This window comes from Trachurus trachurus (assembly GCF_905171665.1).
Source record: "Trachurus trachurus genome assembly, chromosome: 19".
NCBI classification, from domain to species: Eukaryota; Metazoa; Chordata; class Actinopteri; order Carangiformes; family Carangidae; genus Trachurus; species Trachurus trachurus.
Genome location: NC_139913.1, coordinates 20,150,546 through 20,219,965, shown reverse-complemented (window position 1 = coordinate 20,219,965; position 69,420 = coordinate 20,150,546). Strand labels below are relative to the sequence as shown.

General features: G+C 42.1%; 9 protein-coding genes across 9 annotated transcripts; 5 read left to right on the top strand and 4 right to left on the bottom strand.

Annotated features, from left to right (window-relative positions):
- Nucleotides 1-967: 967 nt before the first annotated feature.
- On the top strand, nt 968-10,290 carry fscn2b (fascin actin-bundling protein 2b, retinal; the record flags this gene model as incomplete). Its single annotated transcript, XM_083994298.1, has 6 exons — nt 968-1,060; nt 1,243-1,969; nt 8,263-8,419; nt 9,567-9,688; nt 9,815-9,982; nt 10,085-10,290. The coding sequence occupies 6 exons, from the start codon at nt 968-970 to the stop codon at nt 10,288-10,290; spliced, it is 1,473 nt and encodes a 490-aa protein (XP_083850424.1).
- A 4,103-nt stretch (nt 10,291-14,393) lies between these two features.
- faap100 (FA core complex associated protein 100) lies at nt 14,394-19,724 on the bottom strand (the record flags this gene model as incomplete). Its single annotated transcript, XM_083993988.1, has 8 exons — nt 14,394-14,525; nt 14,694-14,780; nt 15,508-15,606; nt 15,707-16,652; nt 17,524-17,680; nt 18,365-19,251; nt 19,350-19,468; nt 19,566-19,724. 8 exons carry the CDS (start codon nt 19,722-19,724, stop codon nt 14,394-14,396), a joined length of 2,586 nt encoding a protein of 861 aa, XP_083850114.1.
- A 591-nt stretch (nt 19,725-20,315) lies between these two features.
- Nucleotides 20,316-23,355, top strand: birc5a (baculoviral IAP repeat containing 5a). The gene is made up of 4 exons (XM_083993604.1): nt 20,316-20,467; nt 21,673-21,782; nt 22,857-22,974; nt 23,224-23,355. The coding sequence occupies exons 1-4, from the start codon at nt 20,360-20,362 to the stop codon at nt 23,314-23,316; spliced, it is 429 nt and encodes a 142-aa protein (XP_083849730.1). The 5' UTR covers nt 20,316-20,359; the 3' UTR covers nt 23,317-23,355.
- A 1,033-nt stretch (nt 23,356-24,388) lies between these two features.
- Nucleotides 24,389-31,751, top strand: tmem235b (transmembrane protein 235b; the record flags this gene model as incomplete). The annotated part of the gene is made up of 4 exons (XM_083994310.1): nt 24,389-24,569; nt 24,715-24,795; nt 24,912-25,049; nt 31,522-31,751. The coding sequence occupies 4 exons, from the start codon at nt 24,389-24,391 to the stop codon at nt 31,749-31,751; spliced, it is 630 nt and encodes a 209-aa protein (XP_083850436.1).
- Nucleotides 31,752-35,021: 3,270 nt separating this feature from the next.
- LOC311002688 (uncharacterized protein C16orf52 homolog A-like) lies at nt 35,022-44,712 on the bottom strand. Its single transcript, XM_083994120.1, has 3 exons — nt 43,924-44,712; nt 37,897-38,109; nt 35,022-36,333 (listed from the first exon to the last, which is right to left on the bottom strand). Exons 1-3 carry the CDS (start codon nt 44,027-44,029, stop codon nt 36,149-36,151), a joined length of 504 nt encoding a protein of 167 aa, XP_083850246.1. The 5' UTR covers nt 44,030-44,712; the 3' UTR covers nt 35,022-36,148.
- Nucleotides 44,713-45,165: 453 nt separating this feature from the next.
- On the bottom strand, nt 45,166-50,643 carry uqcrc2b (ubiquinol-cytochrome c reductase core protein 2b). The gene is made up of 14 exons (XM_083994291.1): nt 50,529-50,643; nt 49,273-49,359; nt 48,726-48,875; nt 48,548-48,612; nt 48,404-48,460; nt 48,048-48,172; nt 47,666-47,763; nt 47,505-47,562; nt 47,315-47,410; nt 46,988-47,187; nt 46,307-46,387; nt 46,118-46,194; nt 45,647-45,800; nt 45,166-45,537 (listed from the first exon to the last, which is right to left on the bottom strand). The coding sequence occupies exons 1-14, from the start codon at nt 50,559-50,561 to the stop codon at nt 45,454-45,456; spliced, it is 1,365 nt and encodes a 454-aa protein (XP_083850417.1). The 5' UTR covers nt 50,562-50,643; the 3' UTR covers nt 45,166-45,453.
- A 441-nt stretch (nt 50,644-51,084) lies between these two features.
- Nucleotides 51,085-52,809, top strand: snu13b (SNU13 homolog, small nuclear ribonucleoprotein b (U4/U6.U5)). Its single transcript, XM_083993741.1, has 3 exons — nt 51,085-51,283; nt 51,471-51,591; nt 52,338-52,809. Exons 1-3 carry the CDS (start codon nt 51,281-51,283, stop codon nt 52,598-52,600), a joined length of 387 nt encoding a protein of 128 aa, XP_083849867.1. The 5' UTR covers nt 51,085-51,280; the 3' UTR covers nt 52,601-52,809.
- Nucleotides 52,810-53,415: 606 nt separating this feature from the next.
- Nucleotides 53,416-55,992, top strand: crym (crystallin, mu). The gene is made up of 8 exons (XM_083994614.1): nt 53,416-53,856; nt 53,962-54,112; nt 54,206-54,268; nt 54,351-54,452; nt 55,090-55,273; nt 55,366-55,487; nt 55,600-55,684; nt 55,780-55,992. The coding sequence occupies exons 1-8, from the start codon at nt 53,699-53,701 to the stop codon at nt 55,851-55,853; spliced, it is 939 nt and encodes a 312-aa protein (XP_083850740.1). The 5' UTR covers nt 53,416-53,698; the 3' UTR covers nt 55,854-55,992.
- Nucleotides 55,993-56,106: 114 nt separating this feature from the next.
- LOC311002983 (ras-related C3 botulinum toxin substrate 1) lies at nt 56,107-61,978 on the bottom strand. The gene is made up of 6 exons (XM_083994615.1): nt 61,577-61,978; nt 59,974-60,045; nt 59,673-59,790; nt 59,117-59,179; nt 58,193-58,352; nt 56,107-57,687 (listed from the first exon to the last, which is right to left on the bottom strand). Exons 1-6 carry the CDS (start codon nt 61,609-61,611, stop codon nt 57,557-57,559), a joined length of 579 nt encoding a protein of 192 aa, XP_083850741.1. The 5' UTR covers nt 61,612-61,978; the 3' UTR covers nt 56,107-57,556.
- Nucleotides 61,979-69,420: the final 7,442 nt, after the last annotated feature.

Sequence of the window (69,420 nt, the reverse complement as noted above, 5' to 3'; positions counted from 1 at the left end):
TTGCTGAGTTTAGTTGTGATGGACGGCTTATGTTTGGGGAAAGAGTGAAGGAGCCCCTCAATGCACTATAGCCGAAAATCTGCAGAACTGCTGCGGATGTTCTTCTCCACTGATCAAACTTTTGCCTGAGAAACGAGGGAACCTGGACGTCAAGGAAGGTGAGGCAGAAGTCAGAGTGTTGAATGCGACCCAGAGACAGGAGGGGGCAAAAATTAAGAACTCTAGACTTGGAGGGGGGCAAGCGATTGAGCTTTCAGGGTAAATAACGAGTCAAGCAAGAGCAGAGGAGTGAGGCTGGACGAGAGAGCACCGTTCAACAGGAGACACGGAGAGAGAGGGAGAGGGAGAGGAAGAGGGTCGGCTGCAGAAGTGGAGATAAGCAGTTGAGAACAAAATTAGTCTACAGTGGTAGAGAGCTTGACGGCGGACTGAAGAGAGATCAAGGTTGACTCAAGTCTTTGCTGCTTCTAACCTGATTAAGGAGAAGAGAGGCAGCGGTGGAGGCGAGCTGGGAGACCCGATCCACAGAGCGTCTGAGCCGGTGAGAGGAGGAGGAGAGGGGAGGGAGAGAGAGAGAAAGAATTACAAGAGGACGCTTGTCGAAAAGAAACCTCTTAAGTCTGGGAGCTGGAATTAGAGCCACAGAAACTGCAGAGGGGAAGCCACAAAACCACAGTAAGTAAATTAGGAGGCTGCGGCTGGAAAAATGTATAATAAAGCCTTGGGTGGGGAAGGAATTTGTGGTCATGGGAGTGCTTTATATACTGTACCTTAATGAATTGATTTCCTGTTTTTAAAACAGTTGCATTTCATCAGTGTCCATGACATCACCTCCTTCCTTATTTCTCACCTTTTTGAAAAACATTAATCCAGCTCTTTAGGCGTACCCCTAACCCCTCACTCCTGTACACATCCCTAACTTGTCTCACCTTCTCTGTCTCTCACCCTCCTGAATCCACAGGTGAAGATGCCTGCTAATGGGAACCGTCCTTTGATGCTGCAGTTTGGTCTTATCAACCACGAGGGTCGCTACCTCACTGCAGAGGCCTTTGGCTTCAAGGTAAGAGCACATACGATAGAGGAACCATCACATATCATGCGCATAATTGTTGTTGTAGCTGTGGCGCTTGTACATCTGTGCCGGACTCAAACTCAAGCTGAGGCTGCAGGCGTGAAGCTGTCAGACTTAAGAGATCCTGACTAGACTAGATTTTAAGATTGATGCCCTTTCTTGTTTCTCAGGTGAATGCATCGGCTCCCAGCCTAAAGAAGAAGCAGATATGGACACTGGAGCAGGACTCCCAGGACACCCAGGTTGTCTACCTGCGCAGCCACCTGGGACGCTACCTGGCCTCCGACAAGGACGGCAAGGTCACCTGCGAGGCCGACGGGCAGAATTCAGACTGTCGTTTCCTCATCGTGGCTCAATCCGACGGTCGCTGGGCCCTGCAGTCCGAGCAGCACCTCCGCTTCTTCGGGGGCTCTCGGGACTACCTGTCCTGCTTCGCCCAGATCATCGCAGACACCGAGCTGTGGGCAGTGCACCTGGCTCTGCATCCACAGGCCAACCTGCTGTCCGTGGCCCGCAAGCGCTACGCCCACCTCTCCACGGAGGACGGCGAGATCGCCATGGATTTGAACATCCCCTGGGGCGTGGCGGCGCTCCTCACCCTCGTCTACCTGGACGGCAAGTACTGCCTAAAGACCAGCGACAGTCGCTTTCTCAGCAACGATGGGAAGCTGTTGACAGAGAGCGGGAGAGCCACGGCGTACACATTAGAGCTGAAGTGCGGGAAGCTGGCTTTCAAAGACTGTGAGGGGAAGTACTTGTCTCCTATGGGGCCTACGGGCACCCTGAGGTCTGGACGCTGCTCCAAGCCGGGCAAAGACGAACTGTTTGACCTGGAGGAGAGTCACCCACAGGTGGTTCTGATGGCAGCCAATGGGCGATACGTCTCTATAAGACAGGGTAGGAGATTTTTTTTTTTCCCCCATTCATGCAGGGGATCATACATCAGTCTGACCGCCCAAAAGTCAGACGGCTCATTTCTCCGACTACCCATTAATCCGAGTTATTCTACAGTGTTAGGGTTAGGGTCAGGGTTACTAAAGTCGGAGAAATGGGAGGTCGGACTAATGGACGCAAAAATAAAGAAATGTACTGTATGTTCGGAGAAATGGGAAGTCGGAGAAATAGCAAGTCAGAGAAATAGGTAGTCAGACAGACGTCATGCGCCCCACCCTGCAACACGTGCACTTTTACTATTGCCTAAAGTTTTACACAGAATCTCAAAAGTCTGATTAAATGGGCAGAGTTTGACCTCAGGTGCTACGCGGTGTGATCACATGAGCCTTCAGCTGACACGATCTGACCTACACACATACATAATGAAATAGAGGGCCAGTAAATACTACAACTACTACGGTTACTACTACTGGCATGTATACATACTGTGCACTGATACGTCTTCAGGAAACTCATCTTACAATTCGCAGGAAGCACATTAGCATGTGGACACGCTGAATATGGATGGTTAAGACAATAGACCACTCTCTAACGGCTGACAGCTGATAAGAGATGCGTGGTAATTATGGGTAATGTATTCTGCACATCAACATGCATTGGCATCACACTGAATAGTTGCATCTTTCCAGGAAAAACAAGATAGATGAGGCTGATACGGGAGACTATCATGCTCATCTGGGAGACCTGAGACGAATACATCATTTGTTTTAGGGCTGCAACTGATTTAGGTTAGTGCACGGTTGGTATTAAGTGTTACACCACTGGGTGATTTGATTAAATGACAGATTTATTGTACACCCATGCTGGGAATAACTACTGAAATAGATATTTCAACAACATTTTGCAATGAGTTTGAAATTGCAGTAAAGTTTAGGTCTTATGGTCTTATGGTTATAATTTATAGTTTTTATAAAAGCAAATGGAATAGAAAAAGTTGAGAGAGCAGGATGTTGTTTTCCCTTTTCCTTTCCCAAATGATCTCATAAATGGTGATCTTTTCAGAAACCCCCTCCCCTTTCAAAACCTCTCAAATGTACCTCCTGGCTTTGTTGGGTAATGGTGTTAACACTTAACGCTTTTGCCCCGTGGGCTTACTGAAACAGCTGCTGGTAACTTATATGGCGTACAGTAATGCTCTGTTGATAGTGTGTCATGTATTTACTCTTCGGTCTTGTGACAGGGAGTGCTGGAGAGCGTTATTTGATCGGCAAACAGGCCCGACACCACAATACTTTACTGAAGGATTACACCTGCTTCGCATTGTCTTCAAAGTTTCTTCTTCTCAAAAACAAGGTTGAATTTCCTTGATCAGTTGAAAAAAAGAATTTAAAAAATTGTAATTCTAAGCGTCACGTTACATCTAACCAGAAATGAGCTCAGAGTACTTGCCAAGAGTTTTACTGATGGGCAAAGGGGTTTTCTGGTCTGATTTGAAACTGGATTTGGGGTGGATTAGCGTACACCAACAGTGCTTGTCAGCATATTTGGCCATGACACCCATCTGCAGGCTGCAGATTCTTGTCTGCAGGGTCGAGTTACTTCAGCCCTGGGTGATGTAATTGAATCTCTAACTGCTCATTGTTCTTGGTGAGCAGTGGGAGCTCCAGGCAGACGCCAAAGGACTAGGAGCACTGTAAACCGATTGGTCGAAGAGGAGGAGATATGGTGGAAGTGTAGAACACACGGTATAGGAAGAGAGCTATAATGTATACAAGTACACACATGTGCATTTCACACACAAAGAAATAGTGGCAACCCGCTTTCTGCCGCTCTCCCTTTTCTCTTCCTACACTTGTTCTGCACAAACAAACGCTTTATCTTTCTCCAACACACTCACCCACACATAAACATGCCGTCCTGCTGCGGTGAGTGCTGGAGTGAGGTGTGTTGAATTATTGATGAAGTTGGCCCCTGTTCCTGGAAGGCAAGGGGGGCGGGGGGGGGGGGGGGGGGGTCTGCTTTCAGAAACCCAAGCTGCCTCTCACCTGGGGCCACAGCTTCTAACCTGCTAATCTAACCCACTGAACCCCGGCTGCAGTCTGTGGCTGTGCATGTATGTGCTGCTGCTGCAGAATGGAGGACACACGGTTTAAGAGAAAGGCAAAAATTATGCGTTTAGCAAGACACAATAAAGAGATGATATTTTTAGTTATGTTTTTTTTTTTTTTTGGTGGTGGGGGGGGGTTACATCTCAGTTCAAGAATAACAAGTTAATCTCTGTAGCATCCAGAAAGAAACAAAAGTATGAAACACTGAAGCCAACTTTTTTTTTTTTTTTTAATCCTTGGACAAGTTTGTTAGATGCACAAGTTTGCAGTTAGTTGATAAAATTGCTTGCAGGGTGCTTCTGTGGTAACACTGAAAAAGAAAAAAGATATCAGGTGTAAAGTGGACATGTGAAGTTAGATTAAAAGTGGAATCAAACAGAAAACTTACATGTTAGTGCCTCAGAATCGTTCAGTGCTTCTGTATTACCTTTTACACAACCTTTGAGGCTGACATGATGATTAAAGGAGCAGAAGTGGAGAATGGAAAGCAGAGAAGGGAGGATACAAGTGTACGAGGCCTCTCAAAGGACTCTGGGACAATAGAAGTATATGTGGAGACAGGTGGGCTCTTTGTCCTCCCTAATGTCGCCTGTGTCTTTACACATAAATTAGCACCTTTGTTCATGCTCCAGTTAGCGCAGAAGAGTTATGTTGGCTCGTGAGTAACAGTGTAGAAAATGGGTTAGCAGTAAAGAGGATCCTCAATTTAGACATACAGTACAAGTGTAAAAGTCTTTGTGCACAACAACAATGCAATGCAATTCTGTATTTTCCAGCAGCCATGAGTTTCTCTATATTGCCCAAGCATGTGTGTGTGTGTGTGCGTACATGTGTGTGAGTGTGTGTAGATCTGTCATCATGTCTCTCATCACCTCCCTGTGTTCCCGGGGTCTAAGTGGTCCACTCTGGCCTGAAAGTGAAGAAGAAATGATAGTCCAAAGACATACACTTTCCATTAACACCCATGTGAACATGCACGCACACATATAAACGTACATACACAACACGTAATGCATCTACACACACACATACACAGATAAGTGGGGGGAAAAAATGAAGAAGCAAAAATAAAAAAAAATAAAAATGACACAACATGCAGTCGTGTAGGATGGAGGATTGGGAGAAAGAGGGAAATAAGGGACAGGGGGATAGTGGCATCAGCTTACTATTAATAATGGATGTCAGAGGCATCTATCGCTGATGGATTAGTCAGGCCTGCTCCACTTGCAGGCTGCAGGTAGGACAACACCAGAAAGTGGAGCTGGAACTGGGGTCTGATCCAAAGTGTGCCACTGCAGCCGCTGCATAGTTTATCAGTGATCGTGGCTATGATGACAACATCTTATTTCGTATGCTTGACCAACCGGTGTGTCAAAGATGGTCATCAACGTGGCTATTGATATCTTCAGATTGCTGGCTTGGATTTCACTGTATCTAATGCCTTTCTCTCCCCCGTCCCCTCTCTCTCCCTCTCTCTTTTTCCTCCTTCATCCGTCTCTCCTTCCTCTGTCTCGTCTTCTCCCATCTATCAGATAGCGTCTGTGAGGTCCCAGCTGAGCCCGGCCTGAGGATCATTTCTAGCTTGAATTAGTGTGAAATGGACACATGGAATAGGTAGACAAAGCATGACATTGAGTTGGGATGAGAGAGAACGAGAGTGATGGGCCCCCAGGCATAGTTGCGGAGGAGAAGAGTAGAAATTTATGCTTCAAATGCACTTAAGATCAATGATAATTTAACCAGTTGTTAGACCTCACGATTCCTAGTTTATCTGGTGCGAATAAGGTGCGATTAAAGCCTCCATGGCGTTTTTGTTGCATATCATCTCATTTCTCCCTCCCCCAATCTGTTTCTATACTCAGATATCGAATTAAGGAAAAAAAATACCCTGAAACAATTCAATAGAAACAGTTGGAATATGCCGTTTTTTCTATCATCATCTATGGCTAAGGAAAGGTAAAAAAAAATAAATAAATAAATAGAATAAAATAAAAATGATATATACACACACAATATAAAAAAAATAGAATTGCTAAAACTATGTTGTAACCAGGCTCTACAAAGTGGTATGGGAATCTGTACAGTGTTACATTATGCATATGTAATTTATATGCATGCATCCATCAGTGGCTTTGAACCACTGGAGTGAATCACAGGTTTAGTACCAGCAATATACCAACAGCACATCACCATAAAATATGTTGTAACCTTTCTTGACCTCACTATGGATACGCAGGCGATATAGCCATATTGTCTCATGTTGCTTTTAGCAATGCAAGGCTCCAGGCAGGTTCAACTCATGTCAACAACCAGTGGATGGATTTCAATGAAACTGTGCAGACACTCATGATCCATCATCAGGTCAAAAGTCTGACTTGTTGTTGCACATAATGGTTTGGTCTATGACCAGATATCTTCAAATCTAATTGGATTATCTCATTAACAAACGCTAGAATGCTAAAATATGATTAGTTTCAAATATTAACCATTCCTCCTAAAAAAAATATTAGGCTTGTCACTGTGAGCATTAGGGCTGGAAATTAATGAATCATTTCATTCAGTTTACTTCAAAGATTTCAAAGATTTTTGAAGCTAAGTGATCACATCACAATTCACATGGAAGAGTAAATGCACTCACAGGTCTAAAGTAAAGAAGGATTGTTGACTTTTCAACTCAGCAGCCAGTTTACTAAGTTATTGCATGAGGACACAGAACTGCAACAATGTTTTGTCGCGTTTCTGTTCAGCATATAAACTTGTGTTAGAGTAGTTGTATTAGTTTCTGTAATAATTGTTTCAGTGGATGAAGTTTCACTTTTCAAGTACTGATAATTACTTCTTTAATTTCAGATTTATTTATTTTTTTTACAATAGTTTGGTTCCATATACCGGTAAGTTTATTTGTATAAATGGGTATACTGTGGCTATTTGAGAGGTTTAAAACAATGAAGCCAATTAGTAGAGTTTTTGTGGCAAACTGAATTTATTTGATTATTCATTGTTATGGCCGTTCCATGGGAGGGGTTGGTAATTATCTGTACATCCTGCTATGTGTGGACCATAAAATCCTCTGGTCTTTTCATGTTTTTCTTTTATTCTTTCATGGAGAGGATTGAGGGATTGGACGGGTAACACTCGAAAGCTGATTATATCAGTGCCCCGCAGTGAAGGGGGCAGATAGGCAGGTCCCGAAGGTGGAGCAGTGGTGGGAGGTGGGGGGGTCAGCCATAAGGAGGGAAGGATGTGGGGGAAGGGAGGGTGGGAGGAAGGGAGGAAAGGATGACCTGAGAGGAGTGGAGAGGAGAAAAAAGGGGATCAGGGTTGTTAAAGGATTAAGAAAATGTATCAGGGATATTCTGGGATTAAGTGCCCTGCAATCTGTCCGTTAGTGGCCAAACAAACTATTGTTTTTTATGTTTTTCGTCGAGCAATATGTTGACATGGAAGAAAGTATTCCATATTGTAAAGGAAGGGCTTGTCGGTGCATGTGTTTCCCTTGTGTTTGACACCAATTCTGTTTTGTGTTTTAGCAATGTAAATGATAGAATAATTGTTTTGTAAAAAGTGTTTGTCAGTCAAAGGTGTGAATTCTGCGTGGGTGTTAAGTGGTCTCAGTGTAACTACACAGAGCTCAATGCTGAGAGTGTCAGCTATTATACTATGGTGAGAAACAGGCATCCTACATATTTACCTTGTCTGTGAAAGATTCTCCTGCACGGCCACATTCAGTGTTTTTGTTTTATTCGTAGTATATTGTGTCCATAAATGCATCCAGACGTTCATTCAGTAAAAAATGTATTTACCCTCAGGAAGGTGCAATGGCACATCAGATCACAGGGTGCAGTTCAAAACGGAGTTAAAAACAACTCGACATCCCGAGATCAGACATGATTACCATCTCTTTCATGCTGGGCCAAGTTAAACATAACAATACAACCTGATTAGCAAGAGGCTGTCTGTGGCTTTCCGACTTGCCACTGGGAATCCAGGGAGTAATAAAAGACGTCTGTAGAGTCTGTAAGATAAATAAAAAAAACGTCTTTGGGGACTTAGGACAGTGCCGTTGAGAAAAGGAAATGAAAATGAAGAGGCGACTGATGGATGGATTCCTCTGAACATTAAATAGTCCTCAGGTTTTTCATGCTCAAGTATTAATAACAGGATGTGCTCACTGTGCTCCCTCCGCAGGAGTCAGCCTCGCAGCCAATCAGGAAGATGAGACAGACATGGAGACGTTTCAGATGGAGATTGACAAGGAAACCAGGAAGTGCACGTTTCGCACCAGCCAAGGGAACTACTGGGCCCTGGTGGCTCACGGAGGCATCCAGAGTACGGCCACGGAAGTGTGAGTAAAAGAATGGGCAGGAGGAAATACATCCTCAACTGTATGCGTCTGTGTCAGTCCTTCATGCTTACAGAGGGAAATGCTGCATTAACATCAAAGTAGGCTAAAAAAATATATATAATACATACGCACAAATGTGGAAAAGTCAGGGGGAAGGGGCCCAGTTTAGTATTCTTTCAGGGGGCCTAGAATTCCTAGTAACGGCCCTGAAATCACCATCCAAACCTAAATCCTTTAATCACATGTAACTTTACTTTAAAGTTTCTTAAAATGTCAATGACCCATATCGACCCCATAACAACACGGGGGGGCCAAATGACAGCCCAACATCTCAGAGCCCCTTTTGGTTTTAATGATATCCATCGAACATAAGATAATAGAAGATAAGATGAGCCTTTGTTATCTCCTAGAGTGGAGAAATTCAGGACTGAGCTGAAGGCAGGGGGAGCTCGCTCTGTTTCGTTTGATGGGAGATCACTTTACGATTCACCATCTGTCTCCCGACTCTCTTTCCTTTTATTTCTTCCTGTTGCTAACCAGCAATCCATTTTGATGCTCGTACATGTTTTGTCATGGGTGTAATCTTTCAGCGCTCAATCAGACTGAGACAGCAAACAGCAAAGAACATGATGTGGTCCTATCATCGGCTCATCACAGTGACAGGCCTTAGAGAGAAAAAAAACAGTCAAATTATTAGTTTTTGAACATTAACTTTGGTTTTATTTTTATTATTATTAATTTGAATTACATCTTTTCACCAGTTTGCAAATCATGAAGGTATTGTGACAAATGGAGTTCTCAGGTTGGGAACACCTGCTCTAATAATGCTGTAAATACTTCATAAGAAACTAATTTATTAGATATACTTTTTTTTTTTAAAGTATAATACAACTCAAAATTAAGTAAGTTGTGAATTTTAATATAAATCTATAGCAGTACTGATGATTCAGAGAAAGAGAAGCTGCTTGCCTGCATGATGTGGCAAATACTAGCACTGGTTTGAGTTCATGATTCCAGCCACAAAAACCTCTGGACGACTCTGATGTTACAAAAACCTTTGTTTCTCGTAGTTGACCTGCTTTACTTTGTTTCATCTTATACGTGTGTGTGCCCAACATGTGAGAGTCTTATATTCTCTCTTGTGCAGGTCGGCCAACACCATGTTTGCAGTTGAGTGGCTTGGCCACAAGGTAGCAGTAAAAGCTAACAATGGAAAATACATCTGCACCAAGAAGAACGGTCAGCTGCTCGCTGTCAGTGACTCCATTGGTAAGAGACTTTTTGTTCTTTCTTTTTCTACCTACTTCTCCACTCATGTATCTCGGCTCTTTACGACTTTTCCTGTGCTCCTTCTAATGTGTTTTTTTTTATTATTATGCTGTCAAACCTTTTCAGGCGAGGACGAACAGCTCACTCTGAAACTGATCAATCGACCTATGCTGATCCTCAGAGGAGAGAACGGCTTCATCTGTCACCACAAGAACTCCAACACACTGGATGCCAGTAGATCGGTCTATGATATTTTCACCCTGCAGTTCTGTAACGGGGCCTACAATATCAAAGGTCAGGACTCAAACAGGCCTGAGGAAGCAGCAAGACTGATTCTTTTTGGTCTGCCACTCGGCTCTTATTTAAACTCCGTGTTTTTGATCTGAATCCATGCAGGTGTGGGAGGCCAGTTCTGGTATGTGAACAGTGCCGGGCTGGTGTGCTCGGACGGGGAGACCCCTGAGGATTTCACCCTGGAGCTCCTTGAACACGGTCGCCTCGCCATCCGTGGTAAGAACGGCAAATACCTGCGAGGAGACCAAGGAGGGACGCTGAAGGGAGATGGACTCAGCCTGGGCAGCTCAGCACTGTGGGAGTATTAAAAACAGCACAGGTTTAAACCTGAACTCTGACTCATGACATCATAGAGGTGATCCGTCATCAAACAACTCTTTAGCATTCGAACTTAGTGGCACTTTATCCTATGTTTTTCCCCTCCTTGTTGCAAAGAGGCTGCAGCAGAGGACTGACTGTCACAGGTGGAGGCAAAACAAGAGCAAGAGCTGACTGTGGGTAATCTGCCAAGAGAAGCGAACAATGTTTTGAGACAAGACTCGATCTCAAAACCAAATCGGTGTGACTGAAAATAAGAGTTTTTGTGTTTTTCTTTTAGATTTTATCCAGGAAGTATTAGATGCAGCATGCAGGATTAAACAAATGTCTGAAACTAAAGAAAAAAAAGACATGTAGATTCTCCAGTAATGTTTCAGAGATGTGAAACCAAGTGTCAGCATAATGTGCAACTATCCTTTCAACTCATGCCATCCATGCTATCCATGCTTTTATCTTCAAGGTCTGGGGCTGCTCATTACATTAGTGAAAGCTGGGCAACAAAGGTGTCACTCATTCAGTCTGGCCCAGGTCTGGTCTTCTTCGGTGACTCGGTGCCATTTGACACGGACAAAGTTACCATTTGGAGTGAGATCATCTTTTAACTTTCATTAGCATAGTGTTGCTACCTGAGGACGTCGACTGTAACCAAGACTCATGTAGCCTTCATGTTGCCAGTGCTAATAATAGGATCATTTCAGCCTGCCACTGCGAGTCGGGGGATGTTTTTCATTTCATTCATTTTTTTTTCATCTGTATCTTTACATCATGTTATACTGTGAATTTCTTCTGCCTTTCTTCTACATAGAGATAAGAAATAAACTTGTATGGATGGTTATGTTTTGTTTTAGTGATGATGTCACACTTCCATCAGGATAATATTATTCCAGGCTAAGAGAAGTTTAGTGTAGAAATTAACAAAGGTAAAGGTGTGAAGTGCGTTACAACAACTCATTTCACTGGGTTATCTTTCTTTAATTTTTTGTTCTTTTAGCTAAAAGCTAGTTCAGAAAAGAACTAAATAACCCTGCCTCAACAAACATTTTTTTAAGTATATTTTTTGGCCTTTTTGCCTTTATTGGATAGCACCATAGACTGGATAGCACATATAGTGAGATAGACAGGAAAGGGGGAGGCAGAGAGAGGGGGAATGACATGCAGGAAAGGTCTGCCCGACGCGGGATTCAAACCATTCACGCCTGCGGAGGACTGTAGCCTCTACATGGGGCGGCCACTTTAACCACTGCGCCACGCCCCAATTTAAACATTATTAACCATTAAATAAAAGTAATGCATTTCAAAACTGTAAATATCTCCCCAATCACACACACAGATATAGCCATATTGAAAAGTGAAAAAATCCAGTGTCCTGCCTCGTATCTCTGAGCTCGCTCTTTGTTTCTGAACAGTTCTAAATGTGTCAAAATGAATTATTTGGCATGAACAGCTGTTTGAATGAGTTAAATTCCCACCTTGTGTTTGAACGTCACAACCATCAGCTCCACTAACCAACAGGTCATCTCACCAAATCCCATCAATGCATTCAGTCCCATTGTGTTGGTTGAGACTTCACTGTTATCGGACAGGAAGCTCCCAGTTTCAGTCCGTGTCCACCACTGATAGAAATCTGTGACTGAAGAGGTTCAGCATCATGCTGTTGGAGCAGAGGAGTTTCACTGTCATCATTTCTTCTCAATCTCATTTTAACCGAGATTTACTGCTGTGTGGTTGCTGCGCTGATTGCTGCTGTGGAGGAAACACACAGACAGCAGAGGTCACATAAGTCTCACAGGCCTGGTGCTGCAAAGATTAATGTGCAAGGACGGGGAAGAAAGCGCAATCAGATACTCACCAGTGTGTCAAATGTCGCCTCTTTACATGCTGGCTCGTGTTTAGCTGCTGCAAGAGCAGAATCGAGAAAAGTGTATCAGCCGTGGTACAAGCAGGGATTTGTACCGTCCTTACAGGAGCAGCTGTTTCCACTGGAGCTATCTGGACTTTGTCTTGTTCTCTCTCTGGCGTGAGATATAAATTACAAGAATGGGATGAGGTCCTTCACTGCCAGCTGTAGGTTTCCAGGCCATGACCATGACCCTCTGTTTTGGGTTCTTCCTCTCCTGCTGCTCTCTTTCAGTCCCTTATTGATAACAGTGGTATGTTCACTATCAGCAATAGGTCTGCCCTGGCAACTGATTGTTTCTTATTCTGCTTTCTTTTGATTAAGAGAATAAATGTTTATGATCTCTTGATGAAAAAATGTTTTCACTTGGTGATCCAGAAGCCAAAGAGTCGAACATTATTCACATTCAGGAGTCCTTATCCACAACTATGGTGTAGCTCTAGCTGAGCTTATTATGGACAGACAGCACAGGGATTAGCGCTTGCCACACAGAAAGAAGATGTACAGAGTTTACACAGTGAAGCCTCGGAGCCGCTGACCCTGAAGGACACCTCTCTATGTTCTGTGTTAGTCAGAGGCTGTACAACTGGAGACCAAGGATACATGATTCAAGAATGAATTGCAATAATCAAAGCCGGAGGAGAGAACGGCAAAGGCAGTGATGGAAGATAAATAAAAAGATTAATTATTGATCGAATTTTTCTAGGATAAAAAATATAAATTCTGTTTTCAATGACTTAATAACTTTGTGAAACAGCAAATTAAACAGTGACAGAGCAGTAGCCTCCTCCCGGTTCACCTATACGTGACTGTTTCTCTTGGGCCTCTTCTCATCTTTCCAATTTTTCTCTTATCTCTGTAACCTCAGCAACCTCCCTGCAAATCTAATCAGAGTACTGATCTAATTGTCGACAGTCGTTGGCCTGGTTTTTTGCAGAAATATGTAAATCTCAGCTGGGTGCTGAATGAGGTGACTCCATGAGCTCCAGTGGCGCAATCGGTCAGCGCGCGGTACTTATAAGACAGTAACCTGCAGAGTGATGCCGAGGTTGTGAGTTCAAGCCTCACCTGGAGCAGAGAAGTTTTAGCATGGAGACTGAAAGAAAAAGAGCAAACAACTCATCACAACACTAGACTGCAAGCCCTGAATAACTGCACCACAGCTCCAGGCAGAGTTCACCCTTCATGCAACATTAAAGCTTCTCTGCAAACTTTGTTATCATATTACTCTCTCTTTATTGGTGAGGAACATTCAAATCCCTTTTATGACGATTGACAACAGCAGCTGAAGACAGTCCAGTGGTGCAGTTGATCAGCACTTCATTGGAATTAGTGATACAGTGATTGTGAGTTCAAGCCTCATGTGGTGCAAGTTTTCTTCTGATCACTACCTGGCTGCATGTAAGCCAAGTCTGTTTCGAGGTATTTTTATTTTCACATGGAAACCTCAGCAGCTATTCATCTTACAGCACCTATAAAACATTTCAGGTTTGGAGTGAAAATCACAGTGGTGGCGATACATGTTAATTAGCAGGTTTGTAGTGTGAACAATAGCGGCGCATTGTTTTCCTTCATTAGACTTTGACACCTGCGGCAAAATGAAATAGTTCCCCTGAGCTCCAGTGGAGTAATAGGTCAGTGTGCGCTCATTAGACAGTAACCTGCAGAGAGGTGACAGCTCGTCTCCTCTCTGATGTTCCACACAGGAGTTAACAGGTCTGTGTGTCTGATGTGGGTATGAAATGCAGCAAAACGCTCTTTACTCAATTATCATATTTATGATTTGTTCAGTTTAGTTTTTGAATGAAAAGACCAGAGAACATGAAGTCACATCACCGCCACCTTCTGGACAACGTGTCGCTTTCTGTTCACCTTCACATTTTTCAATTATGTTTTCTAATATTCTCTCTGTAGGTTTGATCCCTTGGAACCTCATTAGCTGAAGCACTGGTGATGTGCTGTGTTATTGTTGGATAACCACTCTTATCTGTAGCTGTAGAATATGTCCAATAGCACAATAATAAAAATAATAATAATGAGTTATACAAGGTCACATCAGGAATTCTCACAGCCCTTTAAAGAAATACAAAAGTATATTTACATAAGCAATTATTATGGATATGACTGCTCACTATAGAACACTTGGACAAGGTTAAGGGTAGGTGTGAAAGCTTGTTTAAAAGGAAAAAAAAAGTATTAAATTATAAGGAGAGGATTTTCTCTGAGTTCTCTGTAAACACTGAGAAGAGTTCGGGTCATCTGGCCTGTGGACACGCCCACGCCAAACGCTCCTGAGATTCGACTTTGCTGGATCTGCTGCAACAGGCGCTGATGAGAGTGGAGGAGGAAAAGAAAGAAGAAAAGAACATTAAGATGCATTAGACTGAAGCGTCTCTGAGTTCTTCTAAGAGATGGGTTCAGCAGGTTTAAAAAAATATCACAGTGGCCTAAAACAGCTGCAAATTAAGTGTGTGTTATCATGTTATGTCGTCTTACCTCTGCTCGCTGCAGCGCCTGTCTGAAACCTGCACTCTGGACGCTCTTTGTGGAAGCAGCTCTGTCAGGAGCTCTCTGCAGCAGAGCCTGTGTCAAGGACCGGAGCAACAGATGAAAGAAGGAGAACGGAATTTCAAATAAAAATTATTTTCATGCATTTTTCATCTAAAAGCAGGAACATATCACAGGATTTTCAAGCCTGGTGAGGTGGAAGTGAAAGTGGGTGCTGCTAGAGCCATAATACTGATTCGAATATAATGATTATAAACAATAAAGGTTGTCTGTGTGGAAAAAAAGATTGAAGTCTCTCAGTCCCCATCATCAAACCAAATCACACTGCCACACACAGCATGAATTGTTAATGAAGGCAGAGGAATAGAATAAATACCAACAACTAAATTGTGAGTCCATCTTCATTTCATGCTCCACGTTGTTATCACAATGAGCTAAAGCTGCTCAGAAATTAGAAGTCTGGACTATATTTTAAGGAGAAATTGTGGCAGAGCATCCAACCAGCTACAACTGGCTCCTCTCTCTTTTGCCTTTATGGCAGTGGGGAGAGGCAGGAGCGTGTTGGATTTGAAGCCATGGCTATTGGCCATGGTTTGAGGGTGCATTTTTTAATCAACTTCCCGCAGCTCCATTTAAAGCAGAAGATCAACAGCAGTTTGTTTCTGTAATTTATAATTTTGTAGCTCTGAGTAGAGAAGTATCAGAAAACCCCCGCACTGTATGTTTCTCTGAAATACTAGAAAAGCAAAAACTGTGCATGGGCGTGTGTACTGTATGTGTGTGTGTGTGTGTGTGTGTGTACCTGTATCCGGCTCAGCACAGCGTGGTGCAGTCCACACACTGCTGCTATAGATGAGCTCTGGATGTGAACCTCCACTGTGCTCTCCTCTCCTGTATTTACCTGTAGAAAGAAGGATGCATCATACAACACTCATCTGCTTTGTTCAGATCATTTGTTTTTATAGCAAAACGTATTAATATTAAATAATGTAATATTTTACCTCTTTTGCGGTCAGTTTGACTGTGTCTCCGTTTGGACCTCGGGCACTGACAGCTGAGCTGCTCAGGACAGTCTTGTCTCTCTCGTGTCCTATCTTCACTCCTCCAGGACCTTCATACAACAGCCAGTCCATCAACGAGAGGGAGAGATTCTGTGGGGCCATGTTCGGCCCCTGAGGGTCCAAATCTAACACCAGCGTGTCCCTCACTAACTCTGATGACACCCTTACACTGGCTGAATACTGCTCCCGCTCAGCCTTCGAGGCGCTCTCTCCGCCTCCAGCCCCCCGTCGCGCACACCTTGTCCGGCGTGAGTTTAAAAAAGCTTGGATGCCGTCGCTGGGTTGAGATGTGGTGTTTTTGTTGATGGGATGGGATGCGGGACCGTTCAGCTGCAGGGCGTGCAGCCAGTCGACTGTCAGTGTGTTCAAGGGCAGACTTATACAGCTCCTCTGGAAGCCAGGAAGTTGTGCTGCCTCCTCCTCCTCCTCCTCCCCCAGGAGACTTGAGAGTGAGAAGATGAGTGAGCAGTTTACTCTCATCGGAAACGATGTGTCGCCTGCAGCTGCAAGAGGCAGTGACACTTCTAATGTTTCCCCTGGATGGAGATTGTGGAATGGGAATGAAAAACCAGTGGAGGAGCTCTGCCCTCCTTCAGCAGAGGAGGAGGAGGAGGAGGAAAGAGGAAACACAGAGATGCTCAGTGTCCAGCCGCGCTCCAAAACATAAGGACTTGAATTGTCCAGGACACATGTGAGGATCAGGGAGTCCTTTTGGAGCAGTTTGCTCCACCGGGTCGTGGCATGACATCTGATCTGTCTTTCCTGCATGGGAGGATGCTCCTCGCCGTCTGAACTGGTCACCAGCAGGGAGCTGATGTTGAGCACCTGGTTCATGTGCCGCAGAATCTGGTTTTTGGATTTGATGGCAGTTTTCAGCAGAGATGCTCTAAAGGAAGTTTACACAACAAACAGGTCTTGTAAAGCAGTGTTTCTCAACCAGGGGTTCTCAGAGTCCTAGTGGTACTTGGTGTAATTGCAACAGGGGGTTCTTAAAACGATAAAATATCATTTTATTGTGTGACCTTTAAAGACATTTATCATTATCATAACTTATAACTAAAATAGTGACTGGACTGAGCCATCATTTTTGCCTAAACTGCAGAAGCTAAGCTAATTGGCATTTTTCCCACTGCCTTATGTTTTAATGGGAAATAGGTCATAGTTTTATAAGAAGCCACATTTTGGTGCTTTTGATTCATTCTTGTTTGTCTTGTTACATATACTGCATTACGCCATGACTACAAACTCGACACTTCCTGTGGCCTTTTCGAATTATGAGCCCCCCGTTTCAGTTGACAGTCTCCATTAATTTCTTAATTCAATTCAATTTTCAATTCAGCTTTATTTATAAAGCACATTTCATGCACAAGGCAGACTCAATGTGCTTCACAACAGGTATACATAGTTATATAAAAATCAATTAGAAATCAAGAAGAGTGCAAGTGCAAGTAAACAATCATAATTGGGCTTTTATTGTGAAATATCGCACAGGAAGATGGTATACAGCTATGAAATGGAATATTTGCCTTCAGAACCGTTAATTAATATGCAATGACACAATAAAAAAGGCTATTCTGTCAAATTTGTTTGGGACTCAGTCTTTCCCCCCCCCCCACCTCACACCTGGGTAGTGGTGGGGGGCAAGAGGGGTCTTATAGGGGGTCCAGTGCCCCGAAGAGGTTGAGAACCACTGATGTAAAGTGTCACAACCCAAAGCTGTGGTCAGTTGAATCAAAGAGGAATCATTTTGCACGTACCTTTCACAAACATCCCCGATGGCAGACAGGAGATCTCTGACGCCACGGCCCACCTGCGTGGAAGGCAGATTGGACAATCCTGCATCCTCTCTCCTTGCAGGTAAGATAATCCTCTGGAGCTGCCCTCTGACAGACAGACCCAGAAGCTCAGCTCCTCCTGAACAGAGCAAACAGTGTAATCTTCAGAGATGTGATACACGCCACGGTAAACAAAGACAACACACAGAGACAGGTACTAGGACACAAGACAGAGATAAGTCAGAGAATGAAACAAACATGTTGGCTCAGCTGCAGAACTGAAGAGCGTTTTCCACAAACAATCGTCAAATCTTTGATGGTAAATACTCCTATCACACCAGTTATAATCAATCAAATCAATCAACTAAATTATCTACTATGTCATATTTTACAGTTGTCCGCTTTGCAACTTGTGCACTTTTTCCAAACAGATTTATTTAATTTAGGATGAAACTAAAGATGCTGATGAAGTATCCATCATCATACAAAGACAGCAAATCAATCACAGTTGAAATTTGAAATGTAATATTTTCTCATATCGTCTGTGAAAGTTGAAGTGTGTGTGAGGAGGAGGCTGTGAGTTTGATGAATTTCTGCTTTAAAAAGTTTGCTGTTCAGCAAAGATGCCCTCGAATGAACTGTTTGTAGCTGCTTCCTTCACTGCATGTTACTTTCACAGAAAAGAAATGAGAAAAGAAATTTAAACTGTGATTGATTTGCAGACACTGTTTGCAACTGCTTTATCAAACCAGACAAAACCTCACACAAACTTCAACTCTCTGTATTTTGTAAAGTGGAGAGCTTTGTGTTAGGCCTGACTTACCTGTTGTGTTGTGTTCAGGTGCAGCCAAGGCGACGACTCTACACACGTTTAAACTGGTGGGGCTCTGGATGGTGGCAGCTGTCCTGCTATTTGTCTCCTCGTTTCTTTCCTGGCCGTCTCTCCCAGATGATCCCTCTGATAGATCCAGCACCAGCAGGTCTGAACCAGAACTGTAGTAGAGCTGGTGTTTATCTACAAAGCCACACATCACAGGCCCCGGCACACAGGCCTCAATAAATCCAGCTGTTTTGGCCCCTCCCTCTGGTCCTCCCTTGTCAGTCTTCATAAGCAAAACTCTCCCTTGTTCACCCACTGCCACCAAACACTGTGCAAGTCCTGGACCCGTTTCTGTGGCAACAGATGCTCCCACAAATACGACTGGCTGCTCCAGGCTATGCAGGACTCTGAGCTGCGATCCTGGGAGACGCAGAGGGAGGAAGCACAGGCGTCCATCTGGCAGGCCATAAAGGACAACTGGTGATCTGGCGAGGGCTGCGTCAATCCCAAACAGAAGTTTGAAGAGGACAGGTTCAAGGCAGAAATGATTGTCTGCTAATGTGGTCTCTGATGACGAAGAGGAGGATTTTGTTTCACCAGAATGGACACAAATCAGAACTGGGCCCTTTCTGACTCCTGTCTTTCCCTGAGTGTCAGCTGACACCAGCGGTAGACTGAATGAACTGAGCAACTCACAGCTGCTGGACTGCACTTGTTTTTGTGTTTTGTACAGACTCAGGACCCAGGACGCGTCTCTCTGGGACAGGATGAGGAGCACAGAGTCGATAAGGAGAAGGGATAACACACCTTCTTCTCCAACAACAAGACGGTCAGTGGAGATTTTTAGCTCAGCTGGGCCAGAGGATGCATCCACTGAGAGGCTTGGAGCCCTGCAGGGGTGAAAAAGGAGAGAATGAATGAATGAGGCATTTGTGAACTAGCATTGTTGTAAATACTACATTTGAGCTGTGCATGTCAGGGTACATACTTAGACAGCAGAGGTGGCAAGTTGACACAGTAAACTCCACTAGTACATGACACATAGAGGAGCTGGTTATCATGACTGACAACCAGGTCACTCACAGGACCGGGAAACTGGAGGACAGCCTGCAACAAAACAACATAACACAGTAATTAACATGTGAGACTGTATCTCCACCTGTGGATGTGTGTACAGCAGTGCTGCAGTTAGTAGACAACTTACCGTGATTTTTCTCTCTTGACTATTGAAGACATAAACTTCGTCGCTGCCAGTGCAGAGGAAAACATCTGTCTTTAAACCAAACTTGATCCTCGGTGTGTGTGATGACGAGCCTGAGGAACCAAACTCAGTCCAAGTTTCAACAGCACACCGACCTTCCATAACCACAACACCGTAGAAGAGGAAGCGGCGTCTGCATGTAGCTGCTCAACCTTCAACAAAGAGAGAAATAAATAATACACGTGAAAGACAGTGGCAAAACTAAACCAGACAATCTTCAGCCGGATGTTGACAGAGGATATAGAGTTCTTACAAAATTCCGCGCATCACGTTTTGAACCAATAATAAGAAAGAACTACATTACCCATGAAAATAAACGGAAGCCTGGAGGTTTGGTGGCGGATGCACTGCTCCTCTCGAAGTTATGGAAGCGTATGTGCACTTTTATACGAAGTGTGGGCGCAGCGAGCTGGTAATGTGTCCTGTTTTCTTTTAAATACACTCTGTTACAAAAAATGAGCTCGTAGTTTGGTCTTATTTTGTGCCATTAATCCGCTGGGTGACGAACAATAGGTGGCGTAGTCGTGTACTTGCAAAGTCGTCCATCCCCCCCCGAAGGAGAGTGAGTCTCCGTCGGCCAATCAGAACAGCCGGAGCGAACATCGGTCGGCCAATCAGAGCAGCCGGAGCGAACATCGGGCAGAAATTTGAAAGCGCCCTGTTGCTGCTCGCTGTTTTCAGGTGGTAGCAGAGATTTGAACGGAACTGAAAGACACATTTTAACTAAACTAAACACGATGGAACTGCTCGCCGAAGAAGATATCAAGATGTATTTTTATGAGAACAGACTGAAAACCTTCGAGGGGTGGCCTTTCGACGAGGACTGCATGTGCACCCCGGAGAACGTGAGTGAACGTTACAGACCGTTTACTGTTGAACCAGAGCTAGCGCCGCTCAGCTAGCTAAGCTAAGCTAACACAACAACAGTTAGCACCGAAGTTAGAAAAACGAACTAACATCGGTATTCGTGTGAAATACGGTGTAACGTTAACTTTAGCCGATTTAGTTGTGCTCTGATGGAGATACTTGAGTTACATTGGTGGCATGTCAGAACTTAACTTCACCTGAACACACACTGTCAACACGGTGTCAGACTGAGCTGTCTCTGACAACAATAATGTAGATAGATGACAGTAAGTTACTTTATTCCTAATTTATATCCTTTGCAGGAAATGATTGTGTCACAGCAACTCCAATAGAATAGAATAAAAAATGCAGATACGATATGACAATAAAATAACTTAGGTTAGCAATAATATTAAAGATACAGTAACAAAATCTGTATAAAATTAAGTAAGGAGACATAAAACATAGTAATTCAGTTAGTGCAGGATTAACAATCGTGTAATGTACAAGTGCAGGTGTGCAACTCTGAAATAATCATTATTTTTCAGTATTAAAGAGTCTGATGGCTGCTGGCAGGAAAGACTTGCATATTTACTTGTTATAAGAAATCATGATTTGAGCTTCAGGTTCATCAAGTAAATACAGCATATTAAAGCAGGTGAGTGGGTGATGACACAGGGATCTTAGACCACACCGTATCAGTCACAATCCATCATACACTTTATTGATTTTTTCCTCTGTTCTGATATTGTGTCTCAGGTGAATCCATATCCTATGTAAAAGGCTGCAGAAAACAGACAGCCCTGCTTGGAAACCTGAACTCAATTTGTTAGATTTGTGATAGTTTGTTTAATATCCTCACTATTTGTTAGTGTGGTGTCAATACACATAAAGTTTGCATAGAATTCACATATCCCTTTTCTTCCTTAATCATTTGCTCAATAAAATGTCTGACATCTTCAGAGGTTGTTTTCTCTCACAGACAAATACGCTGAAATTCGATGCAATAAAAAATAAAAGGGAGAAAAGCAGCAATTGTTTCCATTGACAAGCTGCAACTAGGAAATGTTTTGTGCTGAAGCAATTTATCATCAAAATAGTTAATGATTTTTTTTTCTGTGACTTATCAGTTGGCAATGAAAGTAAATAATTTTCAGTCAGTTAATAGTGCAAAAATGTCACATTGTTCACTTGTTTTTTCCAGATGGCCAAAGCTGGCTTCATTCACACCCCTTCAGACAACAGCCCGGACATCGCCATGTGTTTCTACTGCCTCAAAGAGCTGGAGGGCTGGGAGCCCGAGGATGATCCAGAGTAAGATAACAACATTATTTATTGGGCTCATGTGTCAAAAAGCCGAATAAAAAGACAAGAGATCTATGCAGCTTTTTGTCTCATTAATTTAATCTTATCTAATTTGAATTAGTCCAATCCTCAAGAGATTTAGGGAGGTGCACCAAAATAATATGATTTAGCAGGCTCAAAAGACAAAAGGCACTGTTAAGGAAGAACTGCAATATTTTACGGCAAGAGGTGAACAGTCCATTTGATAAACCATTGGCAAAGAGAACTAGCAACATGCTGGAAAATGATGGATTAGTTTTTTTTATAATGCAACTCAATAGCACATTTTTTCGATCTTATCACATTGATAATCGGCTGCATATTTTAAAATCCATGTGCCGTTTTAACACACACAGAGACTCTGTGTTAAAGACATTGTCCAGGTTATTTCCCGTCTTCAATTTTACTCCATGTGACTAATAAACTTGTTCTTTTATGTCTGAAATCAATGGAGTGCTTTTAAAACTCTGAACTGAATTACACACACATTTGGCCAGGCCTTTCCAAAGTGATTCACATGTACATCCACCCAACACACTTTGAAATGGCTAAAAATAGCTCAAAGTTTATCCGTCTCATTCCTCCTCTTTGACTGGCTGCGCTGGCTGAAGTACTCTACAGTTTTAAACAAGAGTAAAGGTTAGTTTGTTGAATTGATTTATTGCAGTGGAGAGCTGGAGACTTCAAACACAACACTTTGAGTCTATAAATGTTTTCAAGCATATGTAAGTGATCACTTAAAAGTCTTTTGGTTTAAGAGTTTATTTGTGACCATCGCACCACTGTTCACTGTTGGAGTGAGATTTTTCCACTTACCGGTACCTTCTTTGTGTTACATAATTTTGCAGTGGCTGTGTCTGATACAACAACACTTCAGGCATCAACTATCTGAATTCTTTGTGGTTTTATATTCATGGTCATTGAATTTAGGTTATTTGAATCAGTGTGTAACTGTTGCGGTTGTCCACTATACAATATACATTCCCTCCCTGTGTTTGTGGGCACAGTGTAATATGTAATATCAGTGTGTTGTTTCCTTTGCAGAAAGGAGCACAAATCGCATTCAGCAGCCTGCAACTTTATCACCCTGAAGAAGAAAGTAGAGGATCTCACTGTGGAGGAATTCTTCAAACTACAGAAGGAGAGGCACAAGTTCATCATTGTACGTATTTAGGATGACTCCATAACTTTCAGATTTACAGCTTAGTTGTACAAGTCCCATGCAAGTAAATTAGAAGTAAATTTGATCTTTTTTGTAATCTTGTCTGGTGCCTTTTCGATCTGTGGGCGTTTTTGGCAAGTGACTAAATTGCTGAGCAAGATTAACATCGACAGAACCATAATAAGTTCCTGTGAGAAAATTACACCTTGTCATTAGTCCTGATTAAGATTTTCCCTCCCTCGTTTGCAGAACAAAACCTGTAATGATGCTGTCACCAAATTTGAAGAGGCGGCTAAAGTGAGAAGAGCAGAAATAATCAAGACGGCCATGGGGGAGGAGTGACAGTGAATGTCTGTTGACGAATGAAATGGTTGGTGTGCGAGAGACTGTGGTTGGCTTTCTATGTTTCTTTCATGTCTCCTTCTCTATATATGTCAGTTTTTAATGTTGTCTGTTTTTCACGTGATCTGTTTCAAACCATTAAACTTGTTCTTTTTAGTTATTCTATATGGTGTGATTGTTTTTTTGTTTGTTCGTTGTTTTTGGGGGGGGGGTGCATAGTGATTGGAAATTTACTGATGTGCAACATAAGTGAGTCTGAGTATTAAGACGGGAGACGGATGACATTGACCTCAGTGTTTCATTTTTCCAGGTGTTGCCTTGGCTCTCCTTATTAAAATCGTGTACATCTTTGCCAAATCTCCATTCTTGGTCTAGGTGCTTATTATAGCTGCACTGGCTGTCTACCATAACTCTATAGGACACCAATTTGGCCATGGCAACAGACTAATCCCATGGGGGGGCAGCTACTGTGGACCATCCCTGTATCCCTCCTTTACAGAGGTGCCTCCTATTATTTACTTAAATAAAAAAAAGTCGGTGACAGCAAGTCATCAGTAGGTAATGGGAGCATAAAGCAATATATAATTGACATATACCACCAGTAAGATCAAATCAGCTCCCTCTGTGTCACTGGGGTGCGTTTCATGCTTTAGATTGAAGATGTATATAACCGTCATTTTGCAATCTGTTGCACTAGTACTGGAAATGTGGGATGCAAGTTGCCATTGTTACTCAGTCCTCCTGTACTCCATGTGATGTGCTACGTCGACGCGCGGCGCGCGCCTCGGTAATAAAATAAAGTCCCTCCCAAACAGAAGCTGTTACTGTTGACATCCTCGTGCCGCTCTGTGACTCCAGTAGAGCCCAGTCTCCATCCTGTAGGTCGCAGTTATCGCCTCGACAGGGACAAAAGCTTTTGGAGAAGCTGCTCTGTGGTTCTGGCGCAGACGGAGCTCACCGGGTGATTGAATCCTCACATCCAGCGATGAGCGCGTAAACCCGGGAGCCTGGGGCATCCATCATATTTACAGCCGTCACCGGTATGCGTGAGTTAAACCTTCGCCTGTGCAGGATGAAGGTGACCTTTGGATGTTTGGTGATCACCGCGGGCATCTGTGGGATCCTCAGCTTCGCCTTTTTGGCGACTTCCCTCGGTACCGACTACTGGTACATCATCCAGATGAACCCCGGCGGGAACACCAGCGACTTCGAGGACATGAGCTCGCGCTCGGGATTGTGGACCATCAACGAAGGTGAGGGTCCTACTTCCCCATAACTTTTATGTCATGATTCAGATTTATCGCCTGTTCAGGTTATGGTTTTTCTATGAGCCGCCAATTAGTGATGGAGGGAAACTGCAGATATGTAGGATGTAACTTAGTTGTTCTTCTCATCCAGGTGGGAAGAGACACGCAGGCTTTATTGACTCCTTCAAAGCTGACTACTCCAGGTACTCTGAGACTGAGGTGCACATGCTGAGTAAGTCTCCTCTTTAATGAAACCCTGGGCTCATCCTCAACACATACTCTGCTAATGAAGTTTCAGTATCAAGACACTCATGATTCCACATGCTCTATAATCCATCTGTTACACAGACATGCACAGTGCTATAGTGGTGGTGCTTCCTCTCAGCCTGGTCCTGTTGCTCTTTGGTGGCATCTGCGGGTTGGTCAGCTCCCTGGCTCGGAGCCCCGTCCTCCTCTCCAGCACGGCCTGCTACTTCTTCATCTGCAGTAAGTTGAGCTTCACTTCCTTTAGGTCTTTTTTTTTTGTCATTTGTCACCGGGTCTATGATCTTCAGCGGAGGATTGCTCAGGTCTTGCTGTTTCACCTGTGTGTTTGACAATGACATTATTTATATACTACAGTGGTCAGTGGCACTCGTGCATTAAGACTAATCAGAAATACTAGTCCCTTTATTACTATTGGCAATACTTAGATGAGTTTAGAGATAGATAGTAGAGTCTCTCTCCACTGTTCTCACTAAGTTGTAGGAAAGGTGATGTTACACAATAACTTATAGTAAGTAGTAATAGTACGAGAGCTCTGTTCCCACACAGTTCTGCTGTGCACCATTTACCTCAGTGTTAAATTAAGCAGTGAGTGAGCGGTTGATTGTTCCAACACTCAGTGGCTGTGTGTGTGTGTGATGAGGAACAGGATGCAGGTGAAATAAGTCTCCACTAAACCTCTGTGCACATTTACAGTTTAAACCACATTTTATCACAGTGCTATATAATGGCAGTGCCGGCAGTGCATAAAAAAGTTCCCCCACTGCTTTAAAATTTTAATACATTTATTTGATCACGCACCACTATGAATAAGAATATGGTAATAGTCTCAGAGTCTCACAGTTTTATATACGTATATTGATTCAAGATTACAAATAGCTGTGTCCCTTTGTGAGTAAAGTTTGCATTTAGTTTAAGTTGTTCACATCTAAAACACAAAAATGAAACAATCAAAACCACTCTGATTGCATTACAGAAGAAAATGCAAAGCGCTATATATCTGGTGGACTTTATGTCTAACAGGAATACGGCAGTAAAGCAGGGCCATGTGGTTAATGCAGGCAGGCGGGAGCACTTTATGTGCACGGCTGAAATTGACCTCAGTTATAGTTATTGACCTCATGTGGCTGAAGGGACTGAAGTTTATTACCACCCAGGTCTGTCTCTTTGATTTGGCCATATTGGTTAAGTATGCATGAATGTCCTGGTGTGTGTGTGTGTGTTTTGGTGTGTGTCTAGCTGCAGTTGCTTCTGTTACATCAGAAGTTCTTCATCCTGTACTCTGTCAGATGGTTCATGAGAGCTTTTACTGGTCTGTGGGGAGGAACAACAGTGAGGCAAAATTGCTTTGGAAACAACTGCAAGGCAAATTTGCATCTATCCAAGCTACATAATGTATTTATATACACAGCCTGTAATTTCACATCGAGACAGATGAGAATAACTTGTAAATAAAAATAAAAATATTTTATAAATGTAGAATATAAAATATTTAACAAAGCAGACTGTGTGTCTTTAAGAAGCTGTAAAAGAAAAATATCTCTTTAATATCACAATAGCATCAGTGGGAACTCCTCATATTCAACAAATGCTTGATGTTAATTTGTTAAAACGTCTTTACTTTCTTGTAACAGAAGTCTTGCTCAAGATATGATATCTGCCGTTACACCAGAAACCCAAGGCTGATGGTGAAGTAAGTGAAGGGAGCTAATTCTTAGTTTTGCTATTGCTACAAAGCGTTAGCATTAACAGCTGTGTGCTTACCAGTCAAGAAGAAACGTTGTGATTTAGTATCAAGCTTCATTCCTTTCCTCACCTAAAGCTATTTCCACCAGTGGAAGGAAACTCTAACATAAACTGTTTTGCTTCCATTTTCATTCCGTCTTTCCTTTAGGGTTAGCTCATCACTTTCATTGTGACTCGCTGTGGCCTTTTGTCCTGTAAACGCAAAGATGTCCTTGTCTACTGACAATCACTACCACCTACTCCTGATAACATAAGAAAACGTATGAATGGCCCTTTAACCACAATACTTTACAAAACTGTTAAAAGGGGTGTCAGGTGGCTCAGTGGGCAGAAGCTATAGCTGGGCTATAGTCCTTATTGCAGCTGGCCCCGGATCGAATCCTGCATCGTGTGGCCCTTTGCTGCGTGTTCCCCCTCTCTCTCCCTCCCCATTTCCTGTCTCTCTCAACTATACAATCAAATAAAGGCAAAAAGCCCAAAGATGTACATAAAAATAACCCCAATAAACTAGGAATGAAAAATCATGCCTATGCAAATGCTCAGCTAACATGTTGTCGTTACATCTCAAATGACACGACTTCTTACAATCTGTCGTCATTCAAATGAAAAAGTTCCCATCCTAGCCTTTATCACATTGACGGTTACTGTGAGCAGACGTTTGGACTGAGGTTGAAGAAACCAGCGTCGATGTAAAAGAGCTGACAGAAAATGTTGCTAACTCAATACAAAAAAAGCCATGTCCACTGCCTAACAAGGTTAAGACAACAGTCCAAATATTGCAGCTGCCAGGTAACACGTTAACCCGATTATCTGATCCAACTTAAGGTCATAATCAGAGCAAGCAGACTGCAGTTAACAGAGCTGGATTAATTGTCAGTCTTTCAAATTAAATTTGCTGTTTACACACCAGAGTCCTGTTTGTTTTTTGGTGTATTTTTTGAATCTGTGTCACAAAATAAACTTAATAAGATGTGTGTTTGGAAAACAGAAATGAGAGGCTTGGAGCTGGTAGTTATGGACAAACAGCTCTAGCTTTTTGCAAAAAAAAGAATTAAGAAGGTGTTTGTGTCGCAGCTAAAACAGTATGCGCTTGTGCGAAACCGTCATATGGATTAATACCAACAAGAAAAACATCAGACACCTTTCTTTGGCCTAATATGTTCCTGCTCCGTCTATGCTGCCACACACCCGACCTGATAATTATTTTACTATCTAGGATATCATGTAAATTTGGGTTACTGGCAGAGCTAAATTACTGCTAACCATGTCAACGCTATTATGTTAATCTGGGTATTTACAGTAATCAAGTTATTTGTCCGTGCATAAACGTAGCGCCTGAGCATCTGGCAGAGCTCTTCCTTTTGGATTTCTTGGATGCTCTCCTGCCAACGCCTTATGACCTCCATAAAGAGGACCTTGTGATAGATAAACACTTAGTTAGAAAGACCCTTTATAGTCTCCCAGTAATAAGCAGCACATGGTAATGTGTGGAATGGAATAAAGGCTCGAATTAGATTGGAGTCATCTTGTGAACTTGTTGACTGTCTGACTTAAAATATCCCATCCTCACTCAAAGCCAGGCGTCTCTTTCTTTCTTTGCGGTCCCTCGCTTGTTGTCCGAGCGCTCTGCTGCTCTGAGCGCATCCTCCTCGGTCATGATGTATTATGTTGATAAACCCCAACTGAAATTGAGAATTGTATGTTCACGCAGTCAGATGATGAGCGTGTGAGTAACATGACACCTTATGACATGACAAAAGTTTGATCAGGAGAGAAATACACACACACACGACAGATAACCTGAATTTCCCTGTTAATTGCTTTGTTCTGTCTTCGCTCTCATGTTGCAGTGACTTTCCTCATCAACCATTAAACAGCCCAATAAGTGTCTGTGTGCGCTCCCTGCAGAGTCGTATCATCTCTTCCCGTGTTCATCAGTTTCAGTCTAACTGATATTCTGAGGAAGCTTTGCTCTAAAATGAGAACATTCACCAAGTCCCAACTGAAAACCAATTCATGTTTATGACAAAAGCAAAAATATGTGATATAATTTCATTAATATACTGTAAATGACACCACCCTCCTCTTGATTCAAGTGAGTGAAGCCAAAAAAACAAACATATTGTGACTAATTATGACTAACTAACTAATGAACTAATTAACTAGGGACCGGACAGTGCAGCAGTGGATTTCTAAGTCCATGAGAGATGAGGGGGTTAAAATGTACTGGTATTATAATGAAGGACATGAGCCACAAAAAAGAGAAGAGTTCAGACAAAAAAAAGCATACACCTCGCACACTCAAGCTCACAGTTTTCTCTCTCTCTTCGACACTGCATTGATGCCTAAAGGTTCTGTAGATGGAGCGCCTGCTCAGCCCACTGAGCTATACGACGCTCCACAGTTTTCTCTCCGGAGTATCTCCGATCACCTCCACTGGGTCCTCTAATAGCTGCTTTCCTCGACTTCCTCTATTAAATGCCAATCCTCTTTTAAGACTTGTTTATCCCACAGAAAGAAATGAGGCCAAATTAAGATTGTGTTGCATTCAAGTGCTCACCCACTTTCCTTGCCACCTGTGCATCTTTGTTGAACCATCCAAAGCCAATGTCCTTGTCTTCCATAACCTGAGTTTCAAGCTGCAGCCAAAAGAAAAAAAGATGATTTGGGAATAAATGAAGCAGAAGTGGACTGAATGCAAAAGTTCATTTTGGGTTGAATAAGTTTCGTCGGATATAAAACTTTCGGTTCACTTAAAAAAGCTTGCGGACTGCAGTGTTAGGTAAAGTCTTAGGGGGGAAAGAAATCATTACCAAAGTTGGCAACATCTTGATCTGACAGGTACCCGGGCTGCCCAGGGGCCATTAAAACAGTTACATAATCATCCAGGCTGCCTTGTTCTAAATATAAGTGCATATATAATTATTCTAGGTGAGCAATGATTCTCACACGAGTTTGTTTAGCTTGTGATTGATGTGCTGTCTGGGCCAGTGGAGCTTTTCACCACTAGGCTAGTGCTATGTGGCAGACCGGCAGTAGTTTTATAATGATCTATTTATCCTTTTTATGTTCTGTAGTATACTTCTTATCTTATCATAATCTTACCATATATTTCTATTGCGACTAGCATGTTATGTCTTCTGTTGGTCAGGTTTAGCTAATAAACTTTGCATGTTAACATGCTAATGATTGCTGAGGCTGAATGTCATTTTAAGGGTTTGAGTCATCAAGCAAATTAGATTAATTTGCATTTTGACTAAATGAAAAATCAGAGGACCACCAGAAGGTTTCAATCATCCAGTAATTGTTTACTAATGTCTGTAGAGTCACGCCATTAGCTTAGCTCAGAAGTCCAGTTCAAAAGCTGCCGTCTTGTTTGCTCGACTGTCTGTGAAATCTAAACATTCATTTTTCCTGAAGTTAAAGAAAATCAGCAAATCTTCACATTCAAGAAACTGTCTGCTACCATTTATTTTTTTGGGGGGTCGCTTAGACAAATGACATGAATAAAATGAAAATATCAAAGCTGTTTATTTCAGTTTTAGTAGTAGTCGTCCTTCCTGCATGTGGCTACATGTGTAGTATATGATGCAGTTTCTGCTTTTCTCTCTATTGGTTGTGTCTCTCTGCCTCACTGCCCTCCACAATGAACTACATAAAAATGAGACATCAGATGTAGCTTCCTCATCATTCTCTGAGCACCCCTGGGTGTAATTGTAATAAAATGATTATTAGTCCCACCCTGGGTAGCCTCTGCGCTCCACTTGCATCCCCTTAAAACAAGTCGCAAGCCGTCAAAGTTAAAAGGGTTTCCAATAGCAACACTATGGAAGTTGTGAGGACTGTGTGGGTGTGTGTCTGTCTCGGTCTATTCTCCGTAGGCTTGGATGTTGTGTAAGAGGACAATACGTGCGTCAATGTGTTTCCTGTGTCTCACAATATGAGATTTTGGGTAGCTAATGGCTTCATGTTATTGGTTTTATTGATAAGCTCTCAGCACAAGCTCTGACTGGAGGTGAATTTCCTCTTTGTAATTGCTAGAGTACAGTGCCAGCATGTGTCGAGTTCCTGCCTGCTTGTGCGTAAAAACACAAATACGTACAAAAAGTTTCATAATGAATAGAAGGCCTTGACATTAAGATTTTTAGATAACAATAACACAGTGATTTTATAATGAAGAACAGTAGGTCATGATCTGACAAGATGATATCATCTGCTGGGTGGAAATGTGTCTATGGTGATTGACGAATGAAACCTTGTTTTAATCATAAAAGAATTTACAATATTTTTTCACAATCCAATTTTAATTTTAAAGGGATAGTTCAACATTTTGGCAAATTGGCCCATTGCCATAATTGCTATAGTCATAGCAGTAGGTTCGTTATCTTTAATTGTCAGTGCAAGCTGTTTTTAGAACGGCAGAGCGGAGCAGCAGGCTGCTCAGAGCTATGCTATGGAGGCTAAAGGAATTTCAATCCAAAAACTCCAAAACGCGTTCAGGGACAGTTTTTCAGCAAGCAGACTCTGTATTTACCCTGTATTTACCTCGAAAACGGCTCCGTTTCGTAACGTTCCGTTATCTCATAGCGTGGTGATTGTGCAGGTCACAACTTGTCCACGAAAGCATTTTGGAGTTTTTGTATTTTGTATTTGATGAATTTGATGAGGGAAACCAAGAAATTCCTTTAGCCTCCGTAGTCCTATAGCTCTGAGCAGCTCGCGGCTCTGCTCCGCCGTTCTAAAAATAGCTTACACCGACAATTAAAGGTAACGAACCTACTGCTATGACTATAGCGATTATGGCAATGGGCCAATTTGCCAAAATGTTGAACTATCCCTTTAAAGCACACTTATGGCCTCCCCAAACTCTTAATGTTCCGTAATGTAAGTTTGGAAACCCAGCACTGCTTTAATACTGTGTATTTGTGTGTGTTGCACCTCTCTCCAGGTCTGCTGACCCTGTGTGGCGTGAGCCTCTACATCATCTACTCCAACCAGGCCTTGGTAGAGACAGAGAGGCTGGTGGGGCCTGAGAGCCTCGCCCAAGTTCACACCTCGTTCGGCTGGTCCCTGGACATGGCCTGGCTCTCCTACGGCCTGGAGCTCCTCACCGGCGTGCTGCTGCTCATAGCTGCACGGATGATCAAGCGGCAGCACAGCAGTCCTTCCATGGCCTGACACATCCCATTAAAGAGGGACTCTGAGTCTGAACTACACTGAACTGTGTATGAGCGAGAACGGTCAGGTGTGCCGCTGCCACGTGGTTCTGCTTTAGAATGAGGTGAGAAACAATGACCAGGCTTTGTCAAAACACAAAGGTTGGACTCAAGATATTTTGGGTTGATTTAAAAGAGCATGTTAGACGTTAAATGTCCTTAAATCTGCTTCAGACTGGAGAACCGACATTCTAGCAACTCCTACAGTGATCTACGGGAGTGAGGTGGGGGACTTTGAGTTAAATTTGACCAATCACGCCCTCTTGTGGTGGGAAGTGACACGGCTCCCTGTAACCACTGTCACTGCGGTAGTTAAATCTGTGCACAACTAAACACACAAGCTTACGTTTTAAAATCATTTCCTGTTACATAAAATGTACAGATACATTTTTATTCCTCACAGTATTCCCAATGCACGTTGTACTTTTAATCACGCAGATAAGTATGTGGTAGGGTTTGTTTGTCTTGAATGTTTACACTGTTACTGCGCCATCAGGAGTTGTATATATCATTGTGCCATGTTCGTTTAATGTTATATAGATTATAAATGTGCAATAAATGTTGTTTCCATGTGACGGCAGCTTGAAAATGCCACGCTACTGCAGCAAATTACCTGTGTGTATTTTGAGACCATTGATTTCGCCACTTTATTCTCAAGGTTATAACAGTTCCTTCAGTGCTCTGGGTATGATGCACAGCAGCGTCTGTGTCAAACACCATCGAGATACTTCATCTGTTGGTGATGTTACACACAGTAGATACACATGATAGCATTCATAATAATAATATGTTCTCTCATTTCAAGAAAAGGGCTACTAGACCTACAGAATAAAGAGCTTCTGAGTAAATGTGTATTTTAAAACAAAGTGCTTAATTTCTGCCAAACATGTAATAAAAGTGCAGCTTGACTTCCCCTGCTTCATCTTTTTTTTGTGAATTCCTTTCCAGATATTTACATTCTCTCTCTCTCTCCTTTCCTCTTTTAAAACCACTTTCTTCGCTCATTCTTTCATCTCATCTTTCTCCTCTAAGTGGATCTCAAACACGACTCCTGTCGCACCGATTGATTGGCTGAGAAGCATCATGTGACCAGCTGGAAAAACTATGCCAGTTACTATAGAGACGTTCTTTCACAGTGTAATAATTCTCAAGGATTTCCAAGTTATGATTGTGGGTATAGATTCAGATCACCTATTAGTGACCTCTAGTTTAATTCATGGGTGGTTATTTGTGATACCAGAATGAAAATCTTTCTCTCCTTTTACTTTGTTGTGATGAAACAAACGAAAAGGATTACTGTACTTTGAAACACTTAGTTCAACATGTTTTCAGGGCTTAAATTAGCAGCACTTGTGACAGGAGCTTTGGTTCAAAGGTCAGAGGGAGTCTGGATACTTGACTTTTGGCAGCAGTGGTGGAAAGAATGAGACATGAGCTCAAACACACAACAACGCCATTCCTGCTGCTGGCACACACACACAGCCCGCTGGATCTTTTGAGGAAAAACACAGAAACGCAACATCTCTCAACACTTATCCAAGACGTTCCTATGGCAACCTAAACATCTTGTGCATCCCAACACACAAATGATGAAAAGTGGGTGTGTGGTTCTGCTGTGAACAAACTGTCTCGTTGCAGATAAGCACTGAAAGGTAAAAAAAAAAATCTCTCTCTCTCTCTCTCTCTCTCTCTCTATATATATATATATATATATATATATAAAGAAAACTAAAGCGACCAGTCTCGACCTTTAAGTAAACTTAAAACACATCTCTGATCCTCAAGCGTCTCCCTGTTGATTCTCTGCATCTGTCCTTAGGCTTAGAGACTCCTAAGTTACTGCATTTCAGCAGCATTTCATCAATATATTTACTTTTTCTCTTTTGATACCTGCTTTAATTAATTCTATATAAATATTCACCAGTTGAAGAAAGTCTGGGAATCCATCAGATTAAAGACCAGGATCTTTAATGGTGAAGCCTGTTTTATTATATGGAGCAGAGACCTGAGAACAACTTTCACCACCATGAGGAGTAATTAAAAAATAAAAACACCAGCCTCAGATGCATCCTTAGAATACGCTGGCCAAACACTATCAGCAGCTTGGATCTGTGGCAGTGAACAGGACAGCAGCCTGTAGAAGTAGTAATCCTCTGAAGATGCTGGAGCTGGGTTGGCCATACGCTTCACTAACCTGCAATGAACATTACAAGACATGATCTCCTCTGGAACCCACATGGGAAAAGGAAGAGAGGCAGAGCGAGAAACACCTGGCGTCGTGACTTGGACACAGATGTGAAGAGGTCTGGCCATACATAGGGACAGCTGGAGAAATTGGCCTGGATCCGGGATACTTGGAGGGTTTGGCCAGGGCCGTTGCTAGGAATTCTGGGCCCCCTTAAGAATACTAAAGTGGGCCCTCCCTCTAACTTTTCCAGTTTTTTTTTCTTAGACTACGTATGTAATATCATTTTATTATTTAGCCTACTTTGTTTTGATGCTAATGCAGCATTACACTGCAAAAACTCAAGTATCTTACCAAGAATATTTATCTTATTTCTAGTCAAAACAAATCTCATTATACTTAAAATAAGACACATCATATTAAAAGTAGCTTGTTTTTAGACACTTTTTACTCCTTTCAAGCATTTTTCACTTGAAATAAGTTGAAAAAATTTGATAGTGGAACACGTTTTTCTTCCTTATTACAAGCACAAAAAACATGTTTTCACTGGCAGATCTTATTTCAAGTGAAAATTAGTTTGAAACAAGTGAAAATGATCTAAAAACAAATTAATTTTTAGGTTATGAGTCTTATTTCAAGTGGAAAGAGATTAGCTTTGACTAGAAATGAGACATTTGGACAAGAAATAAGACAAATATTCTTGGAAAGATGTTGAGTTTTTACATTGTACTATCAGTATTAGTCAGGGTCTTACGCAGAATAAATCAGTCATACAAAGATTAGACTACTGGGGTTTTTTGTGGGCCCCACTGGGCTCTGGGCCCCTAGAATTATCATCACCTTTCTCCCCTATACAACGGCCCTGGGTTTGGCCTATGCCCAAAGTTGGCCAATAGGCGTAAGTAAATATGCAAGTCTTTGAATGCACAATTTGAGGTTGAAACTATCACAATGTCACTGTGCCACATTCTTGAATCTTCTTTGATTAGTAAATAATCACAACTTCATGATATTTCAAGACAAATGCATCGTTTAACAAACTGGTGAGACAATCAGTGTTTCAATGCATCATTTTTAATGAGATGAGATCTTCCATGCTCATTCACGAACATCACAGTGCTTCTAGAAAATGGCACAGACTGGCTGTCTGTTCGTATGAAGTGGGCCTCAGCGTCCCCAACTGTATAAAACATACTCGCCGCAGATTCAGTCATTTCATGATACAGTGTTTAAACAACAGGAAATGCTCGAAAAAGGTGAAGAATACATTCACTACATCACTAGAAATAGCAAAGCTGCGACAGAGAGACCTGCTGATGTCAGTCGTTCTCACCGCTCATCCAACCGGTTTGAGATTCAGTCAAAAATAAAAAGTTTTGAAATTGTTGAGCAGCACCAGTCACTTGATGCAGACAGCCTGTTTTATATTCTAGTTTCATATGTCCAGAGTTTAGATTTGATCCCATGACAACCTCAACAGTATAATTTCAAGGTCAACAGCTCTTTAAGGCAAGGTGATCCACCAAACATTAGGCCTCATAATAAAAGAGAAATGTACAAAAGACGTAACTGAGCAGTTAAACAAATAAATAAAATGTGCGGAGGAAATGAAACAGTCAGTGTGTATATTACAGATTGGTCCGTGTCGCTGTGGTCGGGGGAAGATCCTCCATCACAAAGGAGGTGACTGGCTGATATTTGGCACTTTGTTCAGCCGGTATCAGCTCTGACTCATCAGTCTCATCTGAGTATGTGCGTCTTGGTAGGTGGGATGAGAGGAGCAGGACGCATTTCTCATCTGTCATTAATCCTAACGATGATGGATAACACCACGGGGGTTCCTTTTAAAGGTCCCGATGCTTTAATCCATTTTCATCACGTACTCTTTAATATTCCCCAGACTGTCCACCACTTCACACTCATTGTTCAGGACGGGGCGGAGATGAAAGCTCCGTGTTCCCGCTCGTCCTCTGGGTCCCACACCCTCTTCAGCTCCAGTTACAGGCATCATGACAACTCATCCAAAAAAAAAAAAAGGCGGAAAAAACACAATCAGGTGGCTTGTCAGTTTTGTTGTACTGTACTTCCTTACGCTGCCGCAGAGAAGACACTGCTAATGAAATTTGCCCGTGGCGGCGGTGGTGGTGGTGCGGGTGGCGTTTCTCCAAAAGACGTCAGCCGGGCAGACACACCTTCCCAGCAAACAGCAGACCCACTATGGTGAAGAAGATGGACAGAACGAAGAGCACGTAGGACGAGCCCACCACCGTGTTGTTGGGCAGCTTATACGGCTGACCTCCGACCTCGCTGATGTAGAAGCCGATTGGGAATATGAGGGCGGCCATACAGAACAGGACCACTGCGACAGAGAGACAACAGCATTAACACACCCTCCAATACAGTGACTGGATGAGTGGTGCAAAAACCAAACCTTCCAGATGTTTATTTGTCTTTTACACAGATGTTAAAAACAATGCAATGAAATTTTTACTTGCATTGCCTTCATGTTATAAGGAAAATAGGATAAGAAATAAATTGCATGAATGACAACATGACTGGAGCTAATAGGAGCTAAAGGCAATAAGTGGTGAAATAGCTCAATCAACTTCAAAATGTCCTTGTGTCTGCCTCCATTATGAGGGTCTATTCATAAGAGCCCACTTCATATTTTTCTGTATAGAGTCATGTGAAGCACGGCTCCTGCTCCGCCGCAATTTTGTCTCCTTTCTCTAAAAATAGAAAACCACCTCATCAATTAGAGCTCCTCTACAGCCACTTTGTCAAGATGTTCATAATTACCTGACTAAAAGCTTCAAGGAAAAGAAATGCAGAATCCCAGCCATGAAGGTGAGCTCTATTTCTTTCACTTTTAAGTGACTTTTTTTTTTTTTTTTTAGAAGATTTGTCCTGAGAGGCAGTTTATAAACTATAATGAACGGTTTCGCTTTGAAACGCAGTTATTTTCTGATCTTGGTGTGGTACAATTGTCCTTAAAGGGATAGTTCACTCAAAATCGAAATTTCACATTGCATTGACACCCAGTTCACGGCTCCGCAAATCGCGCAAGATTCCGGCAGAGCAACACTGGGAGCTTCCGCTACAAACAAGCTTAAAACCTATACTTATTTAATTTTTTTTCTGAACAGTTTCTCATGTTGGGGCTTCAATACAAGAGGGACATTACAGACGAGCACTATGGAGGTATTTGGATGTTTTTTGGTGTGTCTTTTTGGACGAAGAAAAGTGAGCCCCGTTCGCAACCGTCATATGGCAGTGCAGTGCTGCGCCGAGCCCCCCTGTAACTCACGGAGAACTCTGAAACTTCTCCCAACCCTTAGTCGACATGAGGGTGAGTAGATAATGAGTAAAAAGAGAAATTTCAAATTTGAGTGAACTATCCCCTCTTTAACATGTATTTGGGTGTTTGGCTCACCTTCCGGCCCCCAAAATTGGAGATTGGACAAAAAAATCTGTAATGTTCAGGCTCCCTAGGTTGAAATCCATGTGGTTTTATGAGCTGTTCCCTCAGTTGTCTTCCAGTGATGTAACTAGGATTCAAATTTGCATAATACCACCCCTACCTGGTACCAGTAGAAGGGGCAGGGTAAGCAGTGGTTCATTTGCATTTAAAGGGACAGGCACTGAAACAAGCCGTTCTGAACAGGGCTGTTTTGAGAGGATGAAAAGAGCTGTGGTGTTTGATCCTTGGGGTATTTTGACCAAAGCATGTCACAGACATGTCTTTAAGATACCTGGGAACTATTTTAATTTGTGGAAAAGGGGGCATAATATGTCTCCTTTAACATACTGTCTTCATCACTATGAAGAGCCAGAGAATCAGTTCTGATTATAGATGTTCAGTGGACACTACATGGACCGGGATGTTGAGTGATTAATGTGAAAGGTGCTGGTGAACACCTACTCCCAGTGAAAGCGATCCAGCGGGCGTATCGGGTGGCCTCGCGGTGCCAGTGTGACATCACCAGGAGCCCGCAGGTGACCGTGAGGGAGATGATGCCCAGTATGATGAAGAACAGCGTGGTGATCCACTCCGGGGGCAGCTGCGGGGGGATGCAGATCCGGTCTCGACCGTGGATGGTCTGACACTGCCGGACCAGACCCACAGTCAGGGAGCCTGGATGGAGACACACATTGAAGAAAAGAGTTCATGCTGCAGTGAGATTATATTATGAAAGTAGGGCAGAAGTATGGGATTTCTTCATCTCAAACAATGTATTTAAACAACAGTGGTGGGTATACCACAACTAAAAATGTCAGTTGTCGTGTGGCCAAAGGACGTCCACTTTTCTGTCTTTCTGTGACTCTTCCAGTCTCTGTTCAACCTGCTGATGGCACTCTGTGACACTTCCCTCTGACAACATCCCGTTAAAAGCCTCCACATGTCCAGGTGCTGTTGATGGACTGTTAGGTGTCGTCTTGGTCTCATGATAAGATAACTGTTTAAATACAAACTGTCATTGAACCAGAACTTTTAATGGTGGATTCATGGATCAGACACTTGTTGTGATGTTTGTGGTTAATCATCACCTTGTTAGAGAACATCATGTTGTGTTATAAGTACTGAAACATTGAACAGTTGGACATGTGCATTCAAAAGGTCAAATTAAGTTCACCTGTAAAGGTTATAGTGCATTTAAGGTTCATTTTGAAATTTCATCCGAAAGCCGAATATCCCTAACTTTTTGTGTGTATGGTTTAATAAATCAAACACACATGCACAAAGTGTGAAAAGTATATAGCAATGTTTAAAGCTGCACTTAAAGCTGTTAGAAAGCAGAGAGGGAACATTAACTTACATTCAATCCCTGAAAACATTTTTTTTTATCATTCTCCTCATGACATTTCTGTAGTGGTGTGTTTCTGAAGAAACAGATAAGTTTAATAACCAATTTTTTTTTTTTTAACTGAACTTTATCGTTGTTTATTTACTCATTAGTCTTTAATGTTTTACTTGGGACTTAAAGTCAAGTTCTCAGGAGCTTTAGATTTTATATTTCAGGGGTTGTAAAAGATAAAACTTAAGCACAGCTCCACTGTAACCAACACATACTTCCAGATGGAGTGATAAATCACATAGTGGCTCACAATGCACTATACAGTACAGTGAACTGCACAACATACAACAGGCAGCCTATAGCATAGCTGACATAGCTGACACAACAGCAGTCTGTTATTTGCCGGCTTCATACAACAAACACAGCAGCTGCTTATGACAGAATTCGTCAATGTAATGATGATGAAGCTGTAAGACATGATGACCTCCCAGAAGTCTCTCTGTTTCTCCACACAGGGCACAGAGGAACCTGTTGGCATGGAAACAGGGCTGATGGGCAGTGTCCCAGTGGCACCCCCCCCCCCCCCCCCCCCCCCTAAAACCCTCCCTAGGGATTCTCACATGACGTCAAACATGTTCAGGGTTCTTGTAAGAAGCACTGAAGCGTCACAAAGAGAGAGAACTGTGAGATCCAGATCGGACCCAGATCGGACCATGATGCCACGGCCTCCTGTGTCCCCCCAGCCTGCTGGGCGGCTGCGGTGTCAGCTCCGAGAGTTTCTATGTATAACACACGTACACACTTGAAGCCCAACAGAGACAGCGTCTGTTTAACTCTCCACCCAGCCCGACTGCACAGGAATCCAGCCAGCATCGAGCTGGCACAACGAAAGAGAAAGCTAAATGAAATCCTCCCACACCTCCATTTATTCTTTTGTCTCCCTTCTCCTTCTTTTTTTTTTCCTATTTCATTTCATTCTTTCCCAGAATTACATTCAGCAAAGCAGCAAGTCCCTCACAAGACGAAACAGAAGAAAGAGAAACTTAACATATTTTGTGGATTTATACAGAGTAATTTAAATCCAGCGAGTGCAGAACATAATTGAGATGTTGGCGAAATTAAACAAGTGACCCGAATCACAAAGGGAGCAGGAGGAACACAGGGAAGCTCTGAAACATCGAATGATCAAGAGGAAAATTAAATAAAAGAAGCTGCTTTTTCATTATAACTTCAATCCACATTTAACTATTCAGTATGTGTGTAAAAAAAAAAAAACAAGACATAGGAGTGAAATGATGGACCATAAATATACATCCCATGTTTTATTTCTCTTCTCTCCACAAGTCAACGAAGCTGCTTGTAAAATTAAAAATCATTAAAAGTACTTCATCATTTCAGACCTGCATTGTAACAGTGATGGATACACACTCAGAGTCCCAAGAAAACCCTAAAAACATTCCTCACCCTCTCCAATGTATCTCTCTCCTTGTATCTCACATGCCATGAAAATAGAATTAGCCTTTAAATATTTAATGTTTTCATGGATAGGCTCCAGTTTCCTGGCTGTGGATGGAGGACCATGGATCATGGGATGGTGCTGGGTGACGGTATCAAGCCCAGAGACTAATGGGAATGTCAGGCCTGAACCACATCCTCCTGCAGGCTGACCCCCTACACACAGGATATCCTGTTCCCTCTCAACACATCCTCTCATACCGCAGGGTGGGGGGCGATGTAAGTAGTGCATTATATTTCCTGTATAGTGGATCTCATATTGAACCGAGCAAGTCAACAACGGAGATGTGTCTTTTATTTGCTTCATGCCATTAAGGAAAGTGAATGATAAAGTGATTCATAGAGCTGTGATTACAAAGATGCAAAATAAATGATGTTGCATGATCAATAGAATGATAAAAATGTAAGAAAAGCAAAAAAGCAAAATGAGATAGATCCTAATAAATTATAAAATGTAATCAGTAGACTGCTTTTTAACAGAAGGTTTACTGGAAGAGAGCGGACATGGCTTCATTTTACAACCGTTGATGTTTGTCTAGTTACTTCAGCAATTATCACAGTGGTTTACAGGGAATGAACACAGTATACAGTGGGTGTGGGTATATTAACAGTTTCCTGTGAGGACATGAGATACACTGTTGTAAGAAATCAGTCTGCAAGTTCATTAATGGACTTGGCATTTGGGAAATACTCTGCTGAAATCCCAGTATTTAAGTCATATTTGACAAAACCTGTCCACAATAAGAGAAAATAATGTCCAGAAGAGACATCCCATGCTTTAACATGACTTCAGAGAGACAGAAGTGGTAGGAGATTGACTTATTTCTATTAGTGCATTATTTGTTAAGATGAGATAAAGGGGAAATGGGGTGCACAGGTGACTAATGCAGATCAAACAGTGTGGTTAAGGGTCTGAAAATAGCCATACATATTTAGAGTCAACATACAATATATTCTTCACCTTAATTCACTCTGAGTAAGCGAGTTACGCATTCACACAATCATCCAGGGCAGCTGCACTAAACCACTTGGGTGTTCTGTGTTTTATCAGCCCCAGGAGCCAGGAGGTGACCTTTTAGTTAGAGCCAGTTGTTACGTTACGGCCTCTGGTCACAAACTCACTCTATCTACAAGTTACTGTGAGAAGATGAAAAGAAGAAATTTGACTTTAAACTCCCAAAAAGATGTGGATGTAAATTAACAACTGAAAACAAACTGCTTTGCTTTTTTAAACATCATTCTGTTTATATGTGTGGATGAATATTATAAGAGGTGAACACAAATTACAAAAAACTTTTAATAAATCTAATAGATCATTGTCAATGAAGGGATTTCCATGTGACGTCACATGATCGTCATACAGTATAGCTACAGTGGACAAGCGTTTCTGTGTGTTTTCTCTTTGTCTTCCTGTGTTACTTTCACAAACCTAGAGAGCCGGCTGAACAGACCGATGTGCAGAGGGCTCCGTCTGAGAGGAAATGAGTCTACGTTCACACACTAAACACTCACAGCTGAAATAAAATATGTCGTGACGGAGTCTGTGGAGGCTGAATTCTCCAGGTGGAAAGCACCTCCCCTCCAGGAGACCTAATTAAAAGTCACACTTCTTCATTCCCGACGACAACAACAACACTTCCTGCCTTCGGGTGATTACTATCCAGCTAATTAAACAAGAACAACAGGCTGTTACTACAGTGAGTACATTAATTTCACACCATTGTTTACTACAAGGAATATAAAACCCTCAAGAGTTTGTTCTGCTCTGAACTTTCTCTGATTCGGTGGCAATTGAGAAATAAAACTAGATACATGTATGGATACTGAATCATGCAACAAAAAACAGCTTGTTATGTTTTTAACTTGCAGCTGCATGCAACATATTCAATCCTGTAATATGCACTCAGCACACCTGCTACCACACACTTATCTCTGACCGCTGTAGCATTAGTATGGAGGCTAACAAGACCCTCTGGCAGCTGTGACAGCTGTGCATATAGTGTAGCGGTTGTGTTTGTCTGTTGCATCAGTTTCAGTCAATGTTTAGCTTTGGACTTTGCATCTCAATATAACTTTGCCGCTGTCGGCTGAAGATTGTGGGATCTGGTTAACACTTCACTTCTATAGGCCTGACTGTACAATCAATGCAATCTGGCTCCTCATTAATGATGATTACAGGCTGTAATCTGAATCACATCGGCAATAAACGATAATTAGATTTCATCTAGAGCCACAGCTGATTGACAGTGATGTCGACATGACAACATATTGATAAAACAGCGTGCATCCAGTCACCAGTAGCTTTAAATCAGGACTAGCCACCTAAACCCAATCATCTCTAAGTTATGCATAATAAATGTATTGAATGCCACACATTTTCAAATTCTATAATTAAATTTAAATGTCAAACAATTAAACTTAAAGTTTTGAAATGTAACTTTGTTATCCACCTCTACTTGACACTTCAATATCTGTTTACAAGGGCTGGGAAGTAGCAGTAGGCCTACTGCATACCGTATGTGACAAAAAGCTGTCTGTCTTCGGACCAAACTGTTGCATCGTGGGTAATGTACAGTAGGAGGCTTTTGTGTTGGGTCACATAAATTCTGATCATTTTTTAACTGTCTCAGATCACTCAAAAACTCAACTTTCATTTGGTATTGATTCAAGTGTTACGTAGCCCCGCCCACACAAAAACACAACACAAACTGTAATATAATCACAACTGCTCAGCTGCTCTTACAGTGAGCTGACTGTAGGCTACCTGAGCTCCTGGTCCTGTTTTGGTCCATTTAGTAAGTTCTCACATGGCTGTTAAAGTTACAGCAAAACATCTGGAAAAGAAAGTCCAGTGTATCCTGTGTTTTAAATCTAGCCTCATAATGTGTCACTTTAGTTGTGTTAGTTACAGGACTACAATGAAGAATCTGTGTTTACATGCTCTGATTGCTATTTACACATGCCCACTTGTTTGTAGGAATTCATATCTGAATGCATATTTAAACTGCTGAAAATATGTGTTTCTGTTGTTAGTACTGAATTGTGTTAGTCTAATTCTTGTTTGTCTAGTTTTCTGTACTCAGGTGTGACCTGTATGAGATCTGACATTACAGCCTTGTATTCATGGACAGTCCTACATGAAAGCCTGCAATCAAACACCTGCTCACTATTTGAACCCAGATCTTCTGTCTTTCTTTTGACAGTATAGCTACTGACTGTGGAGCCTGTTATAATTGAATTGAACTTGAATTGAACAACAAAATGCCACCGAGCAGAGGATGAATCGGAGCTGGTTTCTTCTTAGGAGCCTTCAGCCTTGGTCACATTTGCTGGGACTGTCAATGTCAATATAAGTTGTGTTTGAATAGTTTCTCCTAACCTCTCAAATCCCAGAATAAAAATGCATCACTCACAGTGACCACACAAAACATGATGCCACTGGTTCATTTTAAGGAGCCACAAACTTGTCTGAATCACTTCACTAACCTCTGACACTGTTGTTTCTGTTGAGCCACTGATGACTTTCATCATTATAAAACTTTTAGCACTCTTTTAAACTGCAAATATCAAGACATTAACATCAATTATTCCAGATTCAGTCTCTCTGGAGGACCACAGAGCCAACAACATCGACCTACCAGCTGATTCCCCGGTGTTGATCCAGTCCGGGTTGGCGATGCTGGCGATGGCGAAGATGTCCGCAGCGAGGAAGAGGCATCCTGATATGACGGTGAGTTTATCCATGCCGCCGCGGACACAGGTGGAGCTCAGGGACTTTCTGTGCCTCGATCTCACCTTCCTCCTTTGAGGGGAGACGGGACATTTAGACGTCAGTGACCTAAACCCTCGTCTCCTCCTGTCCCGTCATCCCGGACACCGTCGCTGCTGCGCCGCTCGTGATGATGATGATGATGATTATGATGATGGGGTCCGGTTGATCCACAGTTTGTCCCCAACCACATCCCGTTTAATCCCACACGATAAGACATACGGGGAGATTCATCACTATATTCCCTTTTTTTTTATGAATCCTCAAACAGATCCAGGACCAGGACCGACCTGCTGGCTCTTCTCCAGCCCCGGGAGAGGAGGATCGCTGCCGGGGTTCATGGATCACCTACCCCCCGGCAGATGCTCCACAACGGTTCGGTGATATTTGATGGAAAAAAATATGTATATATAAAAGTGGAAAAGAAACAAAAAAAATGTTTAAATCGCTGCTGAATCCTCCAGCAGTGAAAATGTGCCCATGCATGAAGTCGACTTATTTTCCGCGTCCGCACGGAGCTCCCGATCCTCCGGACGCACACAGACGGGAAACGCCGCCCATGCTCCTCACATCTGGGCTGCGGCTCTCCGCGCTGTTCTCACCGATGTAAAGTCCGTGTGTGTGAGAGCACAGCAGCTGGGTTTCATGTGAGACGATGCTGCTGTTCCCTCTCACTAATGGAAACTATAGGATCCTGTCAGCTCGCGTCTCCATGTCTGTGATGGGCAACTCTCGCGAGAAAACCCGTTGACTAGCAGACGCTCCTGCCACCAAGCGGTAATCGTTTACATGTGTCTGTAATAGCGCTCATACGTTCAAAATCTACCAAGTAACTCATTTCTTTTCCAAGTGCTTCAACTGAAAAAGTTTTATAAAAACACCAAGGGTTTATTTACTCGCATTCTGGAGCTTTTGACTGTATAACATGGCCTTCATCAGCCGATTGGAGCTGTAGATGTTTAAAACCTCTATGATTTTTCAACATTTCCTGGACTTCTTATCCTTTGAGCCTAAAAGGATTTGGTTAAAATCAATCAAGTGCTTAATTTACTAATAACTATCACTAAAATTTAGATTTTACAGCATTAATACACAGACACAACAATAAAACTCATTTATGGTGGATAGAATTTATTCATTATTTTACATCAGCTATACAGTTAATGTGAACAGATGAGTGGAGCACAACATTGTGATGCACCATAGCAGCATCACCTTAAAATATCCTGTTACAACACCTATAAATAACCAATGGTGTTATGACATTATTATTTGTCAGAACAAGACTGCAAGGCGATGAAGATCTCTTGTTTATTTCGTTTTTTGTCATTATGTAGAGGGAACAAGAATTCGCTTTGTCGTCAAAGTTAGATAAGAGAACATGGAGACGAGGAGGGCTTTAGATCTCATCCACGAAAGGTGTTTTAATAAGGTTGCCGCTGGACGCCATGGTCTTCTTTCCAGACATGAATTTCTTGGCAGCCTGGGAATAAAGAAACATAAATTACTACAAATCCAACCGTTTCACAACCAAAAAAACCCCCCTTCGTGACCCATCTTAACCAAGCACTTATAAGAACCGAATGTCTTACGTTGGCAACATCAGTCAAGGAGACGTTGTCAATGTTCTTGGAGATTTCCTCGGCAGAGGCGTAGGTCCCGTCGGTCAGAGCCTGAGTTCCCAGAGCCTCCAACAAACCCTCAGAAGTCTCCAGAGACATGAGGAACTGCCCCTTCAGCTGGGCCCTGAAAGGTAAACAAAGACAAACCCAACATGAGCCACAACTGGGCAAAGTAGAAGAAGGCAACATCTAATGTGAGTGCTTTTTCTTTTTCTTAAAAGCAGAAGGAAAATGTCAGTGGTTAGTCTTACCCTCATCGAAACAATACCATGCTGTGGTTTACATTTGAGTGTTTTCTTGATTATCATTTTCTGAAGTGAGATGTTTTAATGTAAGCTGCTGCTGGCCCATACATATTTACTGTACCGGCCTCACTTTGTAGTATTAGTGTCAACTGAAATAGAAACATGACATTTGCTCAGTGTGTTGACAACGTCTTACTTGGCCCGTGTGAGGTCAGCAGCTGTGACTCCACCATCAGCAACAGCCTTCACCTGGGCAACAGCAGCCTTGATCACCTGCACAGAAGACGAGAGGTCACATCAGGACGTTTGAACTTTTATTTTTTCTCTCACTTTTGATCAGTTTGTGGTGATAAACGGGCTTCTGTCGTGTCTATCAGATACTCACATCGCCAGTAGCCGTAGCCTGGGAAATGGTGTAAACCCCAAACAGACCAGAGTCAGAGTAGCTAGTGTTGAAAGCACTGACCTGTTCAGAGAAAAAAATTTAAAAACAACACAAAAATGTCAGAAAACTGTTTTTTACAGATGCTGTTCTGATCATGGTTAAAGGTACATTGTGTAAGTTCTCCTGTTATCTATTCACGAAAATGATTATTACGTTCAAAAGTCTGTTTTTCATTCATCAATAATTACCCCCATCAATAAACTGATTCAACACGTGAATAAAAATAAACAAAAAATAAACGTGAATGCTGCATTCAGGTGCAGTCGGAAAAACGGCCGTCAGTAACAAACCAGATGTCATTTTAGTCACAGAAGTCGAGAGAAAGCCGGTAAAACGTGGGTCAGGTAAACAATACGACATCGCCATGACAACATATTGTCACGTGTATTGTTTTGCCTCGTGCTGACGGGCCACTAGTTTACTCAAAGGCTTGTTTAAGCCGTTACCTGCAGCGGCTGTTGTCCGTCTGCCATCTAACCGATTTCACGTGAATGCAGCATGAAAAATACGACTGAGTTGCTTGCGATCTACAACCGCACCGCTAGATGGGAGTAATTCTTACACAATGTACCTTTAACAAATTAAGAGTATGCACGTGTCTATTGGAAACTGACAACTCACATCAAAGGGGTCAGCAGTTGCCTGAGCAACACCCTGGACCAGTTTGCTGGAGGTGTTGGATCCCCTCTTGACATGAGGTCCAGCTCCCAGCACCTGCTGCAGCACACCGAAGACCAGAGCCTCGCTGCTGCCTGCTGCTGCTGACGGGCTCACCACTAAGGAGTGAACCAGACTGCTGGTGCTGGCCAGACGGCTCTCACCTGGAGGAGGAGGAGGAGGAGGAGATGAGACAGGGAGGAATACAGTGTTTCATTTTCTCTGGTTGAAGCGTTAAAGGCATAGTACGGTGTTGTGTAGGACCATGCACATGTCATGGGTTCAGCTCACCTCCACGATACTGAGCTGTTGCCCCTGTGGTGCCTGCTCCGCTGCGGATGTTGAGGAACTGCTCTCCAACTTGCTTCAGCACAGCGTGGTCAACACCTGGGAGGAAAGACGAACACCATTAACTTAATGATCTTTAACACTACTCTCAGTTTGATACTTTAATATCCGATTCCGCCGACGCATCCCTTACCAAGCCCCACAAGAGCCATTCTTGCACTTGTGAAATTGTTCTGGACAAACTGGTGCAGCTGTAGGGAAATACAAACAATAGAAGAACAAGGGGGAAAAAAAGGATTGAGTAGATAATAACAACATCGGGATAAATAGAATAAACTCTGGGGAAATACACACATGTTCAGAATGGATGTTGTCAACCATGTGGTCAGGGCAGTACAGAGAGTTACACAGGGCGTTCTTGTAGGCTGCTGCATGCAGAGCTTCAATCACAGCTGGAAAAAAAGGAGAGAAAGAGGTATGATCATAAACTGCAATATGACATTTGAAAGTTGTGATGTTTTCTAAAGCGATTGTCTGCATGGTGGAGACAAACACACTTTTTCTTTCTTACAATTAAATGATGGTGTCATCAAGAGACAGGCTGGTAAATTCAGTCATTAATCACAATGTGCTCCGGGGGAGAATCAAAGTGAACTGTACTATTATCATAATAAAACATAATAAATCAAATGATCCATCTGTGTGTGCATTGCTGCGAGGGAACTAAAGGTCCTACCTGTCTGAGTGCTCTGTACAGCCTGTGCTTTGTCCATCTTCACCCTGGGTGTGAGGTCTGTCACCTCCCATGGCCGGAACTCTGGAGCCGTCGTCACGTTGATCAAATACTCCATCACTGTGTCGCTGCACACCCATTATTGAAGGGTAAAAAAAAAAAATGAGTCTGTGCTATTATCCACCACTACACCCACAGAATATGAAACCCTGTCTATTCTCAAATCTTGCATCCACTACACTGTCACTGTTTCACCAAAATATGCTGCAACACAAATTAATTCAGCTCCAGTTCTTTTCCAAGACTATTGATGTTTTTACAGTAATTCCTTTCATTCTACAAATTATTCAAAGACTTACATGTCATCTCTCAAGCAGTCAACGGTGTAGATCATGTTCTCTCTGGTTGAAGTCACACTGCAGGGAAACACAAACATGCTGCTGAGACTGCAGAGACTTTGCGTACAGCAAGTTTGCTATGACTCGTCTTTCATGGTTACTGACCTCAGGCTGCCTCCCACCGCCTCAACACCACGACAGATCTTGAAGGCTGAAGCTCCTTTGGTTGTCTGGAGACGTACAGAAAGACAAATCAGCACCAAGCGGAGACAGGAGCTAATGTTCATGCTCCAGATATACAGCATTAAATCAGAAGGGAACGGGCTGAATTGAAGTATCATACCAGGTTGGAGGCCAGTCGGAGGAGGTGGGTGACCCCCTGGTTGTCAGGGGTCTCATAACGACAACCGGCCTTGATAAACACTCCGATCTTGGAGGCTGGGGAATAGTTCTCCAGTGAGGCTATCACCAGGCCACTGGGCAGTTTGGTCACCTGCAGAGAAGAGGACAGACACATATCCAGGTCAAATACACAGATCAAACACAATATTCTATTCAGAATGAACCTCAGTTCGTATCATATTTTATCTAGCATCACTTCGGCATTCAAAAGACATTTTATACATAGCAGAAAATGAGAGGAGACAAGTACCGGTAGTTACATCATAAACCATCACCAAAATACATTTTTTTAATAACAAACTCATATCTTCATTCTCAGATTCCACACTGTGCTGTCCAGACAAAGCCAGCAAACCTCATCACTACCCAACAACAGCCCCTGGAGAGAGCTTGAGGCCAGCCGGGGGGCTGGGTAAGTGACTAGCCGGTTCTGGCAGCGGCACAGAACCGTCTCTGTGGAGAAGAAAGACAAGTCGACCACCACTGACCTGCACATCCTGTGGCTGAAGCTTTACATGTTCGGCAGCCGCGGTGGTTTCCACCTTACGGGCAGCCTGGGCCGCGTAAAGCCTCGTCTGGAAAAAAGAGAACATGGGAACGTGTTGCTTGCTGATTGAAACAAGAGCAGTGAGAAAAGAAAAGAAAACAGACGTATGGAAAGACTGTAAAATGATGGGATCAGAGGCTTTAAATCTTGTTGGTATAAAGAAATATTTTTAATATCTATATAACCCTGATGAAGGTTTCCTAACACACTTTTTGTGGTTTTCTGGCACCTTGGCATACACTGGGTGTCAGTGCGGTGATTTACTCCAAATATCTATTTAAACAAATTCTTCACATCACAGTTATTAGGGTAGACTATACAAGAAAAATGTTATAGTAACTGATCCTGAACTAATTGGTAATAGCTTTGATAATAACCTCATCACAATATTTATTCTGTCATCCGGTCTTCATTCACAAATGAAGTGTACCACGTAGAACTCACTTTGTATAGAGTATGTGGGGAATTTAAACATCAGTGTTCACTGATACAACATGACAACCTGGTTAACTCTGATCAAGGTCTCGTGACAAAGAACCACAGAGCACTACATTGAACCTGTGGTCGATTATGTAACTACCAGCTTCTTAGTTCAATTCCAATATTTCCATTACAACATTTTAAAAGTGTCCTACATATATATTTCAGTATTTGGGGTAAATATACTATACAAGAATAAATAGTTGCTGGGCCGGCCAGGATTATGTTATCTGGTCATGTGAGATTACCTCAGTTATCTTTACAATTACCTTGTTGTATACTGAAAAATGAAGTTTTGAATCAAGACTATAACTGCTGATGTTGAATAAAAAATGTATGATGAAAGCCACATCTGTAGGAGGGGTGATGCTAAATCCAGACTACACAAACTATAACCGAGCTCTGGCTTGTTGAGTGGCCCTAAATTTAGTGAACTGGGTTCAATATTAGTTCAAATTGATACAATTTCAACAAATTTAATATTAGTTCGCATGTATTAGGACTGGACCATCATTTATTGTACAGTTATCAGCTGGTTTGCTACTGGTTAGACACAGTGTTATGTCAGACTTAAGCTGACCGCTTCCTCCTCTGCTGTACATCACAGACTCTGTATATTTACACTGCACCGACAGTGTCCGGAGTTAAACGGACACCGACTGCGTCTACTACCGTACCGACACACACTCTCATCGGGTCAGTTTGTAGGCTCCTTACCGATAACCGACTGATTCCTCGGATCCCCTTCATCTCCCCTCTCTCCTTCAGTCAGGACGATGAGGCAATATGGCCGGCTTCAAAGTGCCCTACCCAGCATGCTCAGCGCGTCTGCCTTTCACGAAAAACTACTGCGGAACCAATGAGACTGCGCCCTCTTCTGCCATGGAGACAAAAAAAGTAAGCCGATAACACCAGAGAATTTTTAAGCTCTGATAATAACACACAACCATATAGCAAATAAATGTATACATATGTGTAGAAAGATTCCGCAATGGCGTAAATGTGTTTGCATTAGCATCCACAAGACTCGGTCAAAGAGTCAAGATCACTGATTTGTATTACTAATAAAGGGGAAAAACATATTACGAGTAGAACAACACGCAGAAGAATACAGTCCTCTCTGGATATGTATTCATAGACTTAGTACATTAAAAATTAAGGAATTCAATTCAAACTTTCTGACAGGAAATCGAAATCTTTGTTTTTTATTACAAAAAAGTATTTCCTGTCGTTTCCAACTTGCGTCTCTACTGCGCATGTGCGTCCGCTACTCCGCTCACACGTGCGGTAAACGTTTGGTCTCGCGGCTGGCTGCATGTAATTCAGCTCTCAGACTTTGTATCGTTACTGAAAAATACTTACAAAACCAATATCTCGACTCTCGTTCCCCCTTTAAACTTGACAGAAGGCAATAGTCCTCCGTGAAGCATTTCGCCGAGAGGGCCGGAATACGAGAAAAACAACTGAAAATGGTGAGTGTTGAGTTCTTGATGAACGAGCATGCTAGCAGACAAGCTAACTACTAGCAACGTGAGGAAACCAGACTGCACAGTGATTTAATCTGAAAGTCAAAGTTACACATCCGCAGATATTAGTTCAAATGAAGTGCCCTTTTGTGCTTAATGTGACTTTTATTTTTGTTTCTTGTGCCTTGACCAGACTGAACCTCAAGTGAACCCCAAGGCCTACCCACTGGCCGACGCCACGCTGACCAAAACCATCCTGGACCTGGTGCAGCAAGCCTCCAACTACAAGCAGCTGAGGAAGGGGGCTAATGAGGGTGAGGAATCATAGTAACATCTAACTAGGATATAACTAGAAAAACGAATTTCTCGATCGTAGTATGTTATGATAACCTGCGGCTTGTCTCAGGAGTGAAGAAGCCAGTAAAACGTGGTGCACCTTCAGGTCAACAGCATGGCATTCACAGACGTATTTAAAAGACCCTGAACAGGCACTGTACTTGAACAATTTACTTAACAGCAGCACTGCAAAGCACCAAAATGTGTTATTTCCTACAGGAAATGAAGCAGTGTTTGTTTTTGAACAGTTAGTTGGAAAAAATACATGACTTTGGGCTATGAGAAGTTTTGATCAGTATGCCACTTTTTTATGGTGTTTTTAAACCGATAGAATAATCAATAATGCAGGTAGTTGTGGCCCTGTGCCATTGGGCCAAAGACATTTTGTTGCAGTTGATGGTGCTAAAAAGTTGTCCAAGTGGAATGCCAGAAATGAGCTTGATGGTATTCAGATTATAAATAATATTCGGTCATAAATCCACACTTCTGGAGAAAATGTAGATTATTATTTTAGTGCATCAACTGTAGGAAAACCAATATTATCCCAATTATGACCAATTGCCATAAGGGTCAGAATTATCTGTGTTGAGAGCATCATGCAGAATCTGTGCTTTGGTCTAAAATTGAAGGACAATTGATAATCAGCAACCAGTGAAATTAGTCAGAATTATGCATTCTATTTGAGAAATTTAACATTTTTACATTTCTCTTGCTGCTTCTCCAGCCACTAAAACCCTGAACAGAGGCATCGCTGAGTTCATCGTGATGGCCGCTGATGCTGAACCACTGGAGATCATCCTCCACCTGCCACTACTTTGTGAGGACAAGAACGTCCCATATGTGTTTGTCCGCTCCAAGCAGGCCTTGGGCCGGGCCTGTGGGGTGTCTCGCCCCGTCATTGCTACCTCTGTCACCATAAAGGAGGGGTCTCAGCTCAAGCCACAGATTCAGTCTGTTCAAATGGCTATTGAGAGACTGCTCGTGTGAGCATTATTGCACTGTTGTGACCAGATCTCCTTAAAAAGGAGATATTCCAATTTAAGAGTAACCCATTTTCTGTTTGATGACAAAACAGATGTTATACATGAAAAGAAAACATAGCTGTCGTTTTATTTTTTATCTTTTTGAAGATCACATCGTCTTCAGTGTTTCAGTTTGCTATGACATCACTGGATTCATAATAAAATCATTTTTTATTTAAATGTTGTGTTTCCCTTGTAGTCTTTAATGTTTTATTCATATTATGTCATAAAGCTTTTACAGTATCAGGTGCCCAAAGTCACCTGGACACCTTTGTTTCATTGCAACCCATGAAAGTATCTTTTTGGTTGTCAGCATGTTACACTGATCACTTAATGTGGTATGAAAACAGAAGACCCTAACTTGGAAATCATTTGATTTTTAATGACAACATACAGTCTCTCTTTCGAAGTCACTTGTATTAAATTATACATATGTATAGAACTAAGGCAGACTGTTTTCTATGAAATGACTTCAGGAATGGCTTCATCACTATTGCAGGCAGTGGAATAAGATTTACTCAGAGCCTTTTGTAAAAGAACAGTAAAATGTAATACTGTGGTACCATTAAGGTATAATGTGATCCCCAATGAAAAAGGAATGTAAAATGTTCTTTCTAAATGTGCTTATTTTAATATGACTTGGATTTATTTACATGAGTGCCATAAGGGTTTTAGGTTATTGCAGTGGCACAGCTGTATTGAGCTCTCGCGCTGTGTCCCACGGGGGCTTCCCTACACTCACCAGTAGTAGCACTAGCAGCGCACGTTCACCTTTAAATAAGACGAGGTGGTCATGTTGTTTTCCTCGGGTGGTGCCGTGAAGTCCTCGTTGTGGTTGGAGGTTGCAGTGTGGGAACAGGGAGCGAGGGTGGCGCTAAACCCTCCGTTATGTTTCCGCCCATGTGACTGAAGTCCAACCGGGGACTCTGCAAAGTTGGACGAAGGCGAGAACGTTTCCAAAAGTCTCCGCCGCGGGGGTCTTCATTGCGCCATTAAACGCAGCAAAGGTGGTGCGTTTTAGGTCCGTAGCGCATTATTGTTGACCAGTAGAACAAAACAAACCATGGCTGATTCCCCTGTTACTATCTCTGAGCGAGAGGTCGAGGGCCTGCTGCGGTACAGAGAGCTGCTGCCCCGGCTGGAGGAGGCTCTGGGGAAGTTCTCCAGGGGACAGGTGGTCCAGCCTGTCCGCTGCACCGTGCCCCTGCAGAGACACAACGGGTGAGAGCACGAGCCATACACTGTCTGCAGCAGAGCAGAGGTACAGTCAACAAGTCAAACATTTACAGTCTTATTGCTGCCACTCATTTACTTTCACTTTTACAGCTTTCTGGGAGTGATGCCTGCTTACATAGAGCACGATGGAGTCCTCTGCACTAAGTTAGTGTGTTTCTACAAGAGGGAGGATGGGTCCACTTTACCATCCACCCAAGCCACAGTGGTGCTGCTGGATCCAGAGTACGGGAACGTCAAGGCTGTGAGTTAACACTGATGCGCTCACATCATCACATCATCTTTGGAGACTTTTCAATCAGACCAGTCAGGCATGTTTCCATCCAACCTGCTACAGGTCATGGGTGGAGAGGTCATCACGGGCATGAGGACAGCTGCAGCCTCCGCAATCTCTGCTAAGGTGCAACGTGCTTCCCATTTTAAAAACAAACGCCTGTTTTCTAATGTTGCACTGATGCTCCAGCTTTGACTCTGTCCTGCAGCTGCTGATGCGTCCAGAGGCGGAAGTGTTGGCCATCCTGGGAACTGGAAATCAGGCTCTGAGCCATTACAATGTCTTCACTGAAATGTTCTCATTTAAAGAGGTAGTGTCACAAAACTATCTTGTGCATGTGCAAAGAGCAAATCTGAACAGAACAAAGTTCAGGGCAATATAATGGACAGGGCCGGCCCCAGGATTTTGGTGGCCCAAAACAAGATTTTGTTTGTGGCCCCCAAAAACACTCCAAGCACAAACACAGAAATGGTTGTGTTAAATGAATTGGGTTGGTAGCCCCAATATCCAGTTTGTGGCTCAAAATCAATAAAGCAGAAGTAAGCGATCCGGTCGTTTTGGCTAACTTTTTGTCAGCCGATGGAGTTAGCAGTCCCCGCCCTCGTCATGGATCTATTGGTCCTCGTCCCTACGTCACCACATTCACGCGCATCCCTTGGCTGCACACACAGCCCTTCATGCCGTTCTCTCTCCTCATTGGATAAAGCTTGTAGGATACAAGGAAGTATACAATAAGTTTTCTCCTCGGCTTACAGCAGAGCAGAGTGACTGACAGACCCGTGTTTCAGACCAAACACTCTATATAAGTGATTGCCGTCGGAAGATATAACTATTTAAGACTTGTATTAACACAAACATTCCGCTTACTTCTGCTTTAACATCACAGAATGTTTTTTGGCTGCTATGAATATTATGTTGTGAGACTTTTCTTGGCTTTTCCTTTCCAGGTGCGTGTGTGGAGCCGCAGCAGAGAGAGGTCTGAGAAGTTCAGCCGCTCTGTCTCAGGTCCTGTGAGGCCATGTGTCTCTGTGGAGGAGGCGGTGAAGGGAGCTGACGCCATAGTAACAGCAACCAGGAGCACAGAGCCGGTGCTCTTTGGCCAGTGGGTCAAACCAGGAGCCCACGTGGCAGGTGAGGGGAAATAATCAAGGACAAGGACATATTCAGGTTTATTCTGGAGATAATGTGTTTGTTTTACAGCTTACTCTCCTGTTGCTGAGCAGCTGTGGGAGCCTGCAGGCCAAACTGGCGGGAGCTGGATGACGTGTTGATGAAGGAGGCAGTGGTGTACACCGACAGCAGAGAAGGAGCAATGACAGAGTCTGGTGATGTCATTCTCTCTGGGGTCAGTGTGTAATCGTGCTTTCAGACGGACTAGATCAGATAACTGAGGCGTGTCACTGCTGGCTCCCTTTTGAAGGATGTGTGGAAAAAATGACTGTGGATCTCGTTTCCAGGTGGAGGTGTTTGCAGAGCTCGGAGAGGTTATAAATGGGACAAAACCTGCTCAGAGAGAGAAGACCACTGTGTTCAAATCCCTTGGTAAACTCCAGCTATATAAATCCTTTCAATGTGGAAAGTACTTTTCCAGTTTCTAACTGGACTTTAGTGGAACTGAATGTGTTTTTTTATGACAGGAATGGGAGTTCAGGATGCAGTGTCCGCCAAGTTGGTATTTGACCAATGGAAAGTCAAAAACAGCCAACCATGAGGTGTCCATGGAGCTCAGTCCTCTGTTTGACCACTGTGGTACACAAGCTGATCATGATGAAGACGATAAAAAACAACCTGACACTAAATTTTGTACTGAAATGATTAGTCCATTAATCATATAGTCAAGTATAATAAGATTCCAGCTGTTTGTCTTTTTTTTTACCACTGAAAATCAACTTTGTTATTGTGAGAGTGACTGAAATTTTACACTATATGTTAGATCTAAACAAATTTTAAAGACACAGAACACATCATTTTCAAAAAAATTTATTTGCTTAAAAAAAATCAGCATATTACTATGTGAAAATGAAACCACATTTAGCAAGAAAGTAAATCCACATGTGCACTTCACCTGTGCCACTGAAACACTGATAAAGAGTCCAGATTTACTGTGATTCCCCAGAGCACCCATGCAATTTGATCATTGCTCATTTCAAAATAAAATGCAACTGCTGAATATTTACTGCTCAAGGTCATGTTGTACAATAAAAGACGGCGAAATGAGTCACGACCATGAAATGCTGAGACAACTGGCTCATAGACTTCATAAAACACAGCAATAGATGGGGTCAAAATGATATGGTCACACACCATGATGACGGCAATTAGCATCACGTACTGAGTTAAAAGCCTGACTGTTAAAAGCACTTTCTGAGCAAGAACTTAGTGAAAACTTGAAATGATGGATAAAACTTTTACAGTTAAATAGAGACCGAGCCAACGCAGCAACGGTGGTTGAACTGTACCTTCACATGCCCGACTGTCAGTCATAAAACACTGTGTATTCATTTATCACAGAGTGAGGGGGGAGCAGTGATTTATCTAGAAAGCTTTTAGGAACAAAAGAAGATAATAATCTGTTAAATATCTATCAGACTGTATAATGTATAATTACTATTTAACTTAGCAGCTGCTACAACACGTTATAACTCTAATCATTTAAGGGTTAAACCATTTCTTCATAACTGCACTGATGGAAGGTTAAAACAAAAGTAAAAGGAAGAAAAACAACATTTTAGTGTTCTTGGGAGTGACTACAACGTGATGACCGTCGACTGAGTTTTGGCAGCGCCTCAGTCTCGTCAGATGACACATGTAAACAAAACGGTCCGTCAAACCACGGCAGACAAGAGACTGACAATGAAAAAAAAGGAGAAATTAGAGCTTCTAAAAAAAAAGATTCATCTCAAAGTAAAATTTCATCAAGGCAGCAGGAATCTCTTAGTGTGTAGGGGAGAGAGAGCGCAGTGCAGGACCTCCTTCTGTTATAGAGTTAAATCTATGGTAACTTCTTGGTAAATTCACGTTCAAGTAGTGTTTTCTTCACAATGTCTGAGGAAAAATGACATTAATGTTTTTTTCTCTTTTTGTAAAACCCTCCCTCTTTCTCCTTAATCAACCCCAGATCCCAAATCAACCCCCACCCTCACATTCCCCAAGGCCTAGGCAAAGTCACTTCATTCCTGTCTATCTGAAAGGACTTAACAGATGTAAGAACCCACGGGCCAGATTTGACTGAAATCTGTCCGTGCTGCTTAAATCTGTGAAGTTCTTTCGGATGGAAGACTGATCTACCAGAGCTTCTATATAAGCAAAGACACAGGGGTGAACAGATATTTGGGAAACCTCAACATCATCCTCTTCCCTCCGAGAAGGCGAGTTCTGACTGCAGACTTATTTTCTACTCCCTGTGCTTCTCCATTACAATATCCTGCACTTCCTCTTCCTCTTCTTGATGGGTGGGGGGCACAGGACCGCCCTGATGGCTTCATCAAACACTGTCTTAAGGCCGCGCTGCGTCAAAGCTGAACACTCCAGATATTTCACAGCACCTGGCGACCAGAGGAGAAACAGGGAAACACAGTCCGTCATTACATTGTTTTACTTTTGCATGAAGCATGAGCATTAAGTCCAAAAAATATTCTATAACTTTAGTTAGATAAACTAGCAACTGAAAAATTGCGAAGTAGGAAGATGTGCAGATTCAAGTGAAGTGCAAACCAACCAATTTATTTTGTAGCTAATCAAAAATAAATCTTGGTAGACAAATTAGGCATCATTATGCTTTCTAAAAATATGAGGTGGTACCACTATGGTGTGAACTTTTGCATTTGCATGATGCAATTAGAAAAATGTAATTGTGGCTTCTTCCCACTTTAGCAAAACATTTTTTATGGCTTCAGAAAAATGCCAGAAATCCAACTGAAATGTATCTCAGTTGTATTTCTGGCATTTTTCATAAAATGATCTTTCAGTTTAAAACTCTTTTTTAAAAAACTATAAAGGTAATTTGAAGATGGATGAACGTAAATGTAAATGTGCTGCGCATCAACTGACTTATTTCTTTAGCCATGGCCAAGCCTTGAGGGTAGATGATGGGGGAGAGCTTCTTTTCCTTGAGCTTTTCGATCGTGTCCTTGTCGTCTCTCAGGTCCAGCTTGGTGCCCACCAGGATGATGGGCGTGTTGGGGCAGTGGTGTCTCACCTCAGGGTACCACTGCAGGAAGAGGACAGAGTCAGAGGCTGGATACAGACGGACAATTTGACACCGCGTGGGTTGTGGGTGGATTTCCAAAAGAATAGATTTCTCTCCAAGTTTCCTGGTTGTTGTCCAAATTCAACATGATGTGATCTCTGAGGAACTCACACAAAGTCCTCCTTAATGTAATGAGTCACAACACATGGTATTTATCTCACTTTACCATCTGAATTCAAATAATCCCCCTCAATTTATCTATTCTATTGAATTGCTTGGAGGGGGGAAAAAAAACAAATAATTCAATAATTTATTATTATTATTAAATACTATCAACACATGGGCCAACTTACTGTTGATCAACTTTGACAGTTTTTGCATGACAATATTTTTTTGTTTTCAAGGCAGCATGATTAAAGGGAAAATTAAATATATAGAAATACATTTATTATCATGAGATTGTGACCAGAGCTGAAAATCAATTTACGTAAGCAACTGTGCAATAAGGGGTGAAAAATAAGATTTCTGTTATGGGAATCTAAAATCCCAAGCGTAAAGCTATACTTTTATAGCCAAGTCTGAAAAATGTAAACAACGGCCAAAATCCCATATCTGGGTCACTGACAAACTTGCGTCAATTCCTTCTCCACCCAACCTAATCTGAGGAATCAGAAACATAGGAAACTATGTGGAAAAGAGTTAATGAGTTTTTGGGATGTGTTGGGATGCGTTGCTTGCAGTGAGGGTAAATGCTGAGAAAGCTTTAAAGAGCAGATTGTTCTCACCTTGGCACGGACGTTTTCAAAGGAAGCTGGACTGACAAGTGAGAAGCAAATCAGAAACACGTCCTGAGGAGAGAAATATGACACCATTAGCCAACGACAACATCACAAGAGACAAACGTTCATTCTAAGATTTCCATTGTTTCCATTAAAACTGAAATACTAATCCAATAATTATCAAATTAAATAAAAGATTCATGAATCCAATTCTGAGCTGATCCTGTTGGTTAAATACAAACTCCCACTTTCAGCTTCCTATGAGTCTTTGGCACAGAGACCACTTTGTTGGTCAAAGGACAAAGAGGGCAAACAAGAGCTCCCTTTCACTTCCTCCAGACAGTGTATAGGTACTGTGGATACGAGGCTCTACTCTGCTGAGTGCACAGACTCTATATAAAGTGTTGCAGGCCAGTGAATAACTCCAAATCAATGCTGGCAAAGTGAAAACAGCATCCATGCCAACATTGTTTGGCTGATACTAGTCTGAGCAGGACAGTGGACAGTCAGGCAGTTGTTACTGCTGGTGTGTGTACGGGTGAAAATAAATATCTATACATACTGTCTGTGGGTAGGACAGTGGCCTGAGCCTGTCGTAGTCCTCCTGTCCTGCTGTATCCCACAGCCCCAGGTTCACTGGCTTCCCATCAACCATCACATTGGCAGAGTAGTTGTCGAAGCTGTAGGAAAGGAGGTTTAAAGTTAAAAGAAGAATGCACATCATTGTAAAGTATGATAGAATGAGGACATAGAGTTGATGACAAACTGCTCAGGGTTTACTAGTATGCCTATGCATGAATTTGACTGTTAGCTTCCCCGTAGTGTACTGTAGGTCTGGTGAGCTACAAGGATGTGTTACTTACACTGTGGGAATGTACTCTCCAGGAAAGGCATTGGTAGTGTAGCTGATGAGCAGGCATGTTTTACCCACAGCCCTGGGAGGAGAGAGGAGGGCGGATTTGGTAAATACAGTGATAAATACTGAAGACTCAATGATAAATCATCAATTTATACTTATTAATAGTTATTGTGTAGTCTACAGTGACATTAAAACAGCTGTTTACTATCTATAGAACGAACTGCAGGTTTAACCCGCCCCACTTGTAGGAGTTGAACAATTCTGTAATCCACAACAAAAAACCTAGATACAAAGGTCCACAAGCTTGTTTGATGATACAGGGAGACAGAAGAGTGATGTGTTGACCGCTGCTTTTCTGACAGGTTAACAATTCATCTGAGTCAAGTTCAGCCTGAAAGATCACCAACCTTATTCTTTCTTTACCGAATGAGCTTTTATCTTCACTGTGGGTGTGTCTCCTACAATCATATTGATTTTTTACAGACTGGCTGTCTTACTGATTATTTGATCATTTACCTCTGACAAAACATTAGACACTCTAGTCTGTGACATTAGTGTCACTGGTGCTCAGGTGATGCTTTCTTTATGTTTGAAGGTATTACTTAACTTAACTAGTTAAAACCTTTGGTTTAAAGAAGCAGTGTCCTAACAGCCAATAATCTGAGCTACAGTGTACCTATTCTGGATAAAGATTCCTGTATGGGATAAAGCATAAGTCAAACAAAAAAAACAGTACAAGTGTGATTATGTGATGTTTGTCCTGACAGATTTTGAAATTGCTTTGTGTTATAAGTCGACACTGAGTTATATGGTCAACCAATACAACATTTTCGACTAAATCTGGTCATAGAGGCAATTTTTACAATTACATAAAGCAGCTGATTTGACACAGCATCTGTTCATTTGACGAGTATGGCTCGATAATGCATTTGCACAGTTTTAGTAGTAATGAAAAAGTAACATTGACGGAAAAAAAACATAATATAATAAATAAGAATGATGTTTGTAGTTGATGATGTGCAAGAAATAGTTGGATAACAATGTGAGGTCTAGCTGCGTGTGCTCTTGTCTCTTCCATTACACAAGACATAATTACTGAGGTGTCTTAGTATTATCAAATCAATTAGCCTAAATGGGCTGTGACTTGTCTTTTGCATTGAACACATAAAAATAAATAAATAAATTCTTCCAAGGTCAGGGGTGTCAGATCAGTCGATCACGCTGATTTTTTTTTTTTTAAAGGCACAAAATAAACACAGCAAACACAAAAAGTCATGCAATATCAATCCACAACTTTAACACACTGTGGTAGCTGTGTGTTTCAGTATCTGTCGACATGGCAGCCTGCGTCAGGTCTAATGAATGACATACTGTGGCCCATCTAGTCACACCTAACCGGAGCATGTAGATAAATCTGTCTGACCCAGCTGGACTGCAGAGCGGCCACAACAACAGCTGTCGCTCCCATGTTGGCATGTTAACCCGGAGCCAACTGTTGATAACTGGGTCAACGAAAAACTACCGCGTTTCACGCTCAAGTCGTTATCATGAGTCAAACTCGGACATTTAAAGGGTCATTGTGAGAATAAAAGGACTCTTTAACTCACCCGTCCCCGACCACCACACACTTTATGGCCTGCATCGCGCGGCTCTCTCGTTGCCGGTGACCCAGCTAAACGTCGCAGCGGCTCGGTGTCGGTTAGCCTAGCGAGCTAACAGCGGCTAAAGTGCACCGGTCCCGTGTGGCCTGGAAAAGTGGAGCGACCACAAAATGACGGGACCTCGGCTGCTCTCCAAAAACTTTAAAACGTTATCGATGCAGAAATGAACTGCTTTGTTTGACTCGCCCTCTCTTCACACAGCGACACCCCGGTTAAACAGGCAAGGCAACACCCAGAAAAGGAAAAAGGAAAAACACATAAAAAAGGGACTCTGGAGTCAAGATTGTGGGGAAAAAACGCCCACAGTTTGGAGAAGCTGCAGCTCCGAGATCCCTGCAAGTCACATCCGGTCAGAGCACGAGCGTCCAAGTCCGCCATCTACCGGTTACCACAGCAACCAGGACCCGACGACAGGTAAGTAACGAGGCTGGTGTTAATTACAGTAATGGAGGAAATAATTAAAACCTAAACCTCTTTATGAATCTAATCTAAAGGCTCTAAGTGCATTTAGGAGTTGTGTTAGAATTATGTCATTTTATTTTTTATGATTAGACATTTCTTTAATGAAAAATTGAAGGGAAATGTTTCATGGCACTGTTGCTTTTATTATGTTAATTTGCACAGTAGCCCATGTAGCTGTAAATAATAAAATCCTGTAGCCTAGGCCTACTGTATAATGATTGGAATTTAAATCTACTCTGTGCTTTAGATTTAAGTGGGCTACATAGCTATAATGTTCATTAATTTATGAAAGCATGATGTGTGATGTTTTTTTAACAACATAGAGGATGCTTTACTTTTATTTGCACAGTTATAGTCCACAATTTCTATATTATTTGGATTAGTGTGTGTTCTTCCATTATTTCGGTTTAACTATTCTACAGGGGAAATTACTTTTTATTACAGCCTTAGATTCTAGTTACTTGGTAAATAAAATCAATCATAAATGATGCATCTTTATACTAAAAATGTCACTGTGTATAAACTAATTTGTATAAAAGAATGCATATCAACAACACAATTAGCCTATATAACACCTTCAACAGAGTAATTCTGTAAAATTTAAATCACACTTTCATTATATTAAGCTTGAATTGGGAATATTTCAAATACAACACTTTAAGTGGATTTGGTTAATTTGATGAAGTAGGCTAAAGCAATTTTCTACTTTCATTACTTGTAAAAAAAAAAAAAAAAAAAAAAAAGTTTGGTGAATTCCTTTAGTATTGCAACATAATCATAAGTCAGTTTGGTGTGTGAACACTAGAGAGCAGTATTTTACAGTTTTACAGCACAGAAAGGTCAGATATGAGACTGAATGAATCACTAGGCTACCTGTGGGAAATATAAACACCGTCTCTCTCTCTCTCATTCTGTCTTAGTCTCTCTCCCATTCATAGTCTTCAACCATCTTTGAAATGGGGTTATTCCTCCATTAATCAATCAATCAATGCCTCCATGGCAACACCACAGTCTTGCATCTCACTCTTTCCCTCCCTCTCGCTCGCTCTCTCTCTCTGACACACACACACACACACACACACACACACACACACACACACACACACACACACACACACACACACACACACACACAAAGACATTATCAACTTTTAGTCTGGATTATGTTTTGGGGGGATTTTTCTGCAAACAACACATTAATAGGATGAACGTCATCATTAAGCGGGGAGGGGGTGAAAGCAGGGGAGAGATTAATGAAGGATAAACGGGTCTGTCGCCGGCACATCAGGGAGGCTGGAAAACACAGTGGAGTCACACTATGGGACCAGAGCATGTCAAACTGAGAAAAGACATTAGAGAAAATCTTCCCTGAGGCATGTAGGACATATAGCAGGATTTATGTCTTAAATCAGTTACATTGCTGTTGGGCATTTTAAATGTTTCAAACATACTTTGGATCAAACAGTGGTGAGCGCCTCTTCTAAAGACAGCCTGTCTGTGTTTAACATTTGTAATTATTTTCCAGGCTGCCTTGTATACTGACATTTTAATTCAATTATATCCTTTTTCCAGTACACATGACTACAGATCAGATATTTTTTGATTTGACCTCTTCGGAGTAGCAGACTGTTTTTCAACCAGTTAAATAAAGACTCTGACTCCAGATGTAAACACTCAACTTCTTGTAACTTCACAATTAATTTACTGACATGAGTTGTATCAGTCATCTCACTTGACTCTCACTTTCCCAAGAAAGAAAAAAATACTATTATTATAATTAGTAAAAGCCAATACAAACTCATACAGCACTCATATTATTATTTAATCTGATACACATGCTTTTGCTTTGAAAAACACTGAAACAATACTCCAATTACGCTTAAGCAGTTGATCAACTGATAATCAAGAGGAAAAGATATTTGATTAGATTACAGATTTCCGTATGTGCTAAATGTGGAGAGAGTTTTTAGATCTTAGAGAGTTGTTGTTGGCGAGGCCTCGTTATGCACTGTCATGCTCGGTTCTCCTCCAGCCTCCCTGTTGCCCTCAGACCACATGCGTCTTCCGTCAGGCCGCACGTTCAGAGAGACATTTCACCGGCTCATTATGTTCAACCATTAGTTCTCTAAATAATCACAGAGACTTAATGGCCCCTATCACTGCGCTCCTCATTTGCATAGGAGTCAGATTAAGTCATTCTGCAGGCAATCAGCAGTTAAATGCCTGAATGTGCTATGTAATGCTATGACAGACAACAGAGTCCACGGGATGTCCGCTCTCACAGAGAAAGACGAGATTTTGAACAGAGTGAACGATCAAAGTGTTCACAAGGTATTCCCTTATAAATGATTTCATCATTTTAGCTGAACTGAGCACATGAAGCACATTGGGGGCCCAGCTGAGGCTGTGGCATTTGAGCTGCTGCTATCTCTAGTTCCCACATGATCAATGAGAGCCTATATTGCTGTAATAAGATCCTGATAACAAGCATTGCTGTGAATATTTTAGCAGCTCAAACACATGTGATGGCTTTGCTGAGAATTTATCTGTGCATTAAAACCACATCTAATTTGATCTGATAAGAGAGTTTCACAAAATCGACTTTTTATGCCATAGCTGTATTAAAATAGAACTCCACTTCCCCTTCTCCTTATTGATCTTTCCACCAAGCTCTTTACTGTATGTGCACTATAGTAATAGTATAGTATAGTAATAGTTTATTACCAAAACCCATTTTCATATGTAAAAAATATGTAAAATATTTGTTTATCTCAATTGCACAGCTACATCTGTAGCTATATGTATTCTGCTATTTATTTTCCACCTGAAAATGTGTCAGCAAAAGAAATCAATTCATTTTTATTCTTTGAAAGCCGTGAATTGCCTCCAGACGCTCTCTGCAAGATCCCCCAAACCTTGAACTCCACTGCATGTTGAGCTGTGACGGGAGGAAGTGGAGTTTTTACTTCGGGATAGTTCAGACAACTCTGCGCAGCTTGTTTATTAACCACTGGCTACAGCTGAGAAACTCCCTAAAAATAAAACTGCACTTTTGAAGTGACTCTGCACGAACGGTGACAGGCAGCATACACAGAGCTTTTAGTCATGAGATGGCAGGGAGCTCGAGTCATTTCTGCAATCAGATTGATTCTGGTGTGGTGAGTCACATGCTGCCGTGGTGGATGTGATGGGAAGTTTCCAGCCAATGGGTCAAATCGCAGCACTCTTGCTCCAAGTTGGAAAGACGTCCCACGTGTTTCCTTTGTCCTCCTTCTCATTCTGCTTGTGTTTCCCTCCTTTACCGGCACTGCCTGCTCCACTCTCTTCACCACTGTGAGAAAGGAAGTGTGTCACATTTCTTGTGTGTTTGCATTAGCAGGAATGTGTGTGGGACTATAGCAGATAGTTCTCGCTGGATTCAGGAATTCTTCAGACACTCTCCAGGCTCAAACGCAAATGATGCAACTATAAATGTTATCACAATTTTAAAAGAGCCCGAAATTTGTTGCACCAAATCAGTACCAGAGGAGGTGATAAATCAACTGTAGCTGACTTGTTTCATTTTCTAAAAAGGAACCAAATATTTCACTATTTGTCAAACGGAGATATTACAGGGCTGAGGAGACATTGAATAATCAGGTCTCATTCAAAATAAATCATGAATCCTTCATAGCTACAAAACTTTGATGATGTATGGCTCAACGTGTACCTCATTATAACAGCATGGGTCATGAAGCAGGTTACTTGCTCTCAACGTCGCTGCCGCACAACTGTGGCCAAGAAATGCACTGGATGAATCCGGTTCCACGCAGCACTAGGGTCATTTCCTTGACGAGTGCAACAAGAGTTCAGGCCATGAAATTTTGAATGAGCCTATATGGAGGACAGAAATAAATCCTCATCACCGGGGAGGTAAAAAAGCAGAGATCTTCCACAATTATATGAGACAGGCAGAAGTGGAGTGTGTGTGGGTTTGTGTGAGTGTGAGGAGTCTGAGGACCATGGTGTGTACTGAATGGCCTGTTTTGTTCTTTGAGATTTCAGTGGTTGTTTTTGACAAATTCAGAAATTTCTCTCTCTGAAGGTTTTCTTTTTTTTAATCTACTACATTTCCCAGAAAACTCATTCTACAACCACCAGAGAGTAGCCGAAAGCATATATGGCCGTGTGCTAGAAAACTTAAGTGTGACAAAAACAGCAATGAAGATGATGAATAGGTAGTTTTGGTGATATTTGGTGACTTTTCATGAGATAAGGTTTGTTTTTTGTGACTGAGACCAAACTGTTATTTAAAAAAAACCCAGTTTCTATCTGGGGCCACAATCAAGACAAAATATAGCAAGTTGCGTGACTGCTCTCTAGTCTCAGTTGTAGGCTACTTAAAGCTACTTTTGTTCATTGGAAATTGTTAGCATGCTAACATGCAAAACCACAGCAGACCATATAGATAAACATATAATAGTAGGCTACCCTGCTGAATGTTACCATCTTAGCATTTCTTTTTGTGAATGTTAGAATGCTAACATTAGCATTTAGCTGCTGGCTTGGTTGTAGAATGAGAAGACTGATGTAAACCTACAGTATACTCCATTTTGGTCTATAGAGGCAAAATAGCTACATTGTAGCTGTCTAGTTTTTTGTAAACACTGTCAAACTGTGATATGGTAAAGTGAGGAAGGTTTGCAGAATATAATTTTGAACTAGGCTATGTAAAATTATATCTTCACTTGATTGTCCACTTGATTTAACTTAGCAAAGAATGTCAAATTAATTGCTGCCACATGCATGTAGCCTATGGAGCAGGCTATGTGTACCAATCTGTGATGGCCGCTCACCAGGGCTCGAGGTCCGTCCATCCACTCTATGGCCCTGTGCATGAGAAGCTGTAATGTGGCTGACACATGCTGCCTTGCAGAAACCTGCTTCAAGTGAAATATGGAGCGCATTCATGCGGTATTTTCTGCTGGCTTGTAAGTGGAGAAAGTAAATACAACTACATTTCAGTGCAGGCAAAGATGATGTCAGACTGAGGTCAAGTTTATGGTTCAAAAATTAATCAGAGAGTCGGAGCCACAGAGGCTGGCCCTCACTTTTTCTGATCTTTTCTATTTGAATTTCCCATGAAATATGAAATGAGCCATCTTCAGTTTGACTCACAAGATTGTCCGGCACATCATTTGGAAGATGATGCTTCATTTTAAAATGCTCTCAACCCCAGTAAACACTGATAAACAGATGAACTAACTGTGTTTCACTGATCAGAGGGGGATAATTAAATTGAGTGATGCAGAAAGCCTGTGCTGGACTCCGCCCTTTTTAGTTCCACTGAAACTGGAAATGGAGCCTCTTCCTGTGCTGGTCCGGACATCTGCACTCAACACAGGATTATTCCCAAAACTGACGGCCTTCGCCTCTCAAACCCCCTTATTTACATGTCAAGGAAAAGTGCAGGCAGTGAGAGGAAGTGAGATGCTAATGAAGATGTCATATGTGTCCAATAAACTTTTCTGTCACGTTCCTCTGAAGAATCGTATGAAACCAACTGTGCTTGATGCCTTGCCACAGGCAGGCCTGTGAGGGGGTGTGAGGAGGAATTTATGGGAACTTGCCGCAGATTAATTGTAACTACCAATGCTGTAGAGTCAGTATTTGTTTATGCCTGGAGCATTTGAGGGGGAAAAAATGAAACCATTAATTTTCTATTTTTAGGAAAGAGAGGAAAGCTGTGATGTGCTGTCATCCATTTGCAGTTAGAGCGGCGTAAGTGAGAATTTTTTTTTTAGAAATTTCAGGAAAGGCTCTTACTTATGTCCCTGGAGGCAGCAGCATTTAAATCAGTGACATGTGATGAGATCATGAGTTTGTCACTGAGCTAATCAATAGGTTTTATGGTAATTAAACCATGACTCTATTTGATAATTTCACCAAATTGGAGTGAAGACACTATGTACTGTTGTGTGTTGTCCATCAAAGGTTTGTATTTATAAGCATAGACAATTGATGGATGGATGGATGGATGGATGGATGGATGTGTATATGAATGTCCTTTAAGTTATGAGCATAATATTTGCATTGACTGGAAATGTGTGTAAAGGTAGACTTCTTGTGCTTCCAGTAATTCCTGTTGTATGAAACAATGGACACATGCATCAGTTATGTCACGCTGGCTGTACTGCCAGCAGGTGGACTTTGAAAGCAGAAGTGTCTGTTATTGCACCATCAAATGGAAATTAAGGGAGGGATTATTGTACAATTTTCCATTTTCGTTACATAACAGTTAAAAAAAACCAGGAACAGTAATTCTGCTTTTAAAGTGAATTACTGGCTCATTATAGGAGTAAAACAAATGAAAATTGAATGAACAAATCTGTTTCAAACCTACAGTACACTGACCAAACTTACTGAGTAAAAGATGCCATGATGCTGTTGCCAACGATGCCGCCTCCACTTTTTGTATGTGTACAACCTGCCAAACTGAAATTGTAGCTTCTCAGTTAGACGCATTCATGCTGAAAACCACACCATGGGGCCATTTCATTATCAGGATCTTATCAGACGTTGATCTTTTGTCAAATGTGGAGGTGAAAGTATTGAGCTCAACACAGTGGGAAGCAACAACCTAAATGGGAAATTAATACATTTAGAGTTTTATCCTACAGAGAGGACTGTAGATCAGATTTTAAAAAATAAAAATCATTTCTAATGCAAGCTACGAGCACAAAATTAAATTTGTATGTCGGGAGACAATAAGACTCTATACACAACTTTGAACATGAATCCACAGATGAATTACAGGTGAACTTGCCATTGTTCTCAGGGCCCAGAACTCCATGAACCCGAGAGCCTCAAGTTCTGGATTTGCAAATTTGCAAAACAGAAGAAACCTAATCTATTATTGCCTAGTATTGAGCTACAATGCTGCATTCCCACATCAATCTGCTACAGCAGGAACAGGAACATGGAGCCTATACAGGATACATATACAACTGTAAATATAGTGTGTGGGTCAATAGGGGACTGAAATATTTAGCCAATATATTTTCAGCAACATTTTTCAACATTAGTTTGTTAATTAACCCTCAGAAGTGAATGCGACACAGATCAGATCAGATTTCATAACAATGTGAGGGTGGAGGAGGACAGGCTGACCACATCACTTCCTTTTCTGTAACTCTCTCCTATTGTCCCCCTGCAGAGCTGCACAATGAGTCTTCAGCACAACTCCCTTCCTGAGCTTTGGACTTCACGCTGGGTCCAGGCTTTCTATTCCTCTCGTCAGTGCATCACTTTTGGCGTGGCCTGGATCTTCCCAGGAAAAGCCTCAGTGA

Excerpts from the sequence above, each read along its gene's own strand:
- birc5a (XM_083993604.1), top strand. The coding sequence starts at position 20,360 with ATGGAACTGCTCGCCGAAGAAGATATCAAGATGTATTTTTATGAGAAC. Across the intron at positions 20,468-21,672 it reads GCATGTGCACCCCGGAGAAC|ATGGCCAAAGCTGGCTTCAT; the intron begins GTGAGTGAACGT and ends TGTTTTTTCCAG. Across the intron at positions 22,975-23,223 it reads AGAGGCACAAGTTCATCATT|AACAAAACCTGTAATGATGC; the intron begins GTACGTATTTAG and ends CCTCGTTTGCAG.
- LOC311002688 (XM_083994120.1), bottom strand. The coding sequence starts at position 44,029 with ATGGATAAACTCACCGTCATATCAGGATGCCTCTTCCTCGCTGCGGAC. Across the intron at positions 38,110-43,923 it reads CAACACCGGGGAATCAGCTG|GCTCCCTGACTGTGGGTCTG; the intron begins GTAGGTCGATGT and ends GTCTCCATCCAG. Across the intron at positions 36,334-37,896 it reads CTGGATCGCTTTCACTGGGA|TGGTCCTGTTCTGTATGGCC; the intron begins GTAGGTGTTCAC and ends TCTCTGTCGCAG.
- uqcrc2b (XM_083994291.1), bottom strand. The coding sequence starts at position 50,561 with ATGAAGGGGATCCGAGGAATCAGTCGGTTATCG. Across the intron at positions 46,195-46,306 it reads AGGCTACGGCTACTGGCGAT|GTGATCAAGGCTGCTGTTGC; the intron begins GTGAGTATCTGA and ends TCTTCTGTGCAG. Across the intron at positions 45,801-46,117 it reads GCTGACCTCACACGGGCCAA|GGCCCAGCTGAAGGGGCAGT; the intron begins GTAAGACGTTGT and ends TTTACCTTTCAG.
- snu13b (XM_083993741.1), top strand. Across the intron at positions 51,592-52,337 it reads GAGGAAGGGGGCTAATGAGG|CCACTAAAACCCTGAACAGA; the intron begins GTGAGGAATCAT and ends CTGCTTCTCCAG.
- crym (XM_083994614.1), top strand. The coding sequence starts at position 53,699 with ATGGCTGATTCCCCTGTTACTATCTCTGAGCGAGAGGTCGAGGGCCTG. Across the intron at positions 53,857-53,961 it reads CCCCTGCAGAGACACAACGG|CTTTCTGGGAGTGATGCCTG; the intron begins GTGAGAGCACGA and ends TCACTTTTACAG. Across the intron at positions 55,488-55,599 it reads GTGATGTCATTCTCTCTGGG|GTGGAGGTGTTTGCAGAGCT; the intron begins GTCAGTGTGTAA and ends TCTCGTTTCCAG.
- LOC311002983 (XM_083994615.1), bottom strand. The coding sequence starts at position 61,611 with ATGCAGGCCATAAAGTGTGTGGTGGTCGGGGACGG. Across the intron at positions 60,046-61,576 it reads TGTGTGGTGGTCGGGGACGG|GGCTGTGGGTAAAACATGCC; the intron begins GTGAGTTAAAGA and ends CTCTCCTCCCAG. Across the intron at positions 59,791-59,973 it reads GGAGAGTACATTCCCACAGT|CTTCGACAACTACTCTGCCA; the intron begins GTAAGTAACACA and ends CCTTTCCTACAG.